The sequence below is a fragment of the Pinus tabuliformis genome, chromosome X (genome assembly GCF_031772625.1).
Source record: "Pinus tabuliformis cultivar Carrire ecotype Pingquan chromosome X, CPIR1, whole genome shotgun sequence".
Taxonomy (NCBI): domain Eukaryota; kingdom Viridiplantae; phylum Streptophyta; class Pinopsida; order Pinales; family Pinaceae; genus Pinus; species Pinus tabuliformis.
Window position 1 is genome coordinate 1,425,036,805 of NC_142308.1, and position 72,089 is coordinate 1,425,108,893.

General features: G+C 37.7%; 1 protein-coding gene and 1 pseudogene across 1 annotated transcript; both read left to right on the forward strand.

The window, feature by feature from the left end:
• Positions 1 to 15,723: 15,723 nt before the first annotated feature.
• On the forward strand, positions 15,724 to 17,489 carry LOC149145382 (calcium-transporting ATPase, endoplasmic reticulum-type pseudogene; annotated as a pseudogene).
• A 28,481-nt stretch (positions 17,490 to 45,970) lies between these two features.
• Positions 45,971 to 46,309, forward strand: LOC149145383 (protein GLUTAMINE DUMPER 2-like). Its single transcript, XM_089452428.1, has one exon. The coding sequence runs from the start codon at positions 45,971 to 45,973 to the stop codon at positions 46,307 to 46,309; it is 339 nt and encodes a 112-aa protein (XP_089308554.1).
• Positions 46,310 to 72,089: the final 25,780 nt, after the last annotated feature.

Consider the following 72,089-nt stretch of genomic DNA (forward strand, 5'->3'; position numbering starts at 1 on the left):
ATGGGAGATCTACCACAACGAGTATCCACCCATCTTCAGGGATAAAACCTCCAACATCAATAAAACCACGAAACTCTCTTGGTACAACATCTATGAAGATTTTTCAAAGAGAGACATACCTGAAACCTAGGAGGATTTCCTGATATACATAAATGTCAAGAAGTAAAAGTTACACAAGATAGCATCACACCCCTTGGTCTTCCCATGCACAAAAATTATTGAATGGACCTTGTAAAATACATATAAGGATTCATGGACAATTAGGGACGTTGCTGGAGCATCCATAGCCACAATCTCATCTGCAGATATCGCCACCTAGTATAGACTCCTGGAGATACAAGAGGTTTTTAATACCAGGTGTCTCTCTCAGTTTGTGACCTAGTGATAGACATCCTAAGGGAATGGTGGTAGGACCCGTCAAAAATCCGGTCAGAAAGGATCAGGCATACAAGACAGAGGGGTTGCATAAGGTATATCAATTAATTTCCGTGATGATGTGCCGCTTATAAGGTAAGGTAGACTACAACATATTGTATGGAACCTGGGTTCGTCTCATATACGTCGTTACCACCCAAGGAACTATTTTTAATTGGGAAAGCATTCTGACACATCGTTGAAAACAAACATAGTTGTGGCCAAGCTTCCACAGCTGAAACAACCTCTGGAATTATATATGGCTTCATACCTCCAAGATGTTGTCTGCGTAAGATGCCAATTTGAGCACTGGGGCTGCAACTGAGATTCATTAGCAACCAACCCTGTGCACCGCCACTATAAGGTTTTCTAGGACACCACTTAGAAATATATGATAGATGTAATTTCCAAATATTTTATCACCTCGTTGTACTGCCTACTATTTTTGGAAGAACCACCATGCATGTCAAAGAGGGCTATGAAGACTGTGGTAAAAGTAGCACATTGGTTTCCCATTCAAGAAGGAACATTCATAAGAGTGTTCAGTACCCATATGGCCACACATTCCCTACCTAGGTTCGTCACATACAAAATTTTCATTCAAGAGGTCTCCTACCAAATGACAATGGGTTTTTCAAGGGTATTGAATAAAGGAAAAAAGAAATAATGGATCGCCTTCCCTCTCACCATCGGAGCATATGTGGTGCATAATTTGAAACAGGTAGAGGCAAAGGATGAGGCATTGAAGGGGATCCATCTTGTGATCCTCCACTACTGGACATATGATCCCAAGAAAGTCATGGCCACCCACTGTAAAAGGGCACAGTTTAGCTGGTCACATTCTCACAGCAAACATGTTCAAGAGAATGGGGTAAAAAAATGGTATAACACTATGAGGGAACTTAGCCCAGGTGAGCAGCAAGCCAGAGATGAGGAGCTCCTCATCGATTCCCAGGAATATGTGAGCCTTAAAGAAAGAGCTTCCACCATCAATAAAAAACAGTATGAGGCACCGAAAGGCATCAGGGAATCCAAGAAGCGAAAAGGGAAAGAGGTCAAAGACGTCTGGAGCGACCATGAAGAGGAGGACATTAATGAAAGGCTAGAAAAAAAGAATGTCACCTTGGTAAGGAAAAAGAAATAGCTTAAGAGGCAAAGATAGCAAGAGATTAAAAAATCTCAAGATTCGAGCAACCAAGGCTAGCTCGAGAAAAGGAGGTGAAGGGAAGAGTAAGAAAACAAGAAACAACTACAATAAAAGAATCAAGAAGAAAGAAGGGTGTCAGAGGAAGTAGAGAAAAGAAAACAAGAGGAAGAAAGAAGGGCGTAGGAGGAAGTAGATAAGAGAAAACAAGAGGAAGAAATAAGGGCACATGAAGAAGTATAAAAGACAAAGAAGTTGGAGGAACACAAGGCTAGAGCAGAAGAGGAGAAAAGGAGATTAGAGAAAGAGCTAGAAAACATGGAAGACGACCTAAAGAGGTAAAAAGCACTCGGAGATTAAGAAAAAAGGTGACAGGAGGAAGAGCTAAGGATGAACAATGAAAAGGAAATCAAGGAAAGTGAACACGAAGAAGCTAGCAAAAGAGCCGAGCTCCGTACACGGTAAGGTTAGCTGCCCCCATTGGATGTGCCTCCTTCTACTCCCCTGACTGGTGGACATCTCCCCCTGTAGGAACTGGGTTTCTCAGAGGGACAAGAAGAGGAGGTCCTAGATCTGATAAGGCTCACTTTCGATGAAGTTAGCCTCAATATTTTGCAGGAAATGAAAAAATATTACGCCAGGAATTGGGCTGAGCCTTTATCAGTCACCATGGCCAAGGAAATTGTGCCCAACATCACAGCAAACCCGTAGATGATTGCCTCAGCCAGGATGACCTTCATCAACACCATAGAACACAATGTGGCCTGGATGAATAAGTAGATTACACACCTTCAGAATAGGCTTTACGCATCTTTACTAAGGGCCACCATATCAGAACAAGAGAGAAGGAAGGTAGAGTAAGAGAATGCGGCACTCCGTTTAGTCCACCCAAGCACTGCAGAATTTCAGGCAGTAATCAAAGCATAAATTGAGACCCTTGGGGAGGCCATGGCAATGGTGTATGAATAGATGTCCAAACTACATCACAAAGTGGCCCCAATTGTGGAAATCCAAGCCCACACAAAAGAAAGAGTCACGATGTAAAAGAAGGCTATTATTGCTCTAGATAAGATACATGAATGGTTCATCAAGTACCCACGAGCGTAAGTGATGGTCCCTAAAAAAGATTGGATTACCATGTAGAACACCAAGGTTAAACTCTACATCAAGATTCAATCGAAAGACAAATTGACCAAAGTTGTGGACAGGGTATTAGCATCCTACAGGAATCTTTTCATCGGCTTGGAATCTATGATCCAACTTCATGGGGTCCCTTCTATAGGAGAAGTCAGGCAGGTAAGGAGGCAGGATGAGATCTCAAAGGAAGTACATGAATTTTTGGATACATATAAACAAGTAGCCAATGCAGAGGACATGGCAATCACCAAAGAAAATATCACACATTATGTGGTAGAACCAGTGAGGATTTACACCAAACTGGTAACCCTGAATAACCAGGTGCATGCCAAATGGACCACCCTCACCTTAGACACACTCAAGTGCCTGCACTAACATGATGATGATCAGCTGCAGCTCACTCCTATCACAACAAAATACAACCTATGGCTCACCTATTTGACCGAACAACTCGATTTAGACATCCCAGAACTTTCCATTTTTAAATTAATAAATTAGGTTGATAGCTTATTTTGTGATGTATTTACTTTGGTAGCATAGAACATTTTTGAATACGAAATTTCATGTGGGATACCAAAAGTCATCATGTAGATGAAGAGCCATGAGGAAGTTCAAGAGTGAAGGGTAGTCCATGAGTCACCCTCACTCTATAAATACACTTCCATGCCACTTTTGTAAGGACCTTTCGCTGAGGACATTTTTTGGAGATAATATATTTCTTAAGAGAACGTATGCTTGTCTAATTGATGCAAAGAGTGATTGTAAGATTCCACTGTTGGATTCCTCAAATATTTTATGTCGTAATCCCATGATTATTTTCTTCACTTGATGGATCAAATGTTCTTGAGATTCCTTTGATGTGCGCTCTCGTCATATTTTGTCTCATACTACAAATTTTGTGTTGCTTTGCATGTATGGTATTTGAATCACTAACTCTATGGTCATGTTGATGAACTGTTTCATTGGTATTGGTATAATTTATTTTGACCGCACATTTATTTATGCTCATAAATGTTAGATCATTGTGAATTACTTTACAATCATTAAGCACTTTATCTTGTCAAGCATGAGTCTTATTTGAAGCCTGCTAACAGTTACTTTACATAAGGTTTGTGTTTTTAATAGTCTAGCTATTCATGGTTTGTGCATTATAGGATATTTTTCAATTATTTCCTTGTGTTTATTGAAGTCCATGCCTCAAATTGAGCTCACATCCCACCTCTATCCAAAGCAAGCTCAAAAAAGCTGAACGGCAGCTGGTCCTACATACTAGAAGGGATCCCTAACGCAAACGGTGCAGGTTCTAGTTTGGAACCTACACCGGGAAGATCCCCTTTGCTGTTGGTGGAAAAATCTAGCTCATCAACAGAAGCCAAGGCTTCACCCACTAATCCTCCTATGGTCTTCAAGCTTGCCTTCCTATGTGGACATTTTTTGGCATAGTGCCCAAATTCATGATAGTGAAAGAACTTAATTTTTGACAAGTCTTTCTTCTTCCCCTCTTCATTGGAATTAGCCTCACCTTTGGAATTCATCCCCTTGGCTTTCCTTACTTTGATGACTAATGCAAATTAATCTTCCTCTTCTTTGGATGAGATCCCATCTCTTCTATTCCCCCTTATTTCCTCCTCTAGTAGGTCAGACCATAGGCGCTCCCAATTTCAAGTAGCTTCTCCCTCCCATTCACCGAATCGTGGTAGTTGTGGCATCTATTTGGAAGGGATAGAAGGGATCGTCTCACCAAATAATCCTATTCTACAGTAACACAAATTGGACCAAGTGCATCATGACATTTTGTGAACCTACACAGGGACTGTGGAATAGTCTCATTCCTCTGCATATTGATATTTCGAAGCTTGTCCTTAAGTGTCAATTTCCTATGGTCACTACTATTCTCGAACAAATCTGTCAATGCTTTCCACATTCCATATAGAGTATCTTTCCAATGGAAATTGCAGAAAATATGGTCTCGTACTTCCTTCAATATGATCCTCCTCACCCTCGCAACACACTTCTTCCAATCTGCTAGATTTGGAACATCAACTGTTGTTGGTTTCGGAATCTAAACATTAATAAATTCCTTCAACCCATTATCCTCTAGTGTTGAATTCATGTGGTTCTTCTATGCAACATAATTTGAGCTTCCCCCAAGGAAATACTTCAGCCTTATTCCATTGAAAGCCATCTTCTCAGTCCTGAAGAAAACTTGCAACCCGATCTACAACCTCGAACCTTCGGCAATGACATATTCGAAATCTCTACTCAATACTAGTTTCAACAATGGTACCCGATAGAGATTAATGTGTATATTCAATACGTCTCATCAAATTTACTAAATCATAGGACTTGAAGATGCTTTACTGATTTGTGGAAGTTAATTCACCATCTAAGACAAGAATCATAAACATGAAAAAGGAAACTCCCCACATGCACAACGATTTATCTAGAGGAAAGAAACTTCTTAAGACTCATTACTATATATATTGCATTAATGAGAGAATAGAGAAGAAATACATATCCTTTCTCAAGCATGAGTATAACCTAAAAATGTATAGTCTATCCATTTTCCTAGATGAATGACTCTAGCCAACACTTAGCCAATTCCAAGCCTTCCCAAACTCCTAATTGTTATTGGGAAATCTAGTGTCCACTTAGAGCTACTAGTCCCACTAAAACTGGTAGCTATCTTAGAAACAAACAAACTAAAACTACTTTCGCTTTCCTTTATGAGAAGCAGATAAGAGGGGACCAAAGGACACCAACCTCAGTCTTATGCTTGGTTCCTCTCCCTTCTAACAGATCCTTGCCACTTTTCCTTTGTCTACCCAGCTTCAAAGATCACCTAGGGAATCAAAGCAGCATAATACTATTGAAGAACAGAGATCTACAATCAAAAACAATATAGGACCAGATATATATTGACCACACAAATGCATATATCATCAAACATACAAGAATGTGGAAGAAAACTTGAATAGCTTTATTAATATCAAGAATAACAAAGAGGATTACAACCAATTGTTCTGACCCAGCATCATCCTCCTAGCATGAAAGCCATTCTTCACCTCATGAAAAGATTAGATCATCCAACAATATGATATTCCACTAAGAAACCAATAGCACTTCCTTACAAGATACCAAATTCCATCCCCCAACCTCTAGATATCTAGGATGAGGGATTCATATATAGATGATTGCAGGAGGGTGAGTCAGCTTCAGGGATTTTGATTAGTGTCCTCTCTCTGATAGTTCTTGATTCCACTCGGAGATTGATGATCTCTTACTCATCGCTAGGTGAATTTGGAGAGGCAAGTGTCACAAAAGAAGTTTTTGGAAGATTCCATGACGATCGACCTTGCAAACTGTCTCTGCCATTTTTCTACTCTCGCCCATCACACCCTACAGAAGGGCTTTCTAGTATGCATCGCACCCTTTACACTGAGCAAGTGAGATGCATCACACCCTCTGCACTGGGTAGTCTATATGGTCTAGCTTTGACCAGTTCTGAGCAGTTTTCTATGGAGAACTTCTGGGAGATGATGTAATCAGCTAACCTTGTTCCTTTAGGCAGTGAAGCAACACTTTTAGGGACTTAGGAGCCCTTGGTTTATGGACATGTACGATTGGGGTTGCAGTGCCTAAAAATGTCTATAACAGCTGCCTCGTAAAGCATGAGGTCGTTATCTTTTGATGTTGGGTGAAATGCTTTATCATGAGGATCCGAACTTTTTTTGAGCTCGAAGGAGACTTGTAATAAGATAAAATACAATACATTATCTTCATAATATTTTTCATTATCTAGCTGAGGCAGGAATTCCCATGCTCAGCTTTATGAATTCATTTTCATGTATATAAGACAGACAATCGTCTATGTGGTAGACTGATGATTCTAATAGAGTCATCATCCTTTGATTCGGATGATTATCTGTGCAGCAATGATGTACATTTGATGTCTTTATTTTCCTGAATATATCGTAGCCCGGATGGATGAAACTAGATCCGGGGTCTTCAAACTCATCCAGTCTTCACTCAGAGTACAAGTTGATCCATGTGAAAGATGTTCTGGAGTCGAAAATGGAAAGACAACACCTGATTACCAGACAATGACGTAAGTTGTTAACAAGCGCGAGAGGAATCACCGATAATGATGATGACCCTGAAGGTACTAAAGTACAATTCGTGTGGTGTGAAAAGGGACATGCCGTAAAACATCACGCAAAATCTTTCGGTCGAAGGCCATTGATGTAAACCTGTTGCCGAAAGCAAGAAACTTGCCATTGAGGCATGCAAGCTTCAAAGTACTGAAAGGGTTGTTCCTAAGTCAACTTCCTGGATAATGAGCTGATGTCGACAAGAAGCAACCCATTGTAGGAGGGCCTTAATGAATCCCACATCTATGACACGGAATGGAGTAAACGATTTTGGAGGTGAAAACGATCTGATGATACAGGGTTCAGGGTGGCGGTCATGAAAGAATGGAGTGTGAATGTATTGCAGCGGATGAGACACAAGTGAATTCTCTGAGCGACGTCTCTTGAACATACCAGCGACACCGACGTGGATTGGTAGCATTAACCCCAAATATGGATGGTGCGATGGACCAATGGTGATATGACCGGTGAACGGAATAACCCAACCCGACTCGGATGTGGAGTGAAAGTGTCATGTTCAAGAACGACTTGCTACCAATAAAGTTTCTTCAAGTTTTCTTTCCAATTTTTCCCCAGTCATTGCTGACCAGTACCTCTTTACTTTTGTCAAGCTTGAGGAGGATAACATATGCCTGTTCTGTAATTTTCCCTTTGGGGAAACCCGTTGCTATGTTCTAACGAGCCTAGCGACAGTGAAACTCGTTCTTGCCTATATGGACAAGTTTGTCGCTATTTGGTTTTAACGAGTTTAATGACAAAGATAACTTGGTCCTTTTCAATTTTAGAGAGTCTGAAAGGGACATAAAGGAAACTCCAATAATCCTTTTTCGTCACATAATCCCTTAAGTCTGAAAAAGTATAAAATAATACGAAAGGGATGAATTTTCAGTAATTTTAATGAGCCGAACAAAACAAGCACTTGATCTTTTTTTGTAATAATCCCTCAGGTCCAAAAAGATTAAAATCTAGAGGAGGGATAGCACTCCCAGTAGCTTTAACAAGCTAGAGAGGCCAACTCCTCGGCAATGTTTTCGTATTTTACAAGTCAGATGAAAATAGCTTAAAGGAGACTCGTTTTTCGAGGAACGAATGATAATTTCAGGTAGCAGCTGATTCCAGGTAAGGTTTGGAATTTTCCAATGACAACAGTGTCACAAGGATGGCTAAAAGGATCACTCTTCGTAGTTGTTCCTCAAAAAGGGGTAAACAATCAAATGGAGGTGAATGATTGGCTAAAACAAAGTCGAGGTGATGAAGAGAACACGACCAGGGCTCAAAATTTGATGATAATGCATTCATGATGGTTATTTACCAGAAATTGGTTCATTTTTTAATGAGCTTAAACTCTGGCGGAAACATTTGCTCATTGCTAAGGTTTAATTTTTAACATGCTCGAACTTCACTTAAAAACTGCTCATGGCAGGTTTATTTTTTAACGAGCTTGAACTCTGTGGTAACACTGCTCAGATTTAGTTTCATGTTTACACAAGCTTGAAATGAGAAACTATGCTTGTTATAAGTTTGCATGCCCCCAGCATAATAACACAAATTGAGGTGCATGCCCCCAAAGCTTCATTTTATTCAACACGGTGTTTGGAATGAAGGCTTAACTTCGAGATCTTTGAAAGACTCGACTTGGATTTGGAAACGGAGTTGTTTCATTTTTTAATGAGGTTGACATAGTAAAAGAACTATCCTCATAATCCACCATATTTACAGTATTTGATAGAAAATAAAAAACTGAAGAATGATTAAGGTTGCTAGAATATTCTTCGTGGTAATCCGGAAGATGGGAACGATGGTGGTAATCTTCCCATGGTGCCTCTCCTATCATCATTGACTGGATGATTCCTTTTTCTGTAGAATGTACATGCGACCAAGGATCTGAAGACGTTCCATATTCCTTAGACCTATCTATCCAAACACTCGATGAGCGTTGATTTGAGTTTGCCCCCCAGGCCAAAAAAATTGATTGCTACAATATTTCTAAAATGGTGATGATCCATGCTGACACAATGTTTAGGAATATTCCAAATCTTTTAGATATAGAAGATATCATATTGCAGGTTCCCACCATGGCCACTTCCGCCAGATTGTTTGGAGGCGGTATGGCAAAAGTACCCATCAATGTAGGGTCTTTTAGTAGGCCTACTCCGATATTTTGAAGCGACTGAGAGCTTCCGTGGATCATCGGAATGCTTCCTGTAACTTGTGAACCATTGGGGATAAAGGTTTTTTGGTTAACGATTGTAATCCATCCTTGAAAAGGAAATGCAATCTTTCTGAAGTTTGTCGACACAACAACATCCATAGCATAAATCCAGGGCCTTCCCAGTAGGATGTTGTAATCAAGGTTTCCATCGATAACTTCAACATAAATTTCTACTGTTTTGCCCCCCAGTTTAACTTGAAAGTTACTTAAAATCCCGTATGGAGTGTATTTTCATCCATCAAATGCTTTTAATATCATTGACGATCACGAAAAGGGTGGTGAGCCTAAAGTTTTCCAGCAACTCATTGACATAATACATGTAGATTTCCCCTCATCAATAATTGTTCGATGAACAGTTTTGTTGAGGGCTTTCACTTGAATAAGGAAAGTGAGTTGAGCTGGTAATTGAGGGTCATATCCTTTATGATTAAAGGCCACAATATTGGAATCCGCTGGGTCAATCCCACCTATTGCTGATAATAGAGCCTGCTGATGAGCCCCAAAAATGGATAATTATTTGGGCTCATTCAACCTCCTAATTCGACTTAATCCACCATTCTCATTAGTTTATTGCATGTTTTTTATTATATTAATGCTAATAGAGTGAATTGGGTTAGTCATTATGCCAACAAGTCTAATGTGTGCTTTGTGTAGCCTTTTTGGTCAATTTGGAGACAAAGTCAATGGTTGAAATGAGCACTTGGCAGCCAAATTCGTGGAGAGTATTTTTAGGAAGCTGTTCCCTTCATTTATGGGCCCTTACCTCGAATTCTCCACCATCAGCTCGGAGTTCAAGGGCCACCAAATCAATCAGCACAAGGGCAGCCAAGCAAGTCAAGTAGGACTACTGTTAACTACAAGTCTTGGGCAGCCGAGTCCCTAAAGTTTAGGAGGACTGTTGGGGTCCACAATTTGTATAAATAAGAAGGCTTAGGGCCTCATTTTGGTTATCTGGTGGTTAGTCATTTTGTAGCCAATGGTTAGTCATTTTGTAGGCAGAAGTTAGCTAGTTTGTAGTTCGATTTTTATGCAGTAGATTAGCTTTGCTTTGAGAACATTTTCAAGTTTCCATTGTGGACAGTTTTGATGTAACTCTTCCTTTCTTGCTCAATAAAGATGAATACAGCTTTGCACCAGCTCTAAATCTCTCTTAGGAGGCTTTAGCTCTTGGGGTTGGGCCCATCTCAAGCACCCAATACCTCCTTTGTTTACGTTCATGTCTATTTGCTGCATTCTTAGAGTAAAACCTGCTATTTAGATTTAAAACTTGTTGTGTTATTTAGGTTGCTTTTGATGATTAAAGTATATTTTCATGTTCATATTGATTTGGATAGATTAATAACATAAAAGATCCTTGGAAAAAGGGGCTCAAGCACCTCTGATCTTACCTCTCCCTCAGTGGGATCGTGAGTTGGGACAAAGGTGACCTTGCTGCCCACAAAAACGCTGTTTTGCTTCACCATGCAAGTATTAGTGTTGGATTCTTAGTTGTCAAACTTGATATCATTTTTGACTGCATGCTTAGGGATATGATTTCTTAGTTTCATAGTTAGTTCATCTGATTTTGTGCAAATAAACTTCTGTTCCATTTCTTTTGCTATTATCTAGGTCAGATTAGGTCAAGGTAATTAGGTTCTTGATTTTCCAAGTCTTCATTTGTTAAATTCGAAAAATAACTTGCAGAGCACCTGTTATCCTTCTCTATCTACCCATAATCCATCATATAATCTGCTCCAACCCTTAGTCCATGATTCGTACCCTTCATTTGCCATATTATCCCCACCTTGCCCTAATTCCTACATTCTTGTGCATCATCGCTTCCTCCATCCTTGAACAAATCCAATCGCTCCTTAGCCTCATCCACCAAGTCCTAGACCTCTTCACACCCCTATTTCACCTCCATACTCATTCCTCCATATTTTTCCCTCCATCCATGCTCCAAAATCCCATTTCGAAACATCCTGTAGAAGAATTACAGAACATCCTGTAGAAATCCTGAACATCCTCTAGAACCCCTGCAGACTTCCTGTAGAAGCTCATAAACACGGTTTCTTGGTAGCCAAACTTTGTGAGACTCTCTGGAAGGGTGTTACGGACCCCTTAGACCCTCTCTGAACCTTCCCAACCTTTCCCAAGCATTTCTCCTCCTTGATCCACCTCTGCACAGTAAAAAATAGTTAGAAGCACATGCATGATAATTCCAACAACTTAAACAAAAATACAAAAAGATGTTTTCTTCAGATAGAGGTAGTCTAGACACATGTATTTTACCTTCATAGAAGTAATGGCATCTCTTTCAGTAGTTTGCATGCTCTCCTTTGCGTCAGTAGGACTAGCTGGTAGAATTAGGGTTTGCTGGGGTTTGCGTTTCTTTTTGGCTTTCAGTTTCTTTTTTCAATTAGATTAGCTTCCTTCGAGTTAGCTTTCATCCACCAATTAAAAAGCTTCTTCTAAGAGCTCATAGAAGTTGGCTTAAGCTCCTAGTGGACTTGTGCCAGCTGACCAAGTGACAACTGCGGCAAGAGCTAGTACTTGTGCATACAACACCGTCGCTTCCAAGTTTGTTACGAACTACCGGGTTGATAAAATTAAAGAAGGGAGTTCCAGGAGTTGTAGCATTATTGCTACAATACTGGAGCCCACCATATTTTTGGCGTCGTTGCCGGGGAAGCGTCAGAGTATTGGTGATTGCTACTTTTCTTCTATTTTCCACTACAGCCTTTTTCTAAGTAGTCTATTTCATTTCCATTATGCAATTTCATTTATGCATTTCCTGCTTTCATAGATTAACATTTCAATTCCGCAATTTCATTTCTGCAAGCATAGATTAGCATTTCAATTCCATAAGCGTAGCCTAGCATTTCATTACTGCAATTTCATTTGAGCAAAATAGATTAGTCCTTTCCTACTTTCATTTCAATTTCGCATTTCCATTTCAGCAAGATAGTTAGTTGCAGTTCAATCTATTTTAGTTTTGCAGGTACAAGTAGAAAAAGCAAAATCAACCAAAAATATTTCCTTTCATGCCTTGTAGGAGTAGAGATAATTTAGAAAAATATTTGCACAACACCCCCCACTGCTTCACACAGCCAACCTTCTCTCTTCTTCAATGGCTGTGATTAAGAAGAAGCCCTAGGTGGACATCAAGGCATCTTTAAAGAACCTCTAGGGTAGAAGAAGAAGAAAACATTCCTTTGGAGCGAATGGCTACAAGCAGAAATGTTGGGAGCAATACCTTATCCAAAAATGAATTTGCAAATCAGATGGAAGATTTCAAGAGTGAGGTAAGGCAGTTTCTTGCCATGCAACTGGATACCTTGCGGATCCAAAAGAAGCAAGAAGAAGCCAAAAGGGCTTTGGCCATCTTCTTTCCTAGGTGCATTAGAAAGAATCCTAGGAACGAATGTCCATTCCACTCCATAGAAGTGTGTTTTGTTTGTGAAAAATACCATCCTACAAAACAGTGCCCTTCTTTACCCAGAATTAAAGCTGCATATCAGAGAGCCAACGGATCCATTGAACCACTCTATTATATGAACCAAAGGAGGCCGCATGGACCTAGATCTTACCAGCAGGAACTGCAAGGGACACTCAAGACCTATTATGACCCCTATCAAGCCACTTTCATGCCTTCTTGGGGTCCGCTTGCTCATCCTTCCTGGTTCACACCTCCTCCTTGTTCCTTCACAGATCCATATTACGCCCAACCAGCTGCTCATTCGTTTCACTCTTATGCTTAGCCACAGCCTCAGTGGAATGCACCTCATCAGGGGTGGAGGCCCCAATACAACACTCCTCCCACTTATTTTCCTCCATCACCTGCTTGTCCACAACCATCACCTCCTCCTCCACCAAGGCAACCCCAAATGCCTACCCAACCACAACCCCATCTACATCCATCTCAAATCTACGCCTCCACTCAACTACCCGTACCACCATTTCCAAAACCATACCATGGAGCAGCTCAACCCAATTGCAAAGCTGAGGCACAACATGTCCAAACAACTGCTCTTGAGCTCAATGATCTTCACCATAGCTCAGGAAGAGTATTGCAAAAAAGAGACTATATTGAAAGCATTGAAGGACCACATAAAGCAAAAGAAGATTCAGAAGAGGAAATCAAAGAACCATGGGCTTTACTTGATGAAGAGAAGACATCAGAAGGAGAGATAAAGAAAGATCCCTCATGGTTACCATCAAATCTTCCATGTATTCAAGAGAAAGATCAACAAAAAGAGGAAGAGGAGAAAGTCATGGTAGAAGGTGACATGAAACATGATCCAGATCAGCAAGAGGACCAAGGATATCAAAGCTATATTGAGATATGGTTTCAGATCATCACTAAGTTGCAGCGGTACTCTCTTCCTCAGCTATGTTTGATCCCTTCAAAGTCAGATCATTTTGTCTCTGAAATCCGGATACATGTGAAAGAATGCATTTCGAGCCTTCACATCATCTTGTCTCTAATCTCGATGTGCACATGGCTCCATTGGAAGTATTCTTATACTTGAAAATGATTTTGTTTTTCAAGTAGGGTAGGGTAGAAAAAAAAAAAAAAAAGAAGAAAAAAAATGAAAATAAGATGAAAATAAAAATCTAAGGTGAAAACCTCCTTGCAGGCGCCTTATATTGGCTCATTGATTGAAAAACTCCATGAGGCGGTCAACGGGTTGGGAAAAAAGAGAAAAGAGAATAAGATCTCGGGGTGAAAACCTCCCTTGGAGGTGCCCAGGGCAGGAAATTAGGGTGAAAACCTCCATGAGGCGCCCTAGTTGTTTTTCAAAAAAAAAAAGAGAAAAAGAGAAATAAAAATAATCCTAATTTCCGTTGGCTAATTTCAGGTTGCAGCAATGACATTGCAGGTCAGGAGGAACACTCAAAACAAAGACAAATGAGTTTTTGGGCCTTCTATAGGAAGTTCTATATTTCTACAGGAAACATCCTGTAGAACCTTCAAGCGAGCCATATTCGATTTTGGAAGGGGATCTAAAGCTTGGAATCCATTGGTTATGCCTGCAAGCATTCATGTTCCCATTCCTCACCCTTTTCCATCATCTTTTCCACCTCATTATGCTTCTTCATTGTGCTTCTACAGGAAGTTCCTGTAGAAATTGTAGGAAGCTAGAAATGGATTTCAAAAAGGTGGTTTGGCGAACATGGTAGCTTCCTCAAGGGTTCAGAAGTCGTCCTGCACTTTTCAACCTCCTCCTCCATCAACTCCATGCCTGCATCACAACCCAAGCTCAATTTTTCATACCATGCAACAAAACTACAAAATGCCTTGAAGCAAAAATACCTAGAACAGAATTTGTTTCTTCCATAACTTGAAAACCATGCATCCATTTGAAAAACCGTTTTATGGGGAATTGTACAGGGGTGATGGCAACATTCCTGAGCAGTTTCAGCCAATTCCCGTGCACGGTTTCCAAGAAATTAGCCTCCATCAACATCATCCATTTTTGCATTTTCTCCATAGCCATGCATCCATTTTAAAACCTGTTTCATGGGGAGATGCATATAGGTGGTAGTAGCCTACCCAAGCAGTTTCAACCAATTCTGATGCACGGTTTCCGAGAAATTGATATCTAAAATCTTCAGCCATTTTCCATTTTTCTCGAAATCTGTGCATCCATTGATCATGATTTTGATATTGGACGTGCATCATGATGATAGGAACATGCTCAGCAATTTTCAGATCGATCCGGTTTACCGTTTGGGAGAAATGGCGAAAACAAGTTCTGGTCGTTTGAAAATTCAGCAGCAGCAGCTTGAAGGTGCAGATCTGAACGTGGAAATGAACTCCTGCAGCATGCATCCGGCCAGAGGACACCTGCACAAGGAAAAAACAACCATGAATCATCAACCAAGCCATCATGCAACCAAAGAAACAAATGCATGCAGCAACAAAAAGGACACAGCAGCACGCCGACTTACAGGTATGTGTCTAAATCGGTTCCTCTATTTGCATCAATATGATTTAAAAGTGCATAAATGAATGAAATGGTGAGATTAAGCCAGGAATCTAGCAAAGTTAACCCAACAGTGCCTTCTCTAGCGCTCAGCCAGAAATCATGCAGTATACGTGGATAGTCGACTCACGTGGAAATTAAAAAAACAGGGAGTGTTGGCCGTTTGAACTCCAGTGCAACTGATCTAGAAGAGAACATGCAGTTCATGATAGCACTGCAGTTTGCATGTGGCCACGTACCCCTAGCCACTTCACTCCCTCACCACAAATCATGTCGTAATTGAAAAATGCTCGGCTGACTCTCACCACCCGCTGATTCATTTGCACATGTAATGTCCTTAGCCGGAGTACGCGTCCTCTGCTCCCACAATCTGTTAACTAGTCGTCCTCCATCGGGTTTTCTACCTGTTTTCAAAATTATCCCGCGTATCAGGCTCGCTTAAAGGTGCAGGGGCACTCTACAGGCGTTTCTACAGGAAGTCGTCTACAGGAAACGCAGAAAACAGCTCTGCAGAAGGAAAACCCGAGATTTTTGTCAAAATTCAAGCTTGAAATGAGAAAAGTAGTTAAAGCTCATGTCCAAGGTTACCAGGGTTCTTGAAAGTATTGATTTTGGGGTTTTTCAAATGCATTATAGATCTGTTAATGGTGGAGCAATCTGTTTGAATTTAGAATTTGATCATCTATTTCATAGTCCATGGAGGACAAGATATTCCCTGCTTGGTCTAAAACTATTGAAGAATGCTTAGAAGAATATGATGTGAGCTTAGAGAATGGTTTAAATTCTCATGAAGTGGAAAAACGCCGTCAAATATATGGATGGAATGAGCTCCAGAAGAAAAATGGTACACCTTTGTGGAAGTTGGCAGTGGAGCAATTTGATGATACAGTTGTTAAAATACTTCTGCTGGCAACTGTCATTTCATTTCTTCTCGCCTACTTTCGTGATAATGTGTCTTCTGAGGAGGGCATAATAGCCTATGTAGAGCCCCTGGTCATTCTCCTGATTCTCATCCTTAATGCCATTGTTGGAGTATGGCAGGAGAATAATTCTGAGAAGGCTTTGGAAGCTCTCAAAGAAATGCAATCTGATCATGCAAAGGTCTTGAGAGATGGACATTATGTTGTAGATCTTCCCTCCAGAGAACTTGTTCCAGGAGATATAGTGGAACTGAAGGTGGGAGACAAGGTTCCTGCAGACATGAGAATTGTGTCCCTCAAGACATCCACCTTTAGGATGGAGCAGAGCTCCCTGACTAGAGAGAGCATGCATGTGGTCAAAAGAACATATCCAGCCACCTTGTGTGAATGTGAGTTGTAGTCAAAAGAATGCATGGTGTTTGCAAGAAGTACAGTTACCAATGGCTACTGCACATGCATTGTTGTGAGCACTGGTATGTTTACAGAAATAGGTAAAATTCAGGCACAAATTCAAGAAGCTTCAATGGAATGTCATGATACCCCTTTGAAAAGAAAGTTAGATGAATTTGGTGAAAGACTGACAATAGTGATTGGTGCCATTTGTATTCTTGTCTGGATCATGAACTACAAATATTTTCTTTCATGGGAAGTCATAGATGGGTGGCCAAAAAAATATCAGGTTTTCCTTTGAAAAATGTACGTACTACTTTAAGATTACTATTGCTCTGGCAGTTGCTTCTATACCAGAGGGATTGCCTGCTGTGATTACTACATGTTTGGCTCTTGGCACTTGTAAGATGGCACAAAAGAATGCTATTGTGCGTAAGTTACCGAGTGTGGAGACTTTGGTTGCACCACAGTGATTTGCTCTAATAAGACATGTACTCTTACAACCAATCAGATGTCTGTTAGTGAGTTTATAGCGATAGGGCACAGTGCTGGTTCACTTAGAGAGTTTACTGCTGAAGGAACAACATAAATCCTGAGGATGGAAAAATATTGGATTGGCCTGCACATAATATGGGGGAAAATTTAAAAACTCTGGCAGAAGTTGCTGCAGTTTGCAATGATACAGGGATATCTTGTCAAGGTCACCAGTTCCGTGCTACTGGTATTCCCACTGAGGCAGCCTTGAAGGTATTGGTTGAAAAAATGGGAGTTCCAGACCCAATGGCAGGTGATACAAGTGCCATTCTCAACAGTGGCACAGTGAAATTGGGCAATTGTGATTGGTGGATACAAAGATCAAAGAGGCGGGCTTTAGTGGAGTTTGATTGTGATCGAAAATCCATGGGTGTTATTGTCATGGAACCAATGGGACAAAATCGTCTACTAGTGAAGGGCGCCATGGAAAATTTGCTTGAAAGGAGTGTTTTTCAACAACTTGCAGATGGATCAGTTATTGAATTAGATGATTCATCAAGGGAATTACTCTTGAGGAAGTTTCATCAAATGAGTTCAAAGGCTTTGCGTTGTTTGGGATTGGCATACAAGGAAGTTTGGGGAGAGGGCAGCAGAAGGAGAAATTGGCCGAGATTTTAGCTAGGGAGGCAGCACCTATGCTAGCCACCCTAAGCACATCCATCCCCTCCATGAACACTCATTTTTTTCAAGGTTCAGACACAATCTGGTCATGGTTCAACCTTCTACAGGAAGCTACAGGACTTTCTACAGGAAGTTCTATGTTTTTACCAGAAACATCTTGTAGAAGCCTTTGGGCAGGCCAAAATCAATTATGGAGAGGGATTTGAAAATTGAAGTTTGTTGAGGAGGCATGCAACCACTCTTTTCTTCCATCCTCCACTGGTTTTATCTCCTTTCACCACCATTTCAACCATCATATTGAATATACTTACACAATCATACCAAGGTTGAGAATTCTCTAGGAAAAGGAGCAGACAGTGGGAAGAAGCAGAGAGAAAAGCATGGTTTTCATGACAGAGAAGAGGACATCACTTCAGGAGCTTGGCTTGATAAGGAGGCCACCAGGGCCATCAAAGATGAGGAGATAGATTGGTTGCTCAGAGGATGAGCAACACTTTCAGTAGGGGGGTGATGATGAGCCCCAAAAATGGATAATTATTTGGGCTCATTCAACCTCCTAATTCGACTTAATCCACCATTCTCATTAGTTTATTGCATGTTTTTTATTATATTTATGCTAATAGAGTGGATTGGGTTAGTCAGTATGCCAACAAGTCTAATGTGTGCTTTGTGTAGCCTTTTTGGTCAATTTGGAGACAAAGTCAATGGTTGAAATGAGCACTTGGCAACCAAATTCGTGGAGAGTATTTTTAGGACGATGTTCCCTTCATTTATGGGCCCTTACCTCGAATTCTCCACCATCAGCTCGGAGTTCAAGGGCCACCAAATCAATCAGCAGAAGGGCAGCCAAGCAAGTCAAGTAGGACTACTGTTAACTACAAGTCTTGGGCAGCCGAGTCCCTAAAGTTTAGGAGGACTGTTGGGGTCCACAATTTGTATAAATAAGCAGGCTTAGGGCCTCATTTTGGTTATCTAGTGGTTAGTCATTTTGTAGCAAATGGTTAGTCATTTTGTAGGCAGAAATTAGCTAGTTTGTAGTTCAATTTTTATGCAGTAGATTAGCTTTGCTTTCAGCACATTTTCAAGTTTCCATTGTGGACAGTTTTGATGTAACTCTTCTTTTCTTGCTCAATAAAGATGAATCCAGCTCTGCACCAGCTCTAAATCTCTCTTAGGAGATTGTAGCTCTTGGAGTTGGGCCCATCTCAAGCGCCGAGTACCTCCTTTGTTTACGTTCATCTCTCTTTGCTCCATTCTTAGAGTAAAATCTGCTATTTAGATTTAAAACTTGTTGTGTTATTTAGGTTTCTTTTGATGATTAAAGTAGATTTTCATGTTCGGATTGATTTGGATAGATTAATAAAATAAAGGATCCTTGGAAAAAGGGGCTCAAGAACCTCTGATCTTACCTCTCCCTCAGTGGGATCGTGAGTTGGGACAAAGGTGACCTTGCTGCCCACAAAAACGTTGTTTTGCTTCACCATGCAAGTATTAGTGTTGGATTCTTAGTTGTCAAACTTGATATTAGTTTTGACTGCATGCTTAGGGTTATGATTGCTTAGTTGCATAGTTAGTTCATCTGATTTTGTGCAAATAAACTTCTGTTCCATTTCTTTTGCTATTATCTAGGTCATATTAGGTCAAGGTAATTAGGTTCTTGATTTTCCAAGTCTTCATTTGTTAAATTCGAAAAATAACTTGCAGAGCACCTGTTATCCTTCTCTATCTACCCATAATCCATTAGATAATCTACTCCAACCCTTAGTCCATGATTCGTACCCTTCATTTGCCATACTTTCCCCACCTTGCCCTAATTCCTACATTCTTGTGCATCATCGCTTCCTCCATCCTTGAACAAATCCAATCGCTCCTTAGCCTCATCCACCAAGTCCTAGACCTCTTCACACCCCTATTTCACCTCCATACTCATTCCTCCATCTTTTTCCCTCCATCCATGCTCCAAAATCCCATTTCGAAACATCATGTAGAAGAATTACAAAACATCCTGTAGAAATCCTGAACATCCTGTAGAACCCCTACAGACTTCCTGTAGAAGCTGATAAACACGGTTTCATGGTAGCCAAACTTTGTGAGACTCTCTGGAAGGGTTTTAGGGACCCCTTAGACCCTCTCTAAACCTTCCCAACCTTTCCCAAGCATTTCTCCTCCTTGATCCACCTCTGCACAGTAAAAAATAGTTAGAAGCACATGCATGATAATTCCAACAACTTAAACAAAAATACAAAAAGATGTTTTCTTCAGATAGAGGTAGTCTAGACACATGTATTTTACCTTCATAGAAGTAATGACATCTCTTTCAGTAGTTTGCATGCTCTCCTTTGTGTCAGTAGGACTAGCTGGTAGAATTAGGGTTTGCTGGGGTTTGCGTTTCTTTTTGTCTTTCAGTTTCTTTTTCCAATTAGATTAGCTTCCTTCGAGTTAGCTTTCATACATCAATTAAAAAGCTTCTTCTAAGAGCTCATAGAAGTTGGCTTAAGCTCCTAGCGGACTTGTGTCAGCTGACCAAGTGACAACTGCGGCAAGAGCTAGTACTTGTGCATACAACACCGTCGCTTCCAAGTTTGTTACGAACTATCGGGTTGATAAAATTAAAGAAGGGAGTTCCAGGAGTTGTAGCATTATTGCTACAATACTGGAGCCCACCACCTGCTTCTGGGAGGGGCAATTTTGTAGTACCTCAAGTGTCGACATAGTGGACAACGATTGGGTCAAGTCCTCTACTATATTATAATTCTGTGTTGCTCTGGCACGAGGATTAAATGTCGATTTGTGTACTACTCCCTTTGGTGGCTTTATCATTAGCTCACAAATGACGGGTGGCACAACTTCAATCGAAGTTGTTGTCGAACTACTATGTTGATCAGTAGCCTTATCATTCGACAGCTGTGGATTCCCATAATCTTTACTCCTTGTCAATATGAAAGCATCATTTTGTTGTTTCGAAATAGACAACATAAGCACTTGGGATGGGGAAGCATTATCACTAGCAACCATATTGGTTCCTGGGTTTGGAAACGGATCAGTTAATATCGCCGACGTTTTTGAACTCTTAAAGAGTTTCTTAACTTCAACTTTATGTGGACAATCTCTCGTCCGATGATCCTCATCACATATCTGACACCTCGCAGGGGGTTTCCTTTGCCCAGAAGGGTTTGTAGAAGTTTTTTTAGGAGATGACTTATCCTACTTCTTCTTTTTCCCTTTCTTTTTCTTCTTTCCTCCTGGTTGCTTCGGTTCTCTACCTTTGTTAGTCGACATAGCATTTACCTCTGAGGCGAGAAGCTCTTCATTTACATTTTGAATAGAAACTGTACGAGCCTTCTTTGATGTAGCCTTTATGGTTTTCATGTTATTCGTACCTATCACACCATCGCCAGCATGAGCGTCTTTGTTCGATTTAGGAGGAGGAGGAATGGAAAATTCTGGTCTAGGAGCATAAGGGATTTTGTCATAAAGTGTGCCAGACTAAGTATAGATCAAGTCTAGATACTGTGCACGAGCAATGACTTGCTCTTCAGTGACGACCCCTCCCTTTGCCACATCTTATGTGATACAAGGTAACAATGACTTAATAAACCATTCAGCTAACAGCTGATTAGGAACATATGTTTTTACCATTGTACGACGACGTCGCCACTCATGAATATGATCAGATATGTGGGTGGTTGTCATCTATTTGAAATTGGTAAGAAGATATGTTCCTATTTCGTACCTTATGGGTAACTGAGAATAGGTTAAAAAGGTTATGGCGAGGGTGCTAAAGTTATCAAATGAAGCTCTTGGCAATTCAATGTACCATTTTGCTGCCGGACCAGTTAACCTTCGCTAAAAAAGGCGAAGCCTAATTGAATCATCATTTAGAGTGTTATATGAACACCATCGATGAAAGGTCATCACATGATTCGACGGGTCTTCACCCAGATTTCCATTAAATTTAGGAATATCTGATGGAAGCTTATGAGGAATCGCTGGCCACCAAGGGGCATAAGAAATTGCATCGTTTGTCAGCCAATTTAGATCTGGTAACTCTAAAGTCTCCACGAAGGGCAACTGTTGATTTAGGTTTGGCAAATCATACCTAAGATAAGATGGTATTGCCTGAGCAGTGGGTCTTTGCATACCAGCATAATGCATTTGATGTTGATAACTTTGGTAAGGTTGATGAGCATAACAATTATGAAATGATTGATGTTGATCGTTTTGAATATACTGTTGCCCATTACTTGCAAAGACTTGGTGCTTAGATCCTTGGTAAACTTGTTGGAATTGTGGTTGTTGATATTGCACTAGCCATGGTTGTGAGACCATGTGCTATTGTCCAATACTGGCTGTTTGACCAAGATGAGGGGTAATGGTACCCGTTTGAGCCTGGGTCACTCCAGTTAGGGAGCCACTAATCGATGATTGTGGTGGAGTCGTAGAGACAAGGGGCTATTGGATTACGACCTGAGAGACTTGAGGTTGGCATACAACAGGTAACTCTTTTACTTGCGACACCGTCACAATAGCCGGTGCAGTGGGGTTATTTGACATAGGCAAACTTTGTTGCATTGAGTATACAACTCTTGGTTGTTGAGGCAATATTGGCATCCAACCACTAGATGTAATTCCAGCATAACCTGAATTCTCTTGCGAACTCTCGTATGTTTGAACTCCTGGAGGAGACAATGAAAGGGGATATTGCCACCCATATGGCAGTAATCTAGTTCTTAAGGGAATGATTTGCCTTTGAGGACCGGACAGCCCAAATTGACACTGCGAAGGATTAATTTGATGAGACTCAACATAAGAGATTCTAGATATTATTCTGGATGAACAAATGGGAACATACCATACTGTCGAAACAACCCTTGGATGGATTCCATCCACCGATTGAGAGCTAGTTGCGACAAATGGTACACCGTCGAACATTGTTGGAGTGGCAGCAGGAAGTTCTGCCGCTGTTGTGTTAGATGACACAGTCCTAGATGTCGACAGTTGTTCAAACATAACTAGTCTATCCAAAAGATTTCCTAGCAATTCTATAGGAACTTCTGATAACGGTAGACTAATTTCTAACAAAGAAGGATATAGGGTGATCCAAACTCCAAAATGCGATGGAGTACTAGATGGGGGATCCTCCACAATATTTTCTATAGCAATCAATCCAGGTGGAAGAGGTAGACCATCAGGTCCATAAAATGTTTCTGGTGATGAAGAAGGTATAGATTCTACAGCGACAGATGTTTGGGGAATAACACCTTCCAAATCTGCTGCAGATGGAGCTGGTTCAGGAATATAAGTGTTTACCTTCACACTAGGATCAGTTCTACTATCCTCTAGTGGCTACAGAACTTCTTCTGTAAATGCAGGGATACAAGAAATGTTTGGCGTAACCGGAGCCTCCGAGGGTGTCGGAACACTTGTTCCAACCAAACGAGGGCACTTTGAACTGGTTAAACGAGTTCGCTTTGTCCGGAATAGTTTTAATTCTGGGGACAAAGATGGTTGACTCGTAAGTCTCCACGAATGACGGGGTTTTAATTGAATTTCCTCCACGATTGCGGATTACTCGATCAACTAAAAATAAAGGGGAAAATGATTCCGAATTAAATGAATTTTAGATGGTTTGACACACCTTGTTTTTTCAATTTTTAAGAGTCGAGAAAAAACAAAAGATGACTCTAATCACCTTCAATTTTTAATGAGCCTGAAGCGACAAGTTCTTAGATGGACCTTTTCCTTTAAGGAGTCTGAAAAGGAATGAAAGAGACTACTCTGGAAATCTAGACATAGGGATTACCAAACCAATCACAAAATTGCAGAATACTTTTTATGGTACGACAGTCAATCTTCCTGAATGTTGTGTTCAGTGCATTGTGATCGAAAGGGTGACAGGCATGGCTTCCTATGGATAAAGGATATAGCCTATTGTGCTCTCCCAATATATACACGACGGTACGTGGGAGCACAAGTCCGTACTGGCACTTTTCATCTCAAAGAGGAGGAATCACCCAACCAACAGTGAAAGCGATAGTTACCAGGCTTTACGACGCCGAAATACGTCTCTAGCCTAGACTTCTAGATGTTGTGCGTTAGGTTCCAAAGCGTTTTTATGTTCATTGAATTTATTTTACAGTTGATCTTTCTTAAGAAATTTCCCTTTCATGTTCACCGCGTGATGTAGATATACAATTCCTAAAATGCAATCTAAGATGATAAACAATCATTTAATCTTATTTTTTGCAATGAAAATCCTAGCTACTAAAGAAAGGGAGATGATATTCTCTCAACATAGAGCAGAGAGCACACACTAGATGCACTGTCCTAAATCAAACCAACAAGCAGTCTAAATGCAAATGCACGTGCATGTATTTGTTTTCAGCTTTCTTAATGTGTGAATGACTAGAAGAATGCTAAGTACAAATATGAATTGTCTTTTCAAAGCGACAGTACTAACAAATTTCTCTTCAAAAATGAAATCAACATAATGGCAACACTTTGCTATTTTGAATTGAAAACTGCTTTTGACGCTTGAAAAACTACTAATTCAAATCAAATACAAGAGTAACTGTATAATCAACCATCAAGAACATTAGAATTATTTTCTTTGACTCAAAACGACACTTACGACACTTTCAAATCAAAAGACGATAGTTTGATTATGCTACTTTTTTGTAAAAGAGAACTGTAAATGGTGCACAATACATAAAAACATTCATAATTCCTTGTACTATGGAGGTGGAATCGTGAAAAGGAAGGGAGTTTCTACAGTGGTATATTGATCACAGACAGCAAAACTCCTGAATAAAGCTGAAGAGAGTGAACACAGAAACCAAAATCTGAGAGTAGAAGAGGTCTTGTCTGATCAGCGCACCTGCAACATAGGGAAAGTGCAATGTAGTGCACCTACTCCACATGGGAGGTGTGATGCATCCAGATTTCCAAGAGGAGAAAATGAGATGGTCCAGGGACAAGACTTCAACTTGGTTCTAGGTCACATTTTGGAGCTCTGTTCAGGGATTTAGGCCGAGCTAATGATAGTCAGTAAATAGAAATCATAGGGGCTAATCTAATGAGGTTACTAGAGCCACCACTAGGGCAATTAGAAGGTTTGCAAATTGATTGTTCAGTTTATAAACAAAACTTGGAGATAGACTAAAGTAGCATTGATCTAACTTTCACTCACATAGCAAATGCAGTTAGAAGGCTAGCTGGCTTGACTTCAGGCTCCATCTGTAAGTTTATAAAATAAACAAATATAGACAAGCAAACAATCTATTTGCTCCCCAGTGGAGTTGCCATTTTGTTATTCGGAAATCTAGTGTCCACTAGGAGCTGCTAATCCCACTAATACGGGTAGCTATCTTAGAAACAAACAAACTAAAACTACTTTCGCTTTCCTTTATGAGAAGTAGATAAGAGGGGAACAAAGGACACCAACCTCAGTCTTATGCTTGGTTCCTTGCTTGGTTCCTCTCCCTACTGATAGATCCTTGCCACTTTTCCTTTGTCTACCCAGCTTCAAAGAGCACCTGGGGAATCAAAGAAGCATAATACTATCAAAGAATAGAGATCTACAATCATAAACAATATAGGACCAGATATATATTTACCACACAAATTCATATATCATCAAACATACAAGAATGTGGAGGAAAACTTGAATAGCTTTATTAATATCAAAAATAGCAAAGAGGATTACAACCAATTGTTCTAACCCAGCATCATCCTCCTAGCATCAAATCCCTCCTTCACCTCATGAAAATCTTACATCATCCAACACTATGATATTCCACCAAGAAACCAACAACACTTCCTTACAAGATACCAAATTCCGGCCCCCAACCTTTGGATCTCTATGATGAGGGATCCATATATAGATGATTGCATGGGGGTGAGTCAGCTTCTGGGATTTTGATTAGTGTCCTCTCTTTGATAGTTCTTGATTCCACTTGGAGATTGATGATCTCTTACTCATCCCTGGGCGAATTCAGAGAGGCAAGTGTCAAAGGAGAAGTTTCTGGAAGATTCCATGATGATCCACCTTGCAAACTGTCTCTGTCATTTGTCTACTCTCGCCCATCGCACCCTATAGAAGGGATTTCCAGTATGCATCACAACCTTTACACTCAGCAAGTGAGATGCATCGTACCCTCTACACTAGGCAGTCTGTATGGTCCAACTTTGACCAGTTCTGTGCAGTTTTCTGTGGAAAACTTCCGGGAGATGATGTAATCAGCTGACCTTGTTCCTTTAGGGAGTCAAGCAACACTTTTAGGGAGTTAGGAGCCCTTGGTTGATGGACATGTATGATTGGGGTTACAGTGCCCAAAAATGTCTATAACACTAATTCCTTGCATTGTTCCCTTGGGAATTTTTTCCTATTTTTTAGGTATTTCACACCAAGGAATTGAGCAATAGCCTTAGGTCAATCTCTAAATGCATGCACCACCTGTACACATGGGAATATGCTACAATTGATAGCACACTACCTTGTAATCTCCATTTCAATTGGGTAACTCAAATTCTCTACATGCAACAACTATTTTAGGTTGATTGATCAGATAGTTGGTTGATCACTGAGTGTGCTTGAAGTTCCATTTCCACAACTTGGCCTATGTTGGTTCTTCTAACAGTTAGGACTAGTTAATCTGACAATAACTCAAATTAACTGAAATAGATTGCTACAAATTAGTAATAAATCATGTAGAACTGAACTCAATATTCCCCAAATACAATAAAATGAGTTAATTGAGTGACAAGTTCCATGTCACCTCAGTTAACTACCTCCAAGTATTCTGCTGAAATAGAAATTCAAATTTTAATCTAGTTTGACTAAGGAAAAGTCAAAACTAGATTTTCTTGCTGCATTTTCAACATTGGTAAAGGTTGATTTCAACTTAATAGATACAATGTCTTGATATTTGGAACATGTGACTAGCATGTGTGAATAATTCTAGGGCCGCATGCTTGATATTAGCATGACAAGGTAATATCTTATTTGTTTACATAAGTAACAACTGGGATATGTGGATATGTTCTATATTCATGAACATGTATTTGATATGGATAGCAATTTATTTCTTTTTATAGATGGATCTATCAACATAATTGGATTCCCTTAAGAGATACCATGGATGTGTTTAGTTACAAGGAAATGTGATTGGAAAAACAAGGTAAGGTAATTTATATATTGTTATATTTACTTATACACTCATGGTTCTGTTTCTATTGCAGCATGATGCAGAGGATTGCATGGAAAAAGGTATTTCCATGAAATTTTGAAGACGCCTTGAGTTGATATTACCCTAGGAAACATTTGGAACCCATGGGGATTGAGTCATGGTGTTTTCTTCTAGTTTTGCTATTTGAATGCTTGGTGATTTGTTTGTGCTTAATTTGTTTATGTCAAGTGTATGGCCATACCACCTTTCTTGTGGTGTCATATTGATATTGGTTTTTCACGGTTTTATCTTGTTGCTTCTTGGTATTTCCTTTTATGTTGTGGGAGTTTTGGGATTTGGATGGGGAAAGACAAAAGTTAGTGGAGCCTAGGGAGATTTGAATGAAACCTGACATGTAATGTAAAGATCTAGATGAAGGTCGGTGCATGATTTAAGGGTAACTGAAGGTAAAACTATGAAAATTGGTTGGACTAGTTGCATCCATTTGTCGAAATGGATGGTGGAAGGAAAATTATGAGAAAGGTAATAGAAAGGTAATGTAAATGGATTTGACGAATCATATGCCTTGGCTATGTGGGGAATTGTTGTTCTCAGTCTTATGCATATTGTGCATGGATAAAGGGACTTCTCTTAACCTCAACCTTATGATATCTAGTAATTGTGTTCTCATTATGATTATGTTGATGTCTATATATGTATATGCATATGTATGTATTCCATTGTCTAACAAGTCGTTAGATATCACAAATTTTTCGTGCTTATGTTTATATACATGTATGTATGTATGTTGTTGTCTGGCAGGGTCATCACGGATCATGATTTTTATATGCTAATGTTTATATGTATATATATGTATGTATGTATGTTGTTGTCTGACAGGGTTGTAGGGATCATGATTATTTTATGTTGATGTTTATATGTGTATATGTATGCATGTATGTCATTTTCTGACAGGGGCTTCAAGAATAATTCTTGTGGAGGAATGATTGCTTATGAAGGTGAAGGGTGTGAATGAGTTCCTATTTATGGGGAATCAAGTGGGAAGAGTAGCTATGACAGATCTATGAGGTTAGTATCATGTGGATATGAATTGATATTATGTAGTTATACTATGTTCTAGGTCCCTACAATACTAATGATTCCCCCATTATTGTTGTCATTGTAGTCCTTATTTTTATGCCCCTAGTGTCCCCCTATTGTTGTTATTGTGCCCCATAGAAGCCCACTATAGTTATTTTTGTGCCCTTATATTATTATTGTTAGGTTGGCTTTGACTATATTGTAACCCCTTAAACTCCTATATATAGAAAGGAGGTTTTTTCATTTGTATCATCCAAGAATTGTTCAGTTGTGTAATGTAAAGGAGGTTGAACCTTCAAAGAGGCTGAATTCTAAAGTGTTTATCTTTCTTTTCTATCTTTTTATGAGCTAGTTTCATAACATTTGATATCAGAGCTTTGGATTCTAGGCTTTTGCTGCTCCAAATAGGTCATCGTGGAATTTTTGCTATAACTTATTTTCTGTGATGTTTCACAAGCTAACATAAAAAACAATTTGAGACGAAGGTTTTCTGAACTTTGGGTTTGAATTTTAGATTTTGGCTCACTATATTTTTGAAGATATGATCTGAGGAAGTTAGGGTTTTTGCAGACTCCCGAATTACATTCCAAATAGTTGACCTTGGGAAAATCGTCATAACATTCTCTCTGAGCATTAGATTGAAATTTCGTAAGAAGTTATAGAAAGGGGATAGACTGTAGTTTTTTGTGTATCTTTTCCAGATCGGAAGGTCGAAACATTGACACGTGGCACGCCATACAAGTTCACTCTACTGAAAAATTATATAATCAAGTCATCATGGGAGATTGGGTACAACTCTTTCTTAGAGAATCAAATTTTGATAAGATTGGTGGCATTGGAACAAAGAATCAGAGGGCTACCACAGGAAGAAATTTTAGACTTTGGAGATCCATAATTAAAGAGATACAACAGATTCAATATGGAGCTTCTACAAATCAAGAAAACAAGGTGTGTAGTCTTTTTAAAAATTTTCATAAGTTTGGGTTGAATATTAGGTTGAAGTTCAAATGGAATAGTGAAGCATAATTATCATTAATTGATGCCCCAAAGAAAGAAAAAGGAAACACCTAGTAAAAAACCTGAAAGTTCTAGCATGACCCACGAAGAAGACGAAGAAATCCAACATGATATATCAAAATTACGAGACCAAGTGCAACAAATTTCACTCTCACAAAAGGTAACTAAAGATAATATGAATAGCATGGAAGCTAATATGAATGGTATGCAAGTTAAGATGGATGATGTGGAAGCTAAGATGGATGGCATGGAAGCTAAGATGAATGGCACGAATGCTAAGATGGAAGATTTGAAGATATATTTGAATAAGTTTCTACAAGAAATGCTTAGTAATGGTGAAAGGGTAGTAAAGGAAACTCATGATGAGAACAAAAGAAATGTTAATCATGATTTCATAAACTCTAATATTGGATTGAAGTCCAACCATGTTCCAAATATCAATATGAGGAATTTTGATGGAAAGGATCTTGTAACATGGATAATATAGATGGAGCAATTTTTCGATCTCCATAATGTAAAAAACACACAAAAGGTACACATTGTAACTTTATATTTGGAACCAAATCAGTTTGTATGGTATTGATGGCTTTGCTCTCAGAAAAAAATTGTCACTTGGTCAACTTTTACAGAAGAAATGACAGCAAATTAGGAAGATACAAAAAGAAACACTTTTTTTATACAATTGATAAACCTCAAACAAAAGGGTTCAATGATGGAGAACATTGAGGACTTCCAAAAATTGAATCAAAGGGTAAAAGATATTCGAGAGGAGCATAGGATTGATGTGTTCATAGGAACTTTAAAGGATAACATCCAACACAAGGTTTGCCTTTGGGAACCTGACTCATTGGAGAAGGCATTCATGTTGGCATGAAAAATGGAAAGAAAAATTATGGAAACAAGGAATCCTACCACTCACAACTATAAGGATGGAAGTGTTGTTTCCCCTAGCCTTCCATAACCTACAAGGTTGACACCCCAACAGTTGGAATAAAAAAGAGTTAAAGGGCTTTTTTACAGTTATGACAGCAAATACACTGAAGGTCATAAGTGTGCTCAGAAGAAATTATTTTACATACATTGTGAAGAGGAGGAAGAAAAGGAAGAAGAAACTTCAAAAGAGGAAGATATAAACCGGGAACAAACCCCAAACAAAGAAGAAATGAATCCAACCATATCTTGTAATGCATTGGCCGGAATTACCACTCCTCAAACTTTCAATATAGAAGGACATATCAAGAATAAAAAGGTAATAGTGTTGATTGATTGAGGCAATACCCATAATTTTATTCATTTTCACGTAGCCAGGAAATTGAATTTCTTCCTATATCTAGCACCAGAGTGTCAAGTGATGGTTGCAAGTGGAGGAACCATAAATTTCTCTAGAAAGTACCATAATATCAAGCTATCCATGGGAGAATATGTATTGAATAGCTCAATGCTTTCCATTCCAATGGGTGGTGCTGATTTTGTACTAGGAGTCCAATTGCTACAATCCTTGGGTACAATAGATTTTAATTTCAAGAACATTTCATGAAATTTTCTTTGGAAGAAAAGGAAGTTGAATTAAGAGGTATCACAGGGAAACCAAGAAATATAATCAATTCTAATGGAATAACAAAGACTCTTAATAAAGAACAACAAGGTGTAATTTCACAATTATGTTCACTAGAGGTTCCCATGTAAAAATCATCTATTTCTCTAGATCTCAAAAAAGTCTTGGACAATCATTCCAAGGTATTTGACACTCCCAAAGGTCTCCTACATATTCATGATCATGATCATTCTATTCATTTGATTCCAGGAAGTGTTCCTCCAAACATCAGGCTTTACATATATCCCTATTCCCAAAAGAGTGAAATTAAACTTATGGTTGCAGAAATGCTACAAGATGGTATAATTCAACCTAGTCAAAGTTGTTTCTCTGCTACAGTAGTATTGGCCCACAAGAAGGATGGATCATGGTGCATGTGTCCGGATTATAGGGAGCTCAACAAGCTCACTATTAAAGATAAATTTCCCATTCCTATCATTGATGAACTATTGGATGAATTACATGGATCAATTTACTTCACCAAGTTCGATATTCATTTAGGATATCATCAAATTAGAATGAATATTGAAGCATTCTGATAACATCATTTAGAACTCATGAGGGTCATTATGAATTTTCGGTCATGCATTTTGGCCTTACCAATGCACCTTCTACATTTCAAGGTTTGATGAATTCCATTTTCAAATCATTCCTTAGAAAATTTGTGCTAGTATTTTTTGATGATATAATAATCTATAGCAGATCTTTGAAGGATCATGTTCAACATGTTGATAAGGTGCTCAAACTATTCGAGGAGAAACAATTATATGCAAAAATCTCCAAATGTTTCTTTGGAGCACAAGAGGTGGAATATCTAGGTCATATTGTATCTCATGAAGGTGTTAAGGTAGACCCTAGCAAAATTAAAGCCATTAAGGAATGGAAAATCCCCACATCCATAAAGCATTTGCAAGGATTTCTTAGGTTGATAGGGTATTATTGCAAGTTTTTTAAGAATTATTAGAGAATAGTAGCACCTATAACTACATTATTGAAGAAAGATGAATTTTTATGGACTCCAAAAGCAACAAATGCCTTTGAACATATTAAAGAGGCAATGTGCCAAGCACCAGTCTTAGCTACTCCGAACTTCAAAAAAAACTTTATTGTGGAATGCGATGCCTTAGCAAATGGAATTGGCATTGTTTTAATGCAAGAAAAAATACCCATTGATTTTGAAAGTCGTCCAATCAAAGGAAAGTATTTACACAAAGCTATTTATGAGAAGGAAATGTTGGCAATACTACATGCACTTAAGAAATGGCAACCCTACAAAATGGGAAGACACTTCAAGGTAAAAACGGATCATGATAGTCTTAAATACTTTTTAGAACAAATATTATCTTCAGAAGAGCATTAAAAATGGGTCACAAAGATGTTGGGTTATGACTTTGAAATCATATACAAAAAATGGAAGAAAAATTTTGTGGCAGATGTACTCTCAAGAAAGGATGAGAATATGGAAGCATTTCTTTGTACCATTTCTATTATCCAACTAGATTGGATAAACAAAGCAAGGGATGAATGGAAGAATGACGAAGAAGTGTGGGAACTCATTCATAACATACAACAACATCCCAGTACATGTAATACATTTAGCTGGAAAAATGATTTGTTATGGTACAAAGATCGCTTATACCTATGTCAAAATTCCCAACTCAAACAAAAGATTCTTATGAAACTGCACACCTCTCCCTTAGGAGGGTACTCGAGATTTTTAAAAACTTACCACAGGGTTAAGAAGTAGTTTTTTTTGGAAGGGCTTAAATCTTATATTCAAAAGTTTGTGGCAAAATTTTTGGTTTTCCAACAAAATAAAGTTGAAACAATTAAGACCCCAGGTCTATTACAACCTTTATCAATTCCAAGCCAACGTTGGGAGGATGTTTCAATGGATTTCATCACAGGTTTACCCAAGTCCGAAGGAAGGAGTGTCATCATGGTGGTAATTGACAGACTTACCAAGTATGCACACTTGTGCATTATCTCATCCATTCAAAGTCAGTATAGTTTCTACTGCATTTACAGAAACAATTCAAAAGCTACATGGAAACCCAAAGATTATTGTAAGTGACAGTGATCCCATTTTCACTAGAAATTTTTGGACAAAATTATTTTCTTGTCTTCGTACTTATTTAGCTCATAGCTCATCTTATCATCCTCAATCTGATGGGGAAACTGAGATATTAAACAAATGTTTGGAAGGATATCTTCATTTCTTTGTATCCCATAAACAAACTTTATGGATAAAATGGTTGCCTTTGGCTGAATGGTCGTATAACACTTCCTTCCATACTGGAACAAAAATGACCCCATTTATGAAACTTTATGGATATCACCCATTGTCCATCACATCATATGTAAGAGAAAATTCTAAGGTTCAATAAGTGGAAGATCACATCTAGCATCAACAACAAGTTCTCCAACTTTGGAAGAATAACCTAACTTTGGCACAAAATAGAATTTAACAACAGGAAGATCAACATCGCAGGGAAACAAGTTTTAATAAAGGTGAATGGGTATTTCTATGGCTACAACCATATTAAAAAATGTCCCTCAATGATCCGAAATTGGTTTTGGATAGACTCCTAAGTCTAGTGGTCCTCACAGAGGAAAAATTAAAGTCCAAAGAAGTTCCAGGAAATAGCCCCATTGCAGAGATCATCTTGTCCTAAATTTGTTGCAACTCAAATGGGTAAAAATGGACTTAGGATGCAAAAGTTATCATTGAAAGAAGATGCCTTTGTTCCTTAGAAAAAGAGGCTAAATCCTTTAAAAAATGGCCTAAAAGGCCTTATGAAGAAAATCAGATCGAAGGAGGTCCAAGGCAGAGTTAAGCAGAAAGGGGAAGCAACTGCAATCACCGATCCCCGACATATCGGGTCGGAGGTAGGTTTGTGTGCATATAACGTAGGGACCAGGCTAAGTGATATATCAATCGCCAATATCGATGGGTCGACATCAACAGTGGCCATGTCATGGGGCTTAAAGCGGGACCTTAGGCCAAGCGATATTGTGATCAGTGAAATCGGCAAATCACAACCGGTGATGCCACGAGGCAAAGACGGGACCCCAGGCCAAGCGATATCACTATCGCCGATATCGGCATCAGCGAATCATGTCGGCATAGGCCATGCTATATGGCTTACCCTTGGTCCATGCGATATATGCGATGTGATGAAAATGGACCTGAAAGTGTTTTGTTAATGCAAATATAAAATGTTTCAAGTTTGCCATAAAGCCTTTTTCATGGGTTTTTGCAATGTTTTAGTGTATTTTTAAAATGCGAAGGGGAGCCTTGGAAAAGGGCACTTGCGACTTGTGATACTGATTTCAGGCGGACTCGATGGAAAGTAAGGCAGAGTTCACAAATTAGAAATCAATCATGTAGAATTCAACTAAATTGTCTCCAACTCAAATTTACTGAGTTAACTTAGTGGTAAGAGCCATGTCACCTCAATTAACTACCTCCAAGTATTCTACTGAAATAGAAATTAAATTTTTAATCTAGTTTGACTAAGGAAAAGTTAAAACTAGATTTTCTTCCTCCATTTTTAACACTCTGTTCTCTCTCTCATACTTTTTCACACTTAGAGAATTCTTAGAGCGCTCTAGCATGCAAGAAAGGAATTTAAAGGAAGGACAAGAAAGTAAAGGGAAGAAAAGATCAAGCAGGGAAGAGCTGGATGAAGTGGCTATAGCGAGATTAATTGCAGGTATCGAGTTGCATATGATTTCCTTGCTAGTTTTGACATGCATGGTATATGTATGTGTCTACTCGGTTCTCTCATTGTTTAGATTGCAACAAGATGATGGAGCTTAGTGAAAAGAGTTGTCTTCACTAAGTGGGCCCGCAGGCTATTTTTGGCGCAAGTCTATTTTTAGACTATGTCTATTTTTAGACATATGGATCATGTCTATGGATTGCAGGTTGTTGTTTATGGATGATTGATCAAGTTGGGAAAAAATAGATGGACTTATATTTTTGATGAAAGTGTGAGTGATCACAGTGTGAGTGATCAAAGTCTATTTTTAGACTGGCTGTCAAAAATAGAAAAGTCAAATATTATTATCTCACAATAATATTTGGACTATAAACTTAATCTTATTCTCTTGGAGCACCTCAGTTTGAGCTACAGAGGTGGCACATGCAGCTGTCAGAAGGAAATACGCTTTTCTTATGAGTCAGTTGAGTTGTTGCATGCATGACTTCAGTTAGAACTCAGTCAGTTGAGTTTGGGGGAGTTGATTGTGGAGTTGATGGAGTTGTGTTCAGTTTAGCTTTGTTAAACTGGTTGTATTTAGTCTAACTGGCAAATAGACTAGAGATGAGTTGGGTGAATTAGTTATTAATTAATTCACAATTTATTAACTCATAATACAACTAATGAATACATCAGTTAACTCAGTTGCATGTTAGTGCATGTTCAGTTCAACAGGGAAAGGTGGTAGAGAATCAGATTGCTATCAGTTGTGACTATAGTTGTGCACCAGATCTTGCACAATCAAGGGATTGAGTATGCCAATGAGTTTGCTCACGTATTTGCCCACATTATAGCTTGTGCTCACGTCCAACAAAGTGTGAGTGACTATTTTGCAGGTGAAAAATGAGTTTGGTGAGCCATTCTCATTAGTTCTCGAGCAGGTATTGAGCAGTGGAGGCAGGCAAGCAGTGGAAGAGATTTGGAGATCAGATTTGAGCTGTATTGTGTGTAACAGAGGTGGAGATACTTATGAGAAGTATCATGCTGTGTAATGTTACATGACTCAATCATTAATATACAGATAGTTGGGGTTTTTAGCGAGATGCTTTCCCCGGGATACATACTGTGTTAATGTGTGAATGCTCTTGATGTTTTATTGTTATTGATGCTGCTATATTGATGATCAACGTAGAGGAGCTTATGTATTGTGTATGTTTTCCGCAATAGTACATGATCAGGATAATCTCCATTGAATATGTGTTAAATTATTCAAAATTTCTACACTTGTTCTGTTTGGCATGGATTTTTCTAGGTGTGACAATGGTTTCAGCCTTACCTTGACATTTTGAGATAGACATGGTGTGATAGGGTTATTTGATTTGGTTGAGCTTTGCTGAATGGTTTTGAAACTGGGTGAGGTGTTCTGAGGAAAATTCCCAAGGGCCTAGGAATCCCTCGATTGGAAATGGTGGGATACATGGTAAAACCTAAGGGTGGAGACAGGAAAATTCCTCAAGTTATTAGTGAAGAAAGATGGAGGCATCCATGCTTGTTTAGGCCTAATATCCCTTGACTGGTAATGACGGGATTAGGGTAAATTCTAGTAGTGTATGTTTCTTGTTTGGACCTAGGAAGATCTTGACCAATAATGGTGGGATACACAATAAATTCTGGTTGTATAGATGAGGGTTTTGGGCCTATAAATCCCCTGACTAGTAATAGCGAGATATATGGTAAAGCTTGAGTAAGCCCTGTTTTATTTTCTTGTGAGCCCCACATTCATGATTGGAATATGACATGGGGGTGATTAGCTAAAATAAATATTTGGTTCAGGCCAATCTATGGAGAGGTGGCACATGGAAGTCCCTAACTAGGTTGAATTTTGCATATGGTAACAAGAGATATTCTCCCTCTTGTATTTCATGGGTATTTATATTTGTTGTTATGTAGCTTTGAAAGTTGTTCTAATATTGCTACTATTTTCTTTAGTTATAAGCATGGTTTATGACAAACTTTAGTTATGGCTCTCATCATGTCTTGATTGGTAAATGAATGGTTAATGAATGTATGACTTAATATATGAGAGAGAAGCTATTGTGAGACGGCAAAAAACCTTATTGAATCTCAAATATGTTTGAGACCCCTATCTTCATATGTGTATTTATGACCCATAGATTACTTGTTCATGATTTGTTTGAAAAAAGGTCTGTCATGGTTGGGAAGGGTCACATTAATTCCTTATTCAACTTCTTTATTAAAGGCATTGTCTTTATGTTATTTATAAATTTTGAGAGTTTCATTAAGTTTTAGGCATAGAGCTAGGTCCTAACGCTGGAAAAGTGGCTCATATTTCATGGTCGGTGGCACATAGCTGAGTGAATTATACTACAGTTTCTAGGATGCAGGTTTATGAGAGTGACTGAAAGGTCTCAACTACTCCTTCTCATGGGAGAAATTGAGAACCCGGGTCAATGAAAACGAAAGCTAACTTAGGGGTTGGGGACTTGGGGTGGTTTGTTAACAACTGGGGGGCGTGTAGCTCTAGAGGAAGGTCAATTTTTTTTTTGGTTTGTCAATTCCACTTCCTTAAATGTACTTGGAGAGTTGAGTCATACGATACTAAATCTTCATCACCTATTTACTTCGGTGGACTGGTAAGATTGGGTAAGTGTGGGAGGAGGGTGTTACAAACTCTATCTACTAAAACATTCTTGAATCTAAAGAAGGAAAAACATGAGGATGCATTAGCTACCACCCTCTGAAATGTCGGAGAGCACATCTCAATATGAAACAATATCAAGGGGCACATCTCAACCTAAAACTACATCGGGGAGCACATCTCAATCTAAAATTTCATCGGGGACCTAAACATATTCAACTCCATATCAAGAAATAGGTGATATAGGGTAGGACATATCAACCCATCATATTTCTCACTGATATTCCAAACAATGGCGCTCAAGAGTCATGTGGTATAACACTAGCATCATAAACTGAGCTTGGATTAGATACGTGACTTACCAAAGGTAAGGATCACACACCCCTAAGCCTCCTCAACCCCAGCTTATGGGTATGATGCCAACTTGGGTATACTTTGCACAGACCAAGATAACGGGAGATACCCAACTTATCAAAATAAACAAGGATCACACACACCCTACTGGTGACATATAAGGGTGATAACCTATTTTCTAGAGCTCCCTCAACACCAGGAGCCGTCCATCTCAATTCCACACATTGAGAGCTCAATAAGGGGGGGAAGAGATTTCAAAATGTCCTCGATTAGTGATGTTTCTTATCAATATGGGCCACATATATCAGTCCAAGCTACTATCTGAAGACTAAGAACTTCCATTTTGGAAAATACTTCGTGAGAATATCTTTAATATTCTCATCTGTCAATATATGATGGTGTCTAACGGATCCTCTCTACACCAAGCATCAAATGTAATGTTATTGAAACTCTATGTTGTTGGAATTTCCATGAACTACGAGATTATCTGACAGAAGAATCCCACTCTTGTTATCATAATATATCACTGTAATTTTGAAGACCTGCTCAAATAGCTCTCGAAAGAGCTTTCTTAACTAAATTTCTTTGCAGCTAGTCATGCTAGTGGCAACGTAATCTACGTCAGCGGTACTCAATGTAATGTACTTCTTCTTTCATATCATCCAAGACATCATGGCATATCAAAGGCTAAAAATGCATCTAGATGTACTCTTTCTATCAGAAATATTTCCTTCCAAGTCAGCATCAGTATATCCATGAAGTCGAACATCTACGACAAAATATCTTGAACAAAAGGTGATTGTCCCATGAAAATATCTCAAAATGTGTTTGGCATAATCTAATGTGCATGGAAAGGCTCGATCATGAATTGAGTCAATGTGTTCACTGCATAGCATATCTTCGAATGGGTTTTCACTAATAACATCAACTGTCTATACTCATATGGATTTGCCAGATTAGGTCTTGCATCTTATCCACATAACTTCTTGAAATTAATTTCCATGGGTGTGGGTAGGGACTTGCATTCTTCCATTCCAAATCTCTCTAACAACTTTATGACATTAATTCCTTATGAAAGGAAAATATCACTATGTATTTGCCACACCTCAAGGCCTAGAAAGTAGTACAAGAGACCATGGTAATTCGCCTCAAATTCAAATGCTAACTCCCTCTTACATTCGATCATCATGGGCTCACTAACTATCAAGAATAGATTGTCAGCATATAAAACCAAAATCGACGACATACCTTGGAATTCCTTGAAGTAGAGGTGTGGATCATCATTACTCTTGTGAATCCAAATTCAGCAAATAACTATCGATGTGGGCATACCATGATCTAGAGGCTTACTTCAAACTATATAACGCCTTATTCAACCTGCAAACATGTGTCTTTCAATCCTATAATTCAAATCCTTGTGGTTCCTCAATGTACACTTCTTGTTACATACCGTGGAGGAATGTTGTCTTCACATCCATCTGATGAAGGGGCCATCATTGACATTCAAAATGAGAAACTATTGAACAAATGGTTTTATATGAAGCCAAAGGTGAAAATTTATCATCATAATATTCTCCGTCTTTTGGGCAAAATCCTTGGGCCATGAGCCTTGCCTTTTATTTCTCAATGCTATCGTCAACTCCATTGTTGAACTTGAATACCGAATTTGAAGTCACCATGAATTTTCCCTTTGGTCTTAGCAAAACATCCTACACATCATTCTTCATAATTGATTCATATTCTTAGTCCATAGGATCCTTCCAAAATTATTCTTTTAGTGCTTTTTCAAAGGTGAGAGACTCTGATTGAATCATAGTGCTCATGAGTGCAGCATATCCCTCGTACCTGCATGGCTTCTTCCTTTCTCTAAATTATCTTCAGATAGAAACTCGTCTCTCATTATCATGTAATGTGTCTTCGATCCAAAGTGGCCTCTTCCTAGTAGGAGGATCACTTGGAGGAGGATCTAATGGATCCATAGACTCGATGTGATCATAAACAATGTCTGTCTCAAATGCGGGCATGGAAGGATGAACTAAAATATCCATATCATCATTCCTCTTCTCACGGGAGGAGGCAGAGGAAGGTCCCTTACTTTCCCAATGGAAACATCTTCATTGAACATGACATCCCTCCAATTTTCAACCTTCCTTTGACCAGGAATATATATTCTAAATTATTTAGAGTTTTCAGAATATCCAACAAACATACCTCTTCTTGTTGTAGCTTCTAGATTGTTTCTTTTATCCTTCGGTATATAAAAATATATGGGGCACCCAAAGATATAGAAATGGATAACATCAGGCTTGACACCTGCAAATACTTGTTCAAGGGTTTTGTTGTCCAATTCCTGATGAGGTACCTTATTTTGAACATATATGGTAGCATTTGTTGCCTCTCGCCAAAGGAACTTCGAATTTTTTTTTATCATGGAGCATGGAAGGAGTGACTTCTACAATATACTTTTTCTTTCTTTCAACTACTCCATTTTATTCAAGGGTATAGGGAACAATCCACTATTTCTTTGTACCTTCCTTCTTGTAAAAATCAATTAAATCCTTTGATATGTATTCTCCACCATTGTTAGACCTGAATATCTTGATTTTCCTCCCTATTTTATTTGCGACCAAAGCTTTGAAATCCTTGAACATTTTGAAAGCTTCATCATTGTGCTTCAAATAGTATATCCATGTCTTCCTTAAGAAATAATTAATGAAGGTGATGCAGTAAATATGGCCACCAATAGAATTCCCAGGAATAAAACCACATATGTCAGAATGAATGAGATGTAGGAAGTCATTTGTCTTGTTCTAGCTAGAAGGGAATGATCCCCCTCTTTTCCTTGCACTAAAACAATGTGGAAATACTCCACCATGTTGGGCTTGAACATCGAGAATACTAGAGGCCAATGTATTCAATTTGGGAAGAGAATCATAATGTATATTGGTCAATCTTCAATGCCATAGTTCGCTTAGATGATTAGTATCATTGCCCAATCCTAGAAGAGGCCCTATAGTGACTTTATAGAGTCCTTCCAATCTTCATCCCAATGTGAATTCGTCTCTCATAGGTGATCCAACATGAAAAGTAAGAACCTTTTCCTTGATGAAGGAAACCGTCATCCCTTTGCCTTCCAGAGTGGATATTCATACCAAATTCTTCTTCAATCTTGACACATACACCACATCATTGAAAAAATAGATTCCCTAAAATCCAAAATAAATTTGACAAACCCAAAGCCTTTGATGGGACGGGTGGAGTTGTTTGAAAGAATAATTTTCAAATTTGACTTCCTCTATACCAAATTAGACAGAACTTCCTTATAGCCAGATAAATTATGAGTGACCCCACTATCAACAAACCAACTATACCACTAATCCGAAGGAGAGGAACTAGTAAGGGAAGAGTTAAGAATAAATTGAGATTTGTTGGCAACATTACTTTCATATCTAGAAAATCTTGACTTCTTCTGAGGATGAAAAATTTCTTCATGATCACTTGGATCATCTCTTCTTATTCTTTCATCTCTTCCACTGTGATCATTCCTTCGGTCATCTCTTCTTATTCGATCATCAAAGTTTTTTTTGTTGTTTCTAGTGTTGTGGCATGGACCATTGTTCTTCTTGAGGCTATCTGGAGCGTAGTGGCCTCTATTATGACAATTGAAATATTCAATGTGCAATGATTCCTTGGATATTCCAAACCTTCTATTTAAACTTTGAGAAGGAGGCTTTCTTGAATTTGGTGGACCTCATTTTCCTTTCTTCTTCTTTTTTTCATGAGTGATTAATTCAATGGTTTCTCCGTCTTCATGCTTTTGTATCCTGCATCTAGAAACCATCCTTCATTCTTCTTAAGTTAGATTTCCAACAATCTCATCAAACGTTGGAATAATATTGTTTTTGTTTATAGTAGTAATGAAGGTTTCGCAAATAGGATGGAAACCTCTAAGAGAAACAATCACCAATTTTCTGTCACGCATAGTTTCTCGAACTCTTTGAAATTTATATATAATATGAGATGGCCCCATAATGTAGGATTGCACAAACTGTCCTTTGTTCATCTAAGTTGATCTTTCAAGGATATGATTTCATTCAAATTGTTGAATTAACACATGCCAACTATCTTATCACAGATGTCCTTAGACTTCCTCAAATTTCCAACATATTCAAGTAAATGATCTTATAAACCATCAACTATAATTTTATTTTCTTTTAACTCACATTTCTTTTACTTGTTCTTGGAAAGAGTGAAAGCATTCTATAGAGGCTCGGGTAGTTTTCCTTGAATGTAATCCAAAACATCATTGTTATCAGCTATGATCTCCAACCTGATTGCCCACACAACAAAGTTAGACAAGTCACGCAACTTCTTATGTTAGTTGAAGAAAGACGAATACATATTGATTTGACTAGATAGGTTCCTTCAACCTTTTAAATATGATTTCTTTAATGCTTGTCTCCTTTTGGGCTTGTCCTTGACCTTAGCTCTAATAGCATGTTAATTTTCATATTGTTTTATGATGATTCAATTCTTCAATTAGCATTCTTTTCAATAACAATTAATGTTTACAATCATTAAGAGTAGTTGAATATAGAATAGTAAATGCAATGACAAAGGACACAATCAACACATCAACAAGAGACACCAGGTTTGGTCAAGGACCAGGGAAAAACCCCAGAAGGGGGAAAAGCCCTTTGAAATTATTCTTGTATTAAATTGTCATAAAATGTTTAATGGAGATTAAAATGAGCCCAACACAATATCATCTAGAAAAATTTTCCGAACAAGATTTAGAAATACGTTTCTGGCATCAATATAGATCAGATACAACTTTTCCTCTTTGTAGTTAACTGCAATCGAATGTCAAAGTTTAGCCCTACTTTCTAGTCACAGGGAGGAAGAGGTATGCATCTGACTAAGAACTTTCAGTCGATACCTTCAACCTCCGAGCCTACAACTATAGTTGAAAATTTCCTTTGACAATCCTCCCATTGTGAACCAAAACCCTAGAAACACATGCAAAGTTCAGACCCTATAATCTCGGACCTGTGCAAAATAATTTCCTGGATCAGGCCTCAGATATATGCAAACCAATCAATGAAGAACAGAAGAAGAGGATACTTGGTGATGTCCAAATGAGTTTGAGGTCACTAGTATTCATAGGCTTCCAAGGGTGTCCAATTTGTTGTTAGGGCCAACCTATCCAAATGTGCACATGTGAGATTTTATTCATAAGTACACTTACTCTTGACCAAATTGAGCTATTCAATAGTCAAAATTGGTCCGATTGAAAAGAGAAATTTAGTCCCATGGTTGGAATTTGTCACTGAGCTTCCAAATTAACATTAAGTGTTGATCACAGAAGGATATATTTGGATGTAATCCACCCGAACGGTTTATTCAAGTGACCTATACATATTGGATCTAGATAACCTCTAGGATGATTGTATTCATCTATTGATTGGTTGGTAAGATGGAGTTAGGTGCACAAGAAACAACCATTTGAACAAAGCATGTTTTTACCACATTTAATGCTTATATGTATTTTCTCTCTGAGAAGGTAACAATGGAGGTAGAAACTATACCGTAATCCCATAACACAATGTTAAGAGGTCCAAAATATCCATTTGTTATAAGTTTAGTCTTTGAATTTTTAAAAGCTTCATATACCATGCATTCAAACTTGCTAATATTAGTGTATATCCCATGATCCAAAGCAATGTTGAAATAGATATTGTCAAATATATACTTTATCTTTATATTATTTCCATCTTAGCATAAACCATATTAATTAATCTATTTTTGAGTTCTCATTGATAACATTCAATATTTTTACTTTGTTGGTCATCCTATATGTCCCATAAGAACTCCTTAGTCATATCTCATATCTATAAATACTATGGCATGTTCGGGAAGACAACATTTTCTTTTAGGGTTATGGAGATTTTATTGAGTGTTCTATGCAATTTCGAACCAAGATACATGATTAACTAAGTCATTTGTATGTTATGCGCATTTTATTTTATTTTCTTATAATATGTGAAATTTTTTAACATAAGTGTGTTATTGAAGGGTAAATTTTTAATCAAAAATTTGTTCATAAAAGGTTATTATATTATCAAAACATCACTGATGAAAGAAGGAATTTTTTTTAAATATTATGTTCCTTAACGATAAGCATAAACTTCTAAAACATCAAAATATAAAATTGTCTTACCATTAAAAAGGGATCCAAATTCCAAAGTTGATGGAGATTGAATGTTGTAGTTGGGATTATTTCCAAAGCATTGTTTAAATGGTTATTTATCTTCATGTTTAAAAATTTCCCTGTTATGGAGTTTGAATATAATATTTTAGATAAAATTTGAAATATTTTACATTATTTTTTACCTCTGCACTCACAAAGGACTCAACATTTGATAGAATCACTGATTTTTGTTCACATGGATGATCTCCTACGTTAAAGTTCTAAATAATCTATTATGTTAAATTCACGGGCACGTCCAAGCACTGCACGAGTCACACACAAAATTCTCTTGCAACACAAACTTTCCTAAAAAATTCTATGTACCAAGTAAAAGGATCTTAGATCCAGATCAACACACCCAACATGGATCACTCAATCAACCCACAATAACGATAACAACCAAATCTTTCAGTTCTTAGCAATACATAAACAAAAAATACACTTGCATATACAAACACCAACTCAACCTTCCAGCCAAGATGCACAAAAAGATCTCAGCCCTTATGGCTCTAATACCAAATTTGAAAAGATAAAGTTTAACACAGTGAAATACTTTATTAATTCAGGCCTAAGCCTGCTCACATTGAATCAGTGCAAATACATCACAATGTGTCACATTATATAACTATGGGATCACTAGACTCGATAGACATAACAACATGGAAGATACACACTCTCACTCAATTACATTAAAAACAATAACTTCCGGAACAACAGCTCATAACTCACATAGATCTAGATCAATTCCTCACAACTAAGAAAATAACTCAACAAACCTATCACATTTTGAAACTCCTCTATTTCTACATTCTTCTAAAACTTATTTTGTTTTGATATTGGTGGATTGCCAATTTCATAGCTTTTAATTATTGTTTCTTGAATGCATAATAAATTGGGGTTTATTCATTATAAATTCTTTTGTTTTGATAATGGTGGATTGCCAATTTCATAGCTTTTAATTATTGTTTCTTAAATGCATAATAAACCGGGGTTTATTCATTATAGATTGGAAGTTATTGAAATGGTGTTTTAATGTACTCAATTTATAAATCCTATGGCACATCTCCAAGAAGTTCTCTCCACCTGATTGCACAAAGGTTATGGGGATTCTTCCTTTAATGGTTTGATTGCTTCAGCAATAACTGGGGCTATGAACAAATAAAAATGTCAACAGGCGTTTGCGACAACGGTTGGACAATGCCGAGTGTTGATGATGACTACAGGTTACAATAAATGAAAAGCCCTTTACAATTATGTAAGACCAGAGATATTAAGAAATAACCAATTTTTTCTAAGAAATAATAAACTAATAATTTCTAAAAATCCCTTTTCTGAATATTTTTAACCAATTTTTTTGTAAGAAATAATAAACTAATAATTTCTAAAAATCCTCCGTACTTTTCTGAATATTTTTTAAAGTAATATTGTACTAATAACTATCCACTTAAAAAATATACTTTAAAATCATCAAATATTTTACTCAACTACTTAAAAATAAATAATATAAATAAAAAAATAATTAATAAGTAAAAATATTAAACTACCAAAACATTGACTACAAAATGCAGAATGAGCTTCTATGAAACCATTGGGTGAGAAACTAGCTCATCCATGAGGGATTTAATTTAGACATGTTTTTTAATAAAAAAATCATATATTTAAGTTTATACGAGAGAGGGTGAGAGTGTTTTCATCTATAAGAATTTAATTTAGAAATGTGACTCATAAAAAGTTATATGTTTGAATTTATAGGGAAAAAAGGTTAGCGTATGTATATCTAAAAAGATGCTTTTGAAAGTGCTTCTTGGTATGAAATTGTGTTATTTATGAAAATTAATTTAAATATATGTTTTTTAGTTAGAGGTTATATATTTAATTTACTGGTTTTGGATTCATAATGAATAGATATATTATTAAAATATTTTTGTTCTAAATCACTTGTTTAAATTTTTAATTAACTAAAAAAATTAAAATCTTTAGAACAAAAAATAAAATGTCGTATGACCACTCAATATACAGAAAAATAAATGTTTGTGAAAAAATGCCTCATATCAACCATGAAATTAAATTATTATTATCCTTATCCTTCTTTGTGAAATTGGTAAAAAATGAAACAAACCTTCACCAAAAACCTACATACCTCATCTCGGCTCTTTACCAACAAATACCTAATGGCCCATATCTGGGTTGAGCTGTTTACCAACCTTTCGCATCAATGAATTGCGTCATCCATTTGCTTTGCCCACAAAAATCAGAGGAACATGAATTACGTTTTCTCTTTGCCTTCACAGAAAAGTCACGGAAAACATGAGAGGACCATAGGTAACAGAATGACAAGGTATTCCTAACGTGGTGACCTACTTTAACTAACATAGCAGAAATCTTCGTCCACTGGTCCTGGCATCTTGGTGGCTGTCATATTCAGAATATGATGGCAGGTAGAAAATGAGAAACGACAATGACCTGATCAAGCAAGAAAATGAAAAACCAGTTCTGAGAGCTAACGTAAATGCGAAACAATACCCACCTGGCGGAGATGCATGACCAGCAGAGAAAATTAGGGTAAACGCAAAAGGATACTCAGAGCTCAGAGCTCATTATTCTTGTCATGTGATTCATGAATCAATATTCAATGAGAAACAATAGCAACTCCGACAATTTTGTCACACATTCAGAAACCTGGTTCTCACCAGTTTTGTACCTGTTTGCGGGACTGATTGGTATCACACTCCTCACTGCTGCTGCTTTTCTGATCATACTCGCTTTCTCTTACTGGAAGCTATGTGCTGATTCGGAAGAATTAAGTGATAGGGCGGCTTCACCTCCAGACGGTGGGGAAAATCATGAGATGCAGTACGTAGACACAGAGAACAGTGTTGTGGTGGTTATGCCTGGACATGAGAAGCCCACTTACTTAGGTAAGCCCATACCTTGTGCAAATCCTAAGGCAGACACGGTTGCAGGCGTATGAGAAATATTGTTTGCAGTGTGGTTTTTTTGTGTGCGAGCACTGCTTATCTTAACAGCAGAAATCTCGTATTACACAAGCAGAAGATTTGTATTATATGTAAATGATATCCAAGGTCTAAATGTTTGATGGGCATACAGAGAATTTTTAGGGATGTCTGTATGTTGTTTGATCTACTCAGTTGTATTACGTTTGCCTATCCTCGTCATGTCTGTGTGGCGTTGAAAGAAAAATTGATAGCCACAAGACGTTGTGTTTACTTTTATATGAGGCCGTTATAGGTAGAAAAGGAGGAAATGGGATTTTTTGGAAGCGTGAAAGGCACTTCGTATCAGTCACAGTCTAGAGGAATTTGGGTAGATGGCAGGTAAATGAGATCTTTTAATGGCAACATAGAATCATTTTAGATTTTTACACGATCTGAGCCACACAAAATATTTTTACACGATCTCAGTCACCACAACATCCAACAATGAACCAGGGAAGTAACAAACACTTCAGTTCAAAATGTAACTCCTTCGCCGGCTCCAGATGAAAACACCAATTCAAGTCTACGGCCCTCGACAATGGCAACACATAGATCAGTGACATGTAGGTCACTATATCAACTCAGATCTCTGTCCTTTCGCTCTCAGATCTCTGTCCTTTGGCACAACACAATGCTTGACACAACAACAATCTAAGCCTCTCTGTCCATTCGTTTGATAATGTCCCTATCCACGCAGCACACACACCAGCCGTGCTTTCCTTTTATCAGACTGCACGCTTCATGTAGAAGCACCATCGGTTGGGGGTTACACAAGCTCCCTTGATGGGTTTTCAAACACCACGACGCCAGCAACCACATGCCCGTCTCTACAACTACTGATCACATCCAGATCGCAATAGCAACACCCAAATTTGCAATGGTGACGGGCAGGTCCAAGCACTGCACTAGTTACATACAAAATTCTTTTGCAACACGCACTTCCCTCAAATATCCTCTGAACCGAGTAAAAGGATCTCAGATCCAGATCCACGAACCCAACTTGGATCACTCGCTCAACCAACAATAACGATAACAACCAAAATTTTCAGTTCTTGGCCACACATAAACAAGGAAATCCACTTGCATATACAAACAGCAACTCAACTTTCTAGCTAGGAAGCACGAACAGATTTCAACCCTTACCAACTCAACATTCTAGCTAGGAAGCACAAACAGATCTTAACCGTTATGGTTCTAATATAAAATTAGAAAACATATAAAGAATATTAATTTAGAACTAAGCTTGCTCACGCTAGCTAGCTGCTAACACATTGACAATGTGTCTCATTATATAATTATAGGATCACTAGACTGGATAAACATAACAACATAGAAAATACACACTATAACTCATTTACAATTCAGTTATATTGAAAAACATTAATTTCCAAAACTACTTTTTTTTAATTCAAATAAATCTAAATCATTTAATAATAACTTAAAAAAACATTTGAACAAACCTATCGCATTTCCATACTTTTCTATTTTTACATTATTTTAACCATTCTTTTGTTTTGATATTTGTAGATTACCAATTTAAAAACTTTTCAATATTGTTTCTTAAATGCCTAACAAATTGGACTTTATTAAAATTTTATTTAGATTCATGCGTGTTTAATGGTAACTGCTTTAGAGCCTCCGGGATCAGTGTCTTTTGAGTTAAACTTTTAATGCATTATAAATTGGAATTTATTTAAATGTTGTTTTAATGTACGCAATTTATAAAGCCTATGGCACAGCTCCAAGAAACTCTCTCCACCTGATTGCACAAAGGGTATGGGGATTCCTCCTCTAATGGCTCGATTGCTTCAACAATAAAAGGGGCTATGAACAAATAAACATGTCAGCTAGCGTTTGCGATAACGGTTGGGCAATGGCTCAGTGATGAGGATGGCAACAGGTTACAATAAATGAAGATCCTTTTACAATTATGTAAGACTAGAGATATTAAGGAATAACTAATTTTTTTCAAGAAAGAATAGACTAATTATTTCTAGAAGTCCTCAGTATTTCTCTAAAAATCTTTTTTAAGTAATATTGTACTAATAATTGTCCACTAAAAAAGTTTTTTTTTGCAAATAATATTGTGCTAATAACTGTCTACTAAAACATATAATTTAAAATCATCAAATATATTTCTAACTACTCCCACATAGATAATATAAACAAATAAAATAAAACAATTAAAAATAATAAACTACCAAGCCATTGACTTCAAAATGCAAAATGAGCTTGTGTGAAACCATTGGGTGAGAAATTATGTAACGGATTTAATTTTAGACCTGTTTTTTAAATAAAAAATCATATGCTTAAGTTTATACGAGAGCGGGTGAGAGTCTTTTCATCTATAAGAATTTAATTTAGAAATGTGTTTTCTAATAAACGGTTATATGTTTGAATTTATAGGCAAAAAGGGTTAGCTTAGGTATCTTCTTTATCGTAAAAATGAATTGGTGAGAAATTGTGTTATTTATGAAAATTTAATTTAAATATATGTTTTTAGTTAGAGGTTATATATTTAATATATTAGGATTGATAATGAAGGGATATATTATTAATGTATTTTTTTCTAAGTTATCTGGTCAAATTTATAATTAACTAAAAGATAAAAAACTAATATGTATAAATAAAGAAATAAAATGTTGTATGATAATTCAATATACATGAAGATAAAAATTTGTTAAAAAATATCTCATAACAATTATTATTATTATTTATGAAATTATTAATAAAAAGTAAAACAAACCTTCACCAAAAATTATACCTCATCTAGGCTCTTTACCAACAAATACGTAATGGTCCATATCTGGGTTGAGCTGTTTACCAACCTTTCGCATCATGGAAAAATCATCAATGCTCAAAAGAAAATGAATTGCGTCTTCCATTTGCTTGGCACACAAAAAACAAAGTAAAATGAATTACGTTTTCTCATGGCCTTCACGGAAAAGTCACAGAAAACATGTCAGGAACATATGTGGGCAGCTCAACATCCATTCCATTGTAAGTAATCGCCTCAGAGTCTTGAAACTATTTGACGACTACTTTACTATCATATGATTTAGCCCGAGATTTTCCACAGTATCGTGCCAGAATCAGGTACTAAAATTTCACACTATATGAGTGTAAAATTTCACATATTTGCTGAGGAAGACTTGGTTGCTTTGCACTATGAATGAGAAAGTTTTGAAGGTAATATAGTAATGCAGACGCAACAAAATGACAAGGTATTCCTAACATGGAGAGGTACTTTAACTAACATAGCAGAAATCTTCATCGACTGGTCCTGGCATCTTGATGGCTGTCATATTCAGAATATGGATGCAGATAGAAAATGAGAAACCACAATTGACCTTTTCAAACAGGAAAACGAAAAACCAATTCTGAGAGCTAGCGCAAATCCGAAACAATACCCACCTGGCGGAGATGCATGACCAGCACAAAAAAATAGGGTAAACCCCAAAGGATACCCAAAGCTGAGAGCTCATTAGTGTGAGAATAATATCTTGTAATGTGATTCGGGAATCAATATTCAATGAGAAACAATAGCAGCTCCGACAATTTTGTCACACATTCAGAAACATGGTTTACACCAGTTTTGTACCTGTTTGCTGGACTGATTGGTATGGCATTCCTCACTGCTGCTGCTTTTTTTTATCATACTCGGTTTCTCTTACTGGAAGCTTTGTGCTGATTCGCAAGAATTAACTAATAGGTCGATTCGCAAGAATTAACTAATAGGTCGGCTTCAGCTCCAGGCGGTGGGGAAAATCATGAGATACAGTACATAGATACAGAGAACAGTGTTGAGTTGGTTATGCCCGGACAGCGTGTTGGAATTTAATTCCAACTGCAACATAAACAGCTGGACAGAAATCTGATTTTCTGTAGATATTTCAGGCTGTTCGATGTATCAAAGTAGCGCTTGATATTTTGCACATTAATGTCCATTAAACTCTCAGAATTGAATTCCCCTGCAACCGCCGACTTAATTTCTTGAGAAAGGCATCACCGCTTCGCTGCATTCAATACGCAGATAAGCGTTAGAAGATATTTGTATTATTTTATTGCTTAAACTCAGATATGTTTTTTCTTATAAATGTAATGAACAACAGTTCTGTTTTAAGGTTAGAAGAATGTAGAAAAAGACAGAGAAGCAGGTAGAGCAAAAAAACAGCAAGAAAACAGTGTCGCTGTGTTTTGGAGTAGCAATGCATTCTACATGTTGTAACAGCAACTGTCTGTGTGTTTCAGCAACAGCCTGTGTGGCTGAAGCTGTAATTCTCTGAGATAATGAGAAACTGTTTTGTGGAACTGAAGCGTTCCTGATGTAATCCCTCTGTCAAGAGGAAGATGTTTTTCAGCATAAATCTTTTGTGAAAATCTCTCGATGTGAGGAAGACAATTTGTATTAGTTGGCTTACTGTTTATAAATACAAATTATTTTTACGTTGTCGTTACACTGTTGCACGTTGTTGTTACACCGTAAGCAGAAAAACTAACTTGACGTCAAAACAGAGTGTTGCTGATACACGAGTTTCAGCATTGCTGAAACACCGTCGTTGTTACACTGCAAACAACAACAGACGAAACTGCGTTGCTGAAACACCGTATTCTGCAAACGACTTTTATTTCCGCTGTGTTAAAACAGAGTATTGTTCTGTTTTTCAGTTTTGTTTAGAATTATCAGAAATTCCAACATGGTATCATAGCTGGTCTAGGCACTCAGTGAGTCAAAAACAGAGCTTGTTTTTCACTGTAGGAGCTGTAAGAAGCTTGTTGAGCAGATTTTCTCCAACAGAGAAATTTTCTGCCTGTTTTTATTTATACAGTCAGTATCTCTTCTTTATCTATACAGGTTAAGATGGCAGATGCTGGAACAGGTTTGACAAAACCCCAACTGCCAAAGCTTAATGGGAAAAACTACAGTTATTGGTCCATAACAATGAAAGCATTGTTTGGTTCTCAAGGAATATGGGAGCTGATTGAAACTAGCTACGCTGAACCTGCAGATGCAGCAGCATTGGCTGCTTTGACAGTAGCAGAAAGAGACCAGTTGAAGAGCGACAGGAAGAAGGATGCCAAAGCTCTCTTTTTCCTCTTCCAATCAGTAAATGAAAGCATTTTTCCATGGATTGCAGCAGCAAAAAAATCCAAGGAGGAATGGAATATTCTCAAAACTGCCTATCAAGGCATGGAGAAGGTGAAGACTGCAAAGTTGCAGATGTTGAGGAGAGACTTTGAAAATCTCAGCATGAAGGAAGCTGAAACAATAGATTCATTCTTCATTCAAGTTATTGGGTTGATAACCCGGATAAGATCTCATGGTGAAATTCTTGAAGAAAGAAGGATTGTAGAGAAGATCTTGAGAATTTTATCCTCAAGGTTTGAATCTATTGTGGTAGCAATAGAAGAAGCAAAAGATCTCTCACAGTTCACGGTAGATGAGCTAAGTGCTTTTCTTTTGTCTCATGAACACAGACTGAGTAGAGGAACAGATTCCTCATTTGAGCAAGCATTCAAGACTCAGATGTCTTTTGGCCAAAGAAGAGGTCGAGGCAGAGCAAATAACAGAGGTCGTGGAAGAAGCCAAAACAGATGCAGAAATTATCCTGCAAGCACAAGCGGAAGGAGCTGCAATTGGAACCAAGCTGAAGGTTCAAGCAAACAACAGGCTTATGGACAAAGGTGTGACAAATCCCAAGTCCAATGTCATTATTGTAAGAAATATGGGCACTATGCCAATGAATGCAAGAAAAAACAAAATGACATAAATAATAGGCAAAATGCTAATTTTGCAAATGAAGAAGATAAGAATCCAAAGAATGTGCTGTTAACATGTAACATTGCACAAGACAAACAAGAAGATTTTTGGTTCTTAGACTCAGGTTGCAGTAATCACATGACTGGAAATATTGCAATGTTTGCCAATCTGGATGAAAATGTGAAATCTGAGGTAACAACAGGGACTGATAATAAGATATCTATCAAGGGTAAGGGCAGAGTAAGTATCTGAGCAAAAAATGGAAAACAGATGATTGTGCCTTAGGTATACTATGTACCTGGTCTGAAATGTAATCTTTTGAGCATTGGACAACTCATTAACAAAGGTTACAATGTGTTCTTCAAAGATGATTTGTGTACAATCAGAGACATACCTCCAAGTAAGAAGATCATTGCACAGGTGCAGATGACCAGCAATAAAATGTTTCCTCTCAAACTCAGGGCAAATTTGAAGGAAAGAAGAACTATTGCAGCTGTTACACAAGAAGTCTTTCAGGAACAAGTGAATGATGAGAATTGGTTGTGGCACTTGAGATTTGGACATCTCAATTTCGGAGGACTGAATCTGTTGCACAGAAATGGAATGGTAAAGGGATTACCGTTGATCGAGAAACCAGACAGCGTTTGTGAAGGCTGCATCTTGGGCAAGCAACACAAAGAAAACTTTCCAGCAAGAAAGAGTATAAGGGCAAAAGCCCCCTTGGAAATTGTTCAGTGTGATGTATGTGGACTGATGCAAATACCATCATTTGTTGGAAATAAACATGTTTTAACTTTCATTGATGATTACACCAGAAAGACATGGGTGTATATGCTGAAACAGAAGAGTGAAGTGTTTGAGAAATTCCGCCAATTCAAAGCTCTTGTTGAGAAGCAGTGTGGGCATTATATCAAAGTGCTCAGAACAGATAGAGTAGGAGAGTACATCTCCCAAGACTTTCTGCGTTTTTGCAGAGAGAATGGCATACAAAAGCAGTTTACCGCAAGGTATACACCTCAGCAAAACGTGTTGCTGAAAGGAAAAATAGGACCATTCTTGACATGGTCAGAAGTATGCTAAAGGAAAAACACTTGCCACATGAGTATTGTGCAGAAGCTGTTACTTGCGCAGTTTACATCTTGAATAGATGCCCAATTAAAGCTGTCATGAACAAAATACCAGAAGAAGCATGGAGTGGTCAAAAGCAAACTGTCACGCACATGAGAGTATTCGGTTGTGTAGCATATGCACATGTACCAGATCAGCTAAGGAAGAAGCTTGACAGTAAGGGGGAGAAGTGTGTCTTTATTCGCTATTGTGATGAGTCAAAAGCATACAAACTCTATAATCCATCCACCAAGAAATTAATAGTAAGCAGAGATATGCAGTTCATTGAAGATGAAGCTTGGGATGGAAGCTTGGAAAAAACAGTGAATGTGAAGACAATTGTGTCTCATGAAGAAGAAGAGGAAGGGACAGCAGCAACTAATCCTTCTTTGGTGGTTCCTCCTCCACCATAGCAAGTACAACAAACCACACCGCAAGCTGGAAATCGAACATCCTTGAGAAGTCAAGGAAGAACAGTTGTTGTTGTTACACCACAAACAACTATTACTGAAACACCACAGGTATCAGAAATACCCTCAAGTTCGGATGGAACTCCAAGCACACCAAGAAGACCAAGATTCAGAAATCTGAATGAGATTTATGAACAAGGAGAGGTAAGTAACAATACCGGTCTGAATTCGTTATTCGCTTTGTATTGTCATGTTGATGACCCAATTCATTTTGAAGATGCTGTAAATGAAGATAAATGGATTGAAGCAATGAATGAAGAAATTGGTGCAATTGAGAAGGGTAAAACATGGGAGTTACTGGACGTCCCTGAAGGCAAAGATGCCATTGGAGTTAAGTGGGTCTATAAGACCAAAAGCAATGCTGAAGCCAAGATTGACAGGCACAAAGCAAGGCTTGTTGTGAAAGACTACAAGTAGCAACAAGGCAAAGACTATGATGAAACCTTTGCACCAGTAGCAAGGGTGGAAACAGTTAGAACAGTGTTGTCTATTGCAGCACAACACAAATGGAAGATTTATCAGATGGATGTTAAATCTGTATTCCTGAATGGAGTGTTAAAAAAAGAGGTTTATGTTGATCAACCTCCGGGCTATGAAATTGAAGGCCAAGAGCATAAAGTTTGTAAACTGAAGAAGGCTCTACAGCAGAATTGATGCTTATCTGATTGAGAATGGGTTTGATAAATGTGATGGTGAACCCACACTCTACATAAAACAGAATGACGGTAAGATTATTATTGTTGTTTTATATGTAGATGATTTGATTTTTACTAGCAATGATGCTTCTCTCATTGCTGATTTTAAAGCAGTCATGAAAAGTGAATTTGAAATGACTGACTTGGGTTTCTTAAGATATTTTCTTGGAATTGAAGTAGACCAAAGTGAAAATGGTGTTTTCATTTCTCAGGATAAATATGTAGAAGCAGTGTTGAAGAGATTTAATATGCAGAACAGCAAGGCAGATGTGACTCCAACTGTAATGGGGTTGAAATTCACCAAAGAAGGCAGCGACAAGAATTTTGATCCAAAACTGTACAAGAGCATAGTTGGCAGCCTTATGTACTTGACTGCAACTAGGACGGACATTATGCACGCTATGAGTTTAATTTCTAGATTTATGGAAAGACCGAAAGAGACTCATTGGCAGGTAGCCAAGAGGATTCTAAGGTATGTGAATGGAATGAAGGGGTTTGGTATTTTATACTCCTCTTCTGAAAGTTTCATGTTGTGATCTGAAAATGGAATGTACTTGTTTAAGGGTGCAAGTTATCCATTTCCAATAATTTCAACTGTGAGCTAGACATTCCAAATGACCTCTAAAAATGTGTAAACTTCTTATTTTTTATACAGAGATAGACTGTAGGGGCATTCACCGGACATGTCAACTCTAAAAAGAGGATGAGTTCCAGAGGCTACCTGGCCCTCTACAAGCTCTGCCTAAAGAAATAACAAAGTAAATACTTAGAAGTATTTGACATACACATACTTAAAGTTTAAGGTCTTGCGGAATAAGACAAGTAACTTTCGGCAGCTGAACAGTTGATTAGGTGTGTATGCAAGTTATATTTATTTGTTGTTTAAAACTTTATATCAGTTTTGTTTAGCATCTCATCTTCAGCAAATAAAGACATCAAAATGATAAATCAGTTCACCCCCTCCTAGGCTACATCTGCTGGACCAAGCCTCTCCAACTAGGCTTGTCCTCTTGTATTAAAATTGCTACAAAGGCTAATACAAGAATATGGGTGTCTCAAAGGACAGATCTGACTGTAAATATAGAATCCAAAGATAGCAATTAGCTAAACATGCTCTTTCCCAAACACTAAATAGTGAATTTTGTACCTTATACAGTACTTTCCCCAATTGGCCCTAGTGGCCCTTTAAATTTGCATGGAAAATTTCGAGGTGAAGATGACCTCAATTGGTTCTAAAACCTCTGCTATTAGACTCATAAGGTCGAAAATAGCAGACATAGGCTTTTGAATCATCAAAAACGGATCAACATAGCCCCCAAACAGCTCCAACACTGAAATGGCCCTAGTGGCCCTGAAAGCTTCCCTGAAGCTAAACAGTGAGAAGAATGCCTCAGAAGGAAAAATGAGCTGTAGAAACGGATTCAGAATGCTGAAAACCTTCAGGAATGACCTTCGTTCCACATTCACTGGCTGCACAATTCCCAATGCAGCTCCCAAACTGATTTGGCCCTAGTGGCTCCTGGAACTTCCATGAAGCAAAAAGACCTGAAAATGACCTCAAATGGCTGTGAAACCTACACCAATGGCTTTAGAAGGTCCAAAATACCCAAAACCAAAAAAAAAATCGTCCAAAACGGACTTTCCTAGCCAAAGTTATGGCCATTTACTCCCAACTGCCAACTGCCTCTACAAAAACACCAGCTAACTTTAGTTAACTCCACTTAGGCCCGCCAAATATTGGGGGTCCGCCAATTTTGGCGCTCCTGCCAGATTTTCCGCCAAAAATGCAGTTACATTAAATGTTTGTGGGCTGCCTCGGATTTCGTGCTGGCTGTTTGCGGGCTGGCGGTTGGGTTTGGCCCACGGTTCCTGGGTCACGGTCATATGAGGTGGGGCTGGCCCCCTTTTGTTTCCGCCCAAATGAAGTTTAAACTTCATTAATACTATTCTCCACCCATATGACAAGTCTCATGCATGTGGTGCATTGGTAACGTGTTGCACTTGTGTGGAGTAGGTTGTGGGTTCAAACCTCTCTGCCACCATAGAAATTTTAATATGCGCCCAACAAACATTTGGTGATGTCATCATGGGCCACATGGCGCCCTCCAGGCCTGCCACATGGCAGCCTGTGATTCGCTGGCCAAAAGGAATATTTTCCAAAATATTCCAAGGAATATTTCGTAGAATATTCTTTTTTAATTTTTTTTTTTAAAATTTAAAAACTAAGGGTTATTGGGCAATCTTGTTTTTGGCATAACTTTCTCATACGACGACTGTTTTTCGAACCATTTGCGGCGCCGGAATCAGGAAGACGAGCTCTATCCATTCGCTCAGGCTCCAATCAGTTCTAAGCACTTTCATTTTTGACCATTTTACGACACTTGGTACTGAGCTACTGATCATGTTGACAGGTTACACTGATAGTGATTGGGTTGGAAGTGTTGATGATAGGAAAAGCACATCGGGATATGTGTTTCATATGGGATCAGGAACCATCTCATGGGCTTCCATGAAGCAACCAGTTGTGTCTTTGTCAACAGCAGAGGCAGAGTATGTGGCAGCAACAACAGCAGCATGCCAAGCAATATGGTTGAGAAGAGTTCTCAAAGATTTGTGTCATGAACACGAAAAAGGCACAACCATTTACTGTGACAATAGCTCAGCAATAGCATTGTCTAAAAACTCTGTTTTTCATAAAAGAACAAAGCACATAGACACCAAATTTCACTTCATACGTGAATTGGTTAACAATGGGGAGATTGTTTTGCAGCACTGCAGAACAGAGGATCAGCTTGCTGACATCTTTACAAAACCATTAGCAAAGAAAGGTTTTGATCATTTCAAGAAATGCCTGGGTATGCAGCAGTTGAAATTAAGGGGGAGTGTTGGAATTTAATTCCAACTGTAACATAAACAACTGAACAGAAATCTGATTTTCTGTAGATATTCTAGGTTGTTCGATATATCAAAGTAGCGCTTGATATTTTGCACATTAATGTGCATTAAACTCTCAGAATTGAATTCCCCTACAACCGCCGACTTAATTTCTTGAGAAAGGCATCACCGCTTTGCTGCATTCAATACGCAGATAAGCGTTAGAAGATATTTGTATTATTTTATTGTTTAAACTCAGATATGTTTTTTCTTATAAATGTAATGAACAACAGTTCTGTTTTAAGGTTAGAAGAATGTAGAAAAAGACAGAGAAGCAGGCAGAGCAGAAAAACAGCAAGAGAACAATGTTGTTGTGTTTTGGAGCAGCAATGCATTCTACAGGCTGTAACAGCAACTGTCTGTGTGTTTCAGCAACAGACTGTGTGGCTGAAGCTGTAATTCTCTGAGATAGTGAGAAACTGTTTTGTGGAACTGAAGCGTTCCTGATGTAATCCCTCTGTCAAGAGGAAGATGATTTTCAGCATAAATCTTTTGTTAAAATCTCTCTATGTGAGGAAGACGAATTTGTATCAGTTGGTTCACTGTTTATAAATACAAGTTATTTTTACATTGTTGTTACACCGTTGCACGTTGTTGTTATACCGTAAGCAGAAAAATAAACTTGACGTCAAAGCAGAGTGTTGTTGATACACGAGTTTCAGCATTGCTAAAACACCGTTGCTGTTACACTGCAAACAGCAACTGACGAAACTGCGTTGCTGAAACACCGTATTCCGCAAACGATTTTTATTTCCGCTGTGTTAAAACAGAGTATTGTTCTGTTTTTCAGTTTTGTTTAGAATTATCAAAAATTCCAACAAAGCCCACTTAGGTAAGCCCATACCTTGTGCAAATACTAAGGAAGCCACGGTTGCAGGCGTATGAGAAATATTGTTTGCAGTGTGGGTTTGTTGTGTGCGAGCACTGCTTTATCTTAACAGCAAAAATCTCGTATTACAGAAGCAAAAGATTTGTATTGACCATAAATGTTATAAGAGGTCTAAATCATAGAGAGAATATTGAAGGATATCTGTATGTTGTTTGATCTATTTAGTTCTATGACGTTTGCCAAATCACTAGTCAGTAGGTATATTATTCAAGGGCATTTTGCCTTGATCTCGTATTACAGAAGCAAAAGATTTGTATTAACCATAAATGTTATAAAAGGTCTAAATCATAGAGAGAATATTGAAGGATATCTGTATGTTGTTTGATCTATTTAGTTCTATGACGTTTGCCAAATCACTAGTCAGTAGGTATATTATTCAAGGGCATTTTGCCTATCCGCATCATGTCCGTCCGGCATTGTAAGCAAAATTTATAGCCACACGTTTAGTTTATTTCCATATTTTTTAGGAAAAACACGCTACTTTGTTTATTTCCATATGACCCTGAAATGAGATTATTTGGAAGTGTAAGAAAATTGATATTTTTTTGGTAGTGAAAGGCCTTTCGTATTGAATTTGTCTAGATGGCAAGTAAACGAGATTTTTTTGGAAGTGTAAGGAAATGAGATGTTTTGGAAATGTGGAAGGTATTTGGTATCGAATTTGTGTAGATGGTAGGTAAATGACATATTTTAATGGTAATATATAATTATTTTACATTATTATCTTTGTTTTAAAATTTGGTTGATTATTTTGATTAAAAAATTTATAGTTTTATATTAGAAATTTATTTTTATTTTACTTATTATTTAAATTTATTTATTTGAAATTTATGTCATTTAGTTTAACATTATGAATTTAATTTTTGTTATTTATCATCATTATTTAAATTTATTTATTTGAAATGTGATTGGTTGAAGCTTTATTATTTAACTTTCTCGATTTTTTTTTACTTTTTCTATTATTTCTATTGTTTTTACTTTTATTTTTTCCCTATTTTCCCAATTTAATTACTATTATATTAAAAATATATTTTACTAATTATATATATATATATATATAAAAGTTAATTATATTTCTTAATTTTTGGCCATGGCTTTTAACAATACAATATTTTATTGGCTGTTTTATTTTTATGAAGCAATCTTTAGCTTTATTACTTTTTAATTTAATTAAGCTTTATTGAAATTAATCTACACTTACTAGCTACTATATAGTCCTTGTTAATTTTGGTAACCTAGGGTATAATGTTTAAGAAATAGGGTAATTTTCCTTTTAGTATTTTATGTTTATAGATGAGATTAAGGAATAATGTGAATTTTTATTACATGTTTTTTTTAATGTATTAATAGATTTAACATATTCCAAAAATTTTGAGGCATTTAGATTGTTCAGATTATGTAGGTCAAGCTTATCATTTTCAAAAATTCCAAAAAAAAAAAAAAAATATGCTAAGGAAAAGTAAAAGACAATTAATAGTTACACTAAATTTTTGGTCTTTAATAGGCATAGTTGCACTCCCAAAATTTTGATCTTGTTTAACTATTCCGTGTTTTGAAATTTTTTTGTTGGATTATGACATTTGATTTTTGAAAAAAAAAATTCAATATATAAGTAGATTCACTATTCAAAAAGCATGTAATACTCAAATTTTAAAGAGTTCATAACAACAAGTGATTACAACAAATATTTACAAAATTCATAGCAAATTCTATAAAATTTGGATACTACTAAGTCTACAAAAACATACCTATTCTATCTCTCTAATTTTAAACTTGTAACCTTTTAAGAAAAATACATACTCTTAACCATTTAAAATTTAAAAAAAAAAAATAATTTAAAAGTCAAATATTTATTAATTGGCCACATTCCTTCTCTAATGATGTGGCCTGTAACGAGGACTGTATAGGCGTGCTGTATCAGCATGAATACATACCTTCACGAGATTCGATTGATCACATATCTTGCTCCTTTGAGATTTCCTGCATAAGTTACTTTTATCGGTGACTTAGTTTCTATTTTTTAACGAGATTTCAGAATGCTCAAGAAAGTTCTTCATAGCATTATATACCCTGCTTTACTGTTGTGCAAGTTTACAGTTGTATGTTGAAAATTTTGCGTTTATGGGGATTTTTAGCGGAAAGTTTTCGTTGAAATTTGAAAAGTTTTCCATTATTGTTGACTGTTGAACGCAAATAGATCGAAATTTGTCCAAATTCGTGGAAAATTGAAATATTTTACGTTATTGTTAACCTCTAAATCCAAGTGGATCGAAATTTGACTGGGTTCTCAGCATTTTTTGTTTTTTTGTCTCAATGTCTTTTTTTAATGTTGAAGTTGGAAATTTTGTGGTGTTGAGTCTGAATGTAAAATTTCGGATACTGATAAAATTTGAAATATTTTGCTTTATTGTTGACCTGTGCTCTCAAAGGGATACAAATTTGAGAGAATTTTTTATTTTTGTTCACACGGCCGCATAGTTTCTATCATTAAATTTGAAGTGTTTGTTGGAATTTAATTCCAACTACAACAATGAACAACTGGACAGAAATCTAATTTCTATAGATATTCCAGGTTGTTTGATGCATCAAATTAGCGCTTGATATTTTGCACATTAAATGTGCATTAAATTCTCAATATTGAATTCCCCTGCAACCACCGACTTGATCACTTGATGAAGGCATCACCGCCTTGCTGCATTCAATTCACAGATAAACATTAGAAGATATTTTGTACTATTTTATTGTTTAAATCAGATATGTTTTAACATATAAATGTATCACACAGCAGTTCTGTTTTGAGGTTAGCAGAAGAATGATAGAGAGCAGAGGAGAGCACGCAGCAGCGTGAAGAAAAATACTTCCAGAATAGTGAAACGCACAGCAGTGCACAACAGGAGTAGACGCAGCAGCATAGCAGAGAACAGAAAGGGAAAAATGCACAACAGTGCAGATATTTTGAATGTAATTTGTTTTATGGTTGTTTGCTGTGAGAGAGGGACGAATCTGTAACAGTTAGTTTATTTTTAATAAACACAAGTTATTTTTTCTGTTGCTGTTACACCAATTGCACGTTGCTGTTACACCGTCACCGTTGCTGTTACACCAGTTTCACCGATGCTGTAACACCGTATTCCGCTGTGTTAAAAAAAAAACAGAGTATTGTTCTGTGTTAAAAACAGAGTGTTATTCACCGTTGCTGCAACACCAAACTGTGTTGCTGCAACACTGTTTCCAGCAAACAATTTTCAGTTTTTCTGTGCAGAAACAGAGTGTTAAAACAGAACATTTTTTTGTCTGTCTGTTATGGAATTATCACACCTTTCCAACATGGTATCGAAGCCGGTCTAGGCACTCAGTGAGTCAAAAATAGAGTTTGCTTTTCACTGTAGGCGCTGTAAGAAGCTTGTTGAGCAGATTATTCCAGCAGAGAAAGTTTTTGCTTGTTTTCGTTATACAATCAGTGTCTCTTCTTTACCAATACAGGTTAAGATGGCAGATGCTGGAATAGGTTTGACAAGTTCCCAACTGCCACAGTTTAATGGGAAAAATCACAGTTATTGGTCCATAACAATGAAAGCTTTGTTTGCCTCTCAAAGAATATGGGAGCTAGTTGAAACTCGCTATGTTGAACCTGCAAATGCAACAGCACTGGCTGCTTTGACAGTAGCAGAAAGAGACCAGTTGAAGAGCGACAGAAAAAAGGATGCCAAAGCCCTTTTTTTCCTCTTCTAATCAATAAATGAAAGTGTTTTTCCCCGGATTGCAGTAGCAACAAAATCCAAGGAGGCATGGGATATTCTCAAAACTGCCTATCAAGGCATGGAGAAGGTGAAGACTGCAAATTTGTAGACGTTGAGGAGAGACTTTGAAAATCTCAGCATGAAGGAATCTGATACAATAGATTCATTCTCCACTCAGGTTATTGGCTTGATAACCGAGATAAGATCTCATGGTGAGATTTTTGAAGATAGAAGGATTGTAGAGAAAATCTTGAGATGTTTACCCTCAAGGTTTGAATCTATTGTGGTAGTAACAGAAGAAACAAAAGATCTCTCATAGTTCACGGTAGATGAGCTAAGTGCTTCTCTTTTGTATCATGAACACAGACTGAGTAGATGAACAGATTCCTCATTTGAGCAAGCATTCAAGACTCAGATGTCTTTTGGCCAAAGAAGAGGTCGAGGCAGGGTAAATAACAGAGGTCGTGGAAGAAGCCAAAACAGAGGCAGAAATTATCCTGCAAGCTCAAGAGAAAGGAGCTGCAATCAGAACCAATATGAAGGTTCAAGCAAACAACAAGCTCATGGACAAAGGTATGACAAATCCCAAGTCCAATGTCATTATTGAAAGAAATATGGGCACTATGCCAATGAATGCAAGAAAAAAAAAATCACATGAATAATAGGCAGAATGCTAATTTTGCAAATGAAGAAGATAAGAACCCAAAGAACGTGTTGTTAACATGTAACATAACACAAGACAAACAAGAAGATTTTTGGTTCTTAGACTCAGGTTGCAGTAATCACATGACTGGAAATATTGCAATGTTTGCCAATCTGGATGAAAATGTGAAATCTGAGGTAACAACAGGGACTGATAATAAGATATCTGTCAAGGGTAAGGGCAGAGTCAGTATCCGAGCAAAAAATGGAGAACAGATGATTGTGCCAGTAGTATACTATGTACCTGGTCTGAAATGTAATCTTTTGAGCATTGGACAGCTCATTGATAAAGGTTACAACGTGTTCTTCAAATATGATACGTGTACAATCAGAGACATACCTCCAGGTAGGAAGATCATTGCACAGGTGCAAATGACCAGTAATAGAATGTTTCCTCTCAAACTCAGGGCAGATTTGAAGGAAGGAAGAACTATTGCAGCTGTAACACAAGAAGTCCTTTAGGAACAGGTGAAAGATGTAAATTGGTTGTGGCATTTGAGATTTGGACATCTCAATTTCGGAGGCCTGAATCTGTTGCACAGAAAGGGAATGGTAAAGGGATTACCGTTGATCGAGAAACCGGACAGCCTTTGTGAAGGCTGCATCTTGGGCAAGCAACACAAAGAAAGCTTTCCAGCAGGAAAGAGTATAAGGGCAAAAGAACCCTTGGAAAGTGTTTACTCTGATGTGCGCGGACCGGTGCAAATACCATCATTTGCCGGAAATAAATATGTTTTAACCTTCATTAATGATTACACCATAAAGACATGGGTGTATATGCTGAAACATGAGAGTAAAGTGTTTGAGAAATTCTGCCACTTCAAAACTCTTGTTGAAAAGCAGTGTGGGCATTATATCAAAGTGCTCAGAACAGATAATGGAGGAGAGTACATCTCCCAAGACATTCTGCGTTTTTGCAGAGAGAATGGCATACAAAAGTAGTTCACCGCAAGGTATACACCTCAGCAAAACAGTGTTGTTGAAAGAACGAATAGGACCATTCTTGACATGGTCAAAAGTATGCTGAAGGAAAAACACTTGCCACATGAGTATTGGACAGAAGTTGTTACTTGCGCAGTTTACATCTTGAATAGATGCCCAACTAAAGCTGTCATGAATAGAATACCAAAAGAGGCATGGAGTGGTCAAAAACAAACTGTCACTCACATGAGAGTATTCGGTTGTGTAGCATATGCGCATGTACCGGATCAGCTAAGGCAAAAGCTTGATAGTAAGGGGGAGAAGTGTGTCTTTATTAGCTATTGTGATGAGACAAAAGCATACAAACTCTATAATTCATCCACCAAAAAGTTAATAGTAAGTAGAGATGTGCAGTTCATTGAAGATTAAGCTTGGGATGGAAGCTTAGAAAAAACAATGAATATGAAGACAATCATGTCTCATGAAGAAGAAGAGAAAGGGACAGCAGCAAATAATCCTTCCTTGGTGGCTCCTCCTCCACCACAGCAAGTACAACAAACCACACCACAAGCTGGAATTCGAATAGCCTTAAGAAGTCAAGGAAGTGCTTCTCCAAGCACACCACAGGGATCAGAAATACCCTCAAGTTCGGATGGAACTCCAAGCACACCAAGAAGACCAAGATTCAAAAATCTGAATGAGATTTATGAACAAGGAGAGGTAAGTAACAATATCGGTCTGAATTCATTATTTGCTTTGTATTGTCATGTTGATGACCCAATTCATTTTGAAGATGATGTAAATGAAGATAAATGGGTTGAAGCAATGAATGAAGAAATTGGTGCAATTGAGAAGAGTAAAACATGGGAGTTAGTGGACTTCCCTGAAGGCAAAGATGCCATTGGAGTTCAGTGGATCTGTAAGACCAAAAGCAATGCCGAAGGCAAGATTGACAGGCACAAAGCAAGATTTGTTGTGAAATGCTACAAGCAGCAACAAGGCAAACACTATGATGAAACCTTTGCACCAGTAGCAAGGATGGAAACAGTTAGAATAGTGTTGTCTATTGCAGCACAACACAGGTGGAAGATTTATCAGATGGATGTTAAATCTACATTTCTAAATGGAGTGTTAGGAGAAGAGGTTTATGTTGATCAACCTCCGGGCTATGAAGTTTAAGGCCAAGAGCATAAAGTTTGTAAACTGAAGAAGACTCTTTATGGGCTGAAGTAAGCTCCAAGAGCATGGTACAACAGAATAGATGCTTATCTAATTGAGAATGGGTTTGATAAGTGTGATGGTGAACACACACTCTACATAAAGCAGAATGTCAGTAAGATTATTATTGTTGTTTTATATGTAGATGATTTGATTTTTATTAGCAATGATGCTTCTCTCATTGTTGATTTTAAAGCAGTCATGAAAAGTGAATTTGAAATGACTGACTTGGGCTTCTTAAGATATTTTCTTGGAATTGAAGTAGACCAAAGTGAAAATGGTGTTTTCATTTCTCAAGATAAATATGTAGAAGAAGTGTTGAAGAGATTCAATATGCAGAACAGCAAGGCAGCTGTGACTCCAACTGTAATGGGGTTGAAATTGACCAAAGAAGACAACGGCAAATATTTTGATCCAAAATTGTACAAAAGCATAGTTGGCAGTCTTATGTACTTAACTGCAACTAGGCCGGACATTATGCACGTTGTCAGTTTAATCTCCATATTTACGGAAAGACCGAAAGAGACTCATTGGCAGGCAGCCAAGAGGATTCTAAGGTATGTGAATGGAACGAAGGGGTTTGGTATTTTATACTCCTCTTCTAAAAGTTTCATGTTGATAGGTTACACTGACAGTGATTGGGCTGGAAGTGTTGATGATAGGAAAAGCACATCGGGATATGTGTTTCATATGGGATCGGGAGCCATCTCATGGGCTTCCAAGAAGCAACCAGTTGTGTCTTTTTCAACAGCAGAGGCAGAGTATATGGCAGCAACAGCAGCAGCATGCCAAGCAGTATCGCTGAGAAGAGTTCTCAGAGATTTGTGTCATGAATAAGAAAATGGCACAACCATTTACTGTGACAGTAGCTCAGCAATAGCATTGTCTAAAAACTCAGTTTTTCATAAAAGAACAAAGCACATAGACACCAAATTTCACTTCATACATGAATTGGTTAACAATGGTGAGATTGTTTTGCAACATTACAGAACAGAGGATCAACTTACTGACATGTTGACAAAAACATTAACAAATAAAGGTTTTGATCATTTCAGGAAATGTCCGGGTATGCAGCAGTTGGAATTTAATTCCAACTACAAAAATGAACAGCTGGACAGAAATCTAATTTCCGTAGATATTCCAGGCTGTTCGATGCATCAAAGTAGCGCTTGATATTTTGCACATTAAATGTGCATTAAATTCTCAAAATTGAATTCCCCTGCAACCGCCGACTTGATCACTTGATGAAGGCATCACCACCTTGTTGCATTCAATTCACAGATAAACATTAGAAGATTTTTTGTACTATTTTATTGTTTAAATCAGATATGTTTTAACATATAAATGTATCACACATCAGTTCTATTTTGAGGTTAGTAGAAGAATGATAGAGAGCAGAGGAGAGCACGCAGCAGCGTGAAGAAAAATACTTCCAGAATAGTGAAACGCACAGCAGTGCACAGCAGGAATAGACGCAACAACATAGCAAAGAACAGAAAGGGAAAAATGCACAGCAGTGGAGATATTTTGAATGTAATTTGTTTTATGGTTGTTTGCTGTGAAGAGGGACGAAACTGTAACAGTTAGTTTATTTTTAATAAACAAAATTTAGTTTTTTCTGTTGCTGTTACACCAATTGCACGTTGTTGTTACACCATCACCGTTGTTGTTACACCAGTTTCACCGATGATGTAACACCGTATTCTGATGTGTTAAAAAAAAACAGAGTATTGTTCTGTGTTAAAAACAGAGTGTTATTCACCATCGCTGCAACACCAAACTGTGTTGTTGCAACACCGTTTCTAGCAAACAATTTTCAGTTTTTCTGTGTAGAAACAGAGTGTTAAAATAGAGCATTTCTTTCTGTTTGTCTGTTATGGAATTATCACACCTTCCCAACAATGTTTTCCGTTATTGCTGTTCTCTGAACACAAGGGATCGATAACAGAGTCTTGAGTTTTTTTTTGTTGCTCTTTTCTGCCAGAGATGTTGAAATATATTAGGTAATTACGGTCAAACTCGACATCTGGAAAGCATTTTTGTCAGGCCAGGTTAACTCCAGAAATTAATGAGCGCAAGAAAGAACTGATGATTGTATTCATTAGCCAACTATTATTTATATACATACATAAAACAGATCAGTTCATCTTCTAGATGACTGTCCAGTTCACCCATCCGTTTCGGATTAGGTGTCAACATTCCCCCCCTTAATCTGAAGGGATGTTGGTGAGTCCAAGCATCGTTCTGAATCTTTCAAGCTTTTCTCTTCCAAGCGCTTTGGTGAAGATGTCTGCAATTTGCTCGTTTGTGGAACAATGACGGAGATGGATTTTTTTGGCCTCAACATGATGTCGGATCAGATGATATTTAGTATTGATGTGCTTAGTACGATCATGGAACTTTGGGTTCTTGGCCAACTTTATTGCAGAGGTGTTATCAATCATGAGTGGAGTTGATTGTATTTGTTTTACCTGCAAATCTTCAAGAATTTTCCTGAGCCACACAATTTCTTTCATTGCTTCAGCTGTTGCCACATATTCTGCTTCTGTTGTGGAATCTGCTGGTACTGATTGTTTGTGTGATCTCCAGGAGACAGCTCCTGATCCAAGACTCATAGCATATCCTGAAGTAGATACCCCAGTTTCTTTGTCTCCATCGAAGTCTGAATCAGAGTATTCAATCAAGTTGAATTCGTCCACCTGTGTATACTTGATTCCAAGGTCTTGAGTTCCCTTCAAGTACCTTAGAACTCTTTTTGCAGCAGACCAATGTCCCTCACAAGGCTTTTGCATAAACCTGGAGAGGATTCCAACAGCAAATGAAATGTCTGGTCTGGTAGTAGTGAGGTAGATGAGACTTCCTACAAGCTGTCTATACTTTGTTGCATCCTCAAATTCCTTTCCTTCAATAGATGTGAGCTTCAAGTTTTGTTCCATTGGAGTAGAAAGGGGATTGCACTCTGTCATGCCAATTCTGTTCAACAAATCTCCAATGTATTTCTTTCGAGAAAGAAATATGGACTTTGGATGTTGGGTTACTTCAATGCCAAGATAGTAATGAACATAGCCCAAATCAGTCATTTCAAATTTTTTTCCTAATTCTTTCTTTATGGATGCAATATAGCTTTCATTGTTCCCTGTCATTAAAAGATCATCTACATATACCACAAGATATACAACTGTTTTGCCAACATTCTTAACAAATAAAGTTGCATCATCAAGATCAAAATGTTTGAAGTTGAGTTTCAGAAGATGCTCAGTTAGTTTTTCATACCAGGCTCGTGGTGCTTGTTTGAGGCCATACAAGGACTTCACAAGTTTGCATACTTTGTGTTCATGTCCTTTCACAGCAAATCCTTCAGGCTGGGACATAAAAACATTCTCTTTTAGATCTCCATTCAAGAATGCAGTTTTTACATCCATTTGATGGACTTTCCAACCGTTCTGAGCAGCTAGTGCAAAGAGTGTCCGGATGGTGGCCCATTTTGTTGTGGGAGAAAAATTTTCCTCATAATCGACCCCTTCCTTCTGTGCAAAACCTTTTGCCACAAGCCTAGCTTTGTGCTTGTCAAGTGAGCCATCAGCTTTGTACTTGTTCTTGTAGACCCACTTGCAGCCAATTGGTTTGGTTCCAAATGGAGGATCAACCAGCTTCCAAGTGCCATTCTTTATGAGGGCATCATACTCCTTCTGCATCACTTCTTTCCATTCATCATGAGAAGCAACTTCTTTGAAGGAAGTTGGTTCAAAATCTATAGACAAGTTCAATTCACAATCATAAGTAACATCCATATCAACAGGTGAATTAGAGTTATCTACATCACCTCCATCTTGTCGGTTTGTATTTTTGGTTCCTGTTTTTCCAATTTCATCAGGATGAACACTTTCAAGTGTCTTTGTCAGCCACTTTGGGGGACCTTTCTGAGATGGTCCAGGCTGTTCTGTTGATTGAGTTGTGACTGAATCAAGATTAAGTCTCCCAATTCTATCAATTACATCACTTAAAGCATCATTCGTTGTTGGAGTGTCATGCAGGGGAGATTGTTCTTCAGAAGGAGATTCCACATGTTGATCTAGTATAGGAATCTCCCCTTCAAGATGTGGAATCTGATTATCAAACTCTTGGAATGATTTCTGTTTTGTGAATCTATCCAAGCGATCAAGTTGCCGCTCAACAACACTGTCAGATTTGGATGATTAAAGAAAAATGACATCTCTAGATAAAACAAACCTTTTATTTACTTCATCATAAAGGCGGTATGCTTTAGATGTGTTTGAATACCCCAAGAAGATACACTTACGACTTCTAGCACCAAGTTTGTTTCTATGTACCTTTGGTATTAAAGCATAACAGGTGGAACCAAAAATCCTGAGATGTTTTACCGAAGGAACATGTCCATACCACAATTCATAAGGAGTCTTGTTTCTTATAGCACTAGATGGACATCTATTCTTTATATATGCAGCACATAGAACAACATCAGCCCAAAACATTGTCTTTACATTTTTGAAGAAAAGCATGGATCGTACCATATTCAAAATTGTTCTGTTCATTCTTTCAGCTACACCATTCTGTTGAGGATTATAAGGCACAGTTGTTTGATGTTTAATCCCATGTTGGCGAAGATAGTTTTCAAATTCATTTGATGTATATTCTTTTCCATTATCAGTGCGAATAGACCCAATATGAGATTGTGCATCATTTTCAATCCATTTATGAAAATTCTTGAATGTTTGAAAAGCATCAGATTTGTTCTTCAAAAATAAACCCAACACATTCTGGTGTAATCATCAATAAATGTCATGATATATTTATTTCCATTTGCAGAAGGAACAGGCATTGGACCACATAAATATGAATGAATAAGTTCAAGCTTCCTATGTGCTCTTGAATGTGAATCATGAAAAGACTGTTTGCTATGCTTTCCTAGAATGCAAGCATCACATTGTTTATGTTTTCTAGGAATTGTAGGCAAACCAGCAACACCATTTTTCTTCAACAAGCGGAGACTATCATAGTTTAAATGTCCAAATCTAGCATGCCATAATAAACTTGATGGAAGTGCACCTTCTTCATGATGAGAAATATATGAGAAATGTTGTGCATGAGCAGAGGTTCCTTGCAGTTTAAGGAGTCTTTCTTCTTCTATACCCCTCATGACAAGTGAGTGGTCAGATGCCTTTCTTACCTCAAGCTTGCCATCAAACATGTGAATGGAGTGACCTTGCTGGCGGATGTGGACCAGGGACAGCAAGTTTCTCTTGAGCTGTGGGAGATATAGAACATGATCCAGAAGAAAGTCTAGAAGACCAGGCAGTTTAAGCCTGATTGTGCCAAGCCCTGATGGCTTGATTTTTGACTGATCTGCAAAGTATACTGCTCCATCAACATTGTCAGTGAAATCTTCAAAGAAATCTTTCCTATGAGTCATATGACAGGTTGCTCCTGAATCAAGCAACCAGTCATTTTTCGAAGAAGCAAGTGAAGCATTAAACAAATCTTCATTTACTCCAATGTTACATTGTGCCTCAATATAGTGAGCGGATTCAGGTGCTTTACCTTTGTCTGTGTCATCAGTTTTACCTTTCTGCTGATTTCTTCTCTGCTCAACTTTGTCCCATGGTAGCTTGCATGTAGAAGCATCATGTGATCCATTTCGTTTGCAGCAAATGCAATGCAGATCTGCCTTTTCTGCTTGAGGATGTCTGCCCCCCATGCCTCTGAAGTATCTTCCTCTTCCTCTTCATCCACCTCTTCCTCTTGTAGAATCTTGAGCAGGATGCTTTTCTTTATGAGCAAGGCAAACAGTCTCTTCAGAAGATTCAGGGACTGTTTTCTTTCCAATGGCTTTCTCTCTTTCAGCAAACTTTTTCACAAGAGTGTCAAAGGTTATATCTTTAAGATTTCCATTTGCTTGTAAAGACTCAAGATAATTAGAGTAGGTAGGATAGAGTGCTTTGAGAAAGGCAATAAGAGAGATATCCAGCTCAACCTTAGTGGATTTAATATCATGCATTATAGACTTTATTTCAGATGCAAGAGCAAGAGGATCATTATTTTTCAGTTCAAGAGTGAAGAGTTTAATCATGAGCTGAACAAATTCAAGTGCAGAATGTGTATCATAGAGTTCTTTCAGCTTTTGTAAAGCTTCAAAGGCAGTGGAATAGGATGAAATATGACGACTTACTTCCTTATTTACAGATGCTGCGATCAATGCATAGGCTTTGCTATTCTTGTTTTCCCAAATAACAAGTTCTTTATCTGATGTAGGTTGCACAGGGTCTTTGTCTTCTTCTCTGACACACACTCCTTTCCACAGCTCATTGTAGATGAGGGTGTGTTTTACATTCCGAGACCATTCTGAATAGTTCTCCTTGCCAGTGAGAACTATTCCTACCATAGAAATTATTGAATGCATTCTGTAAAGAAAAATATCTCTGCCAAAAACTTATGTTAAAGAAAAAATCCTTATATCATAGCCTTATGCATTTTATTCTTCTTCTAACATTTGCATCAGCATCACCATTTCTTATATCACTGCCACACTACTATGTTTTGAGAGAAAAAAAAAGGCGCTAAGGGATCTCTTCAACATATATCACTTCAATATATATCAATGCATATCATGTAATACTACAGATGCTTTAGACCCAAAACTACTCAATCACAAACTACTATCATCACATAAAACTGCTCAATAAAAAAAAAGGCTGTGGAATATTTAAAGGCTCGTGCTGCCAAATCAACAACTCATAAAAAACACAACGCTTACATATACTGATGACAATACTCTGCTCATATACCAACCATGTTACAGCAATTCCATGCAAAACGCAGCGATACCACAGTTCTGAAGTGGGAAATCTTGAGTATTACGATACCAATAGATACACAAGCATGCGCTTCAATAGAATCTCATCAAAAATGCAGTCTTCAGTCTTCAATACCAAAAACGCAGTCACCATTACAAAAAAACGCAGTCGCATTTTCACCAAAAACGTAGTCACCATTACAATAAAATGCTATAGGGGCAATTCGGCATTGCGTTATTGGAAATCAGCTGTATTTAGAAATAAGAAATTTTAGGTGTAGATATGATATTACGATGGGGCAAACGAAAAACCCTGGTTTTCAATACAAGGACAAAATATTCGAGCTTTCAGAATGTGCATGTGGTGAGCTCAATGCTGAGGCCAAAGAACAGCAGTCTGCTCATGCAGAAGACCAAGGTCGACTCCTCTCATGCAACAAAGAAAGTTGGGGTCGTGATGACCGAAGCTCTTAAAAATGTGAAAGATAGTGCGGAAAATCTGGACGC

Excerpts from the sequence above, each read along its gene's own strand:
- LOC149145383 (XM_089452428.1), top strand. The coding sequence starts at position 45,971 with ATGAGAAACAATAGCAACTCCGACAATTTTGTCACACATTCAGAAACC.